Source organism: Lampetra fluviatilis, chromosome 68 (genome assembly GCF_964198595.1).
Source record: "Lampetra fluviatilis chromosome 68, kcLamFluv1.1, whole genome shotgun sequence".
In the NCBI taxonomy this organism is placed as follows: domain Eukaryota; kingdom Metazoa; phylum Chordata; class Hyperoartia; order Petromyzontiformes; family Petromyzontidae; genus Lampetra; species Lampetra fluviatilis.
Genome location: NC_136342.1, coordinates 3,680,039 through 3,752,127, shown reverse-complemented (window position 1 = coordinate 3,752,127; position 72,089 = coordinate 3,680,039). Strand labels below are relative to the sequence as shown.

General features: G+C 56.2%; 2 protein-coding genes across 2 annotated transcripts; both read right to left on the bottom strand.

The window, feature by feature from the left end:
• Positions 1-19,529: 19,529 nt before the first annotated feature.
• Positions 19,530-45,519, bottom strand: UBAC1 (UBA domain containing 1). The gene is made up of 10 exons (XM_078882924.1): positions 45,096-45,519; positions 41,424-41,544; positions 40,109-40,182; positions 39,060-39,170; positions 38,276-38,378; positions 36,974-37,091; positions 33,080-33,416; positions 30,481-30,567; positions 28,614-28,755; positions 19,530-23,434 (listed from the first exon to the last, which is right to left on the bottom strand). Exons 1-10 carry the CDS (start codon positions 45,237-45,239, stop codon positions 23,319-23,321), a joined length of 1,353 nt encoding a protein of 450 aa, XP_078739050.1. The 5' UTR covers positions 45,240-45,519; the 3' UTR covers positions 19,530-23,318.
• Positions 45,520-56,849: 11,330 nt separating this feature from the next.
• Positions 56,850-72,083, bottom strand: LOC144952482 (V-type proton ATPase subunit G 1-like). The gene is made up of 3 exons (XM_078882922.1): positions 71,932-72,083; positions 62,819-62,919; positions 56,850-57,286 (listed from the first exon to the last, which is right to left on the bottom strand). The coding sequence occupies exons 1-3, from the start codon at positions 72,011-72,013 to the stop codon at positions 57,110-57,112; spliced, it is 360 nt and encodes a 119-aa protein (XP_078739048.1). The 5' UTR covers positions 72,014-72,083; the 3' UTR covers positions 56,850-57,109.
• Between the last annotated feature and the right edge of the window lie 6 nt (positions 72,084-72,089).

Genomic DNA, 72,089 nt, shown 5'->3' with positions numbered 1-72,089 from the left:
GAAGGGAAGTAATAAAATAATAATAAAACATTATAAAATAATTCTCACGACGTTTCGGCCACAATGCAAGCAGCCGTCGTCAGGTGAAGAACAGGTCTGTCAGGGAGACAGCGTCTGAATGAACACCACCACACTTGGAGCGTATACCACCACGCTTGGAGTCTGAATGAAACACCACCACGCTTGGAGGGTATATTATATACGCTCCAAGCGTGGTGGTGTTTCATTCAGACGCTGTCTCCCCGACATACCTGGTCTTCACCTGAGGACAGCTGCTTGCGTTGTGGCCGAAACGTCGTGAGAATTATTTTATTATGTTTTGTTTTTATTATTTTATTATTTCCCTTCTACGTGACTTTACCGAAAGAACCAAGAAGATGAATCCCTGCAGTGACGAAAGCTTTCAATCGAAATAGACCCATACTCATTGACCCTCATGCACACAGAGTCCCATACTCACTCACAGAGACTCATAATCATACTAAAACTTTACTTTTTATTTTACCAGGTCAGGGCCCACTGAACTATCTATATCGAGTGCTTTGTTTGAGAAGCGACCTGGCGATCACAAATGATAGCTCGAAGAAGCGGGCTTATCGTTGTCAAATGGAAATTTAAAGCGATAGCCAAATATTCGAATCGCGCGATGTTGATTCGAAACTTTTAGGGGCAAAGCCGGAAGACCCGGAGAAAAATCCACGCGACCACGGGGAGAGACAGAGACACGCAGACTCCAAATGTACAGCAGCAGGCATCGTCAGGGTCGGGATCGAACCCACGACCTCCTGCATACCAGGCGAGGGAGTTAACATCTCCTAGCCACCGTGATGATGAGAGAGAAACACGCAGAATCCAAATATACAGCAGCAGGCATCGTCAGGGTCGGGATCGAACCCACGACCTCCTGCATACCAGGCGAGGGAGTTAACATCTCCTAGCCACCGTGATGATGATGATGAGAGAGAAACACGCAGACTCCAAATATACAGCAGGCGTCAGGGTCGGGATCGAACCCACGGCCTCCAGTGTACCAGGCGAGGTAGTCAACATCTCCTAGCCACCGTGATGATGATGAGAGAGAGAGAGACAGACCTCCTGTAGACCAGGCGAGGTAGTCAACATCTCCTAGCCACCGTGATGATGAGAGAGAGAGAGACAGACCTCCTGTAGACCAGGCGAGGTAGTCAACATCTCCTAGCGACCGTGATGATGAGAGAGAGAGAGACAGACCTCCTGTAGACCAGGCGAGGTAGTCAACATCTCCTAGCCACCGTGATGATGATTACGATGAGAAAGAGACACGCAGACTCCAAATATACAGCAGCAGCAGGCATCGTCAGGGTCGGGATCGAACCCACGACCTACTGTGCACCAGGCGAGGTAGTTAACATCTCCTAGCCACTGTGATGATGATGAAAGAGACACACACAAACTTCAAATTTCCAGCAGCAGGCATCGTCAAGGTAGGAATCGAACCCACGACCTCCTGTAGACCAGGCGAGGTAGTCAACATCTCCTAGCCACCGTGATGATGATGAGAGAGAGAGAGACACGCAGACTCCAAATATACAGCAGCAGCAGGCATCGTCAGGGTCGGGATCGAACCCACGACCTCCAGTGTACCAGGCGAGGTAGTTAACATCTCCGAGCCACCCTGATGATGATGAGTGAGAGAAAGACAGACCTCCTGTAGAGCAGGCGAGGTAGTCAACATCTCCTAGCCACCGTAATGATGATGAGTGAGAGAGAGACAGACCTCCTGTAGAACAGGCGAGGTTGTTAACATCTCATAGCCACCGTGATGATGATGAGAGAAAGAGAGAGACACAGACCTCCTGTAGAGCAGGCGAGGTTGTTAACATCTCATAGCCACCGTGATGATGATGAGAGAGAGACACAGACCTCCTGTAGACCAGGCGAGGTAGTCAACATCTCATAGCCACAGCCGTGGTGCCTTGACCTGGTAATACCAAGCACATAATTTAGCAAGAGGACCCGTACGAATACATTACCCGGGGCCTTCTCTCCCACTGCGGAAATCACGGCTCTCCCAGCCCCCACACATTGTTACTCACATAAGGTACAGCGAGAGAGAGAATGCGTTCTGCCATCGACTCTCATACCCCATCGATATCACATCAGGGCAAAGCCCCCATTAGCTCATGGCAGCGGCAGCAGCAGCAGTGACTGAGATTTCATCGCGAGTTGTCTGCCACGAGCGGTGATGGGCCTGGCAAGAACGGTGAGGTTCACGGGATCTTAAAACACAACGCATGTGCCCATCGCAGCGCTCTGATCCACCCAATGGGACAACAGTCACCACACTCAGTCACCACACTCACAGTCACCACACTTACAGTCACCACACAGTCAACACACTCACAGTCACCGCACTCACAGTCACCGCACTCACAGTCACCACACTCACATTCACCACACAGTCACCACACTCAGTCACCACACTCACAGTCACCGCACTCACAGTCACCGCACTCACAATCACCTCACTCACAGTCACCACACTCACAGTCACCGCACTCACAGTCACCACACAGTCAACACACTCACAGTCACCACACTCACATTCACCACACAGTCACCACACTCAGTCACCACACTCACAGTCACCGCACTCACAGTCACCGCACTCACAATCACCTCACTCACAGTCACCACACTCACAGTCACCGCACTCACAGTCACCACACAGTCAACACACTCACAGTCACCACACTCACAGTCACCACACTCACAGTCACCGCACTCACAGTCACCACACAGTCAACACACTCACAGTCACCGCACTCACAGTCACCACACTCACAGTCACCACACTCACAGTCACCACACTCACAGTCACCACACTCACAGTCACCACACTCACAATCACCTCACTCACAGTCACCACACTCACAGTCACCACACTCACAGTCACCGCACTCACAGTCACCACACAGTCAACACACAGTCACCACACTCACAGTCACCACACTCACAGTCACCACACTCACAGTCACCACACAGTCAACACACTCACAGTCACCGCACTCACAGTCACCGCACTCACAGTCACCGCACTCACAGTCACCGCACTCACAGTCACCGCACTCACAGTCACCGCACTCACAGTCACCGCACTCACAGTCACCGCACTCACAGTCACCGCACTCACAGTCACCGCACTCACAGTCACCGCACTCACAGTCACCGCACTCACAGTCACCACACTCAGTCACCACACTCACAGTCACCCCACTCACAGTCACCACACTCACAGTCACCTCACTCACAGTCACCACACTCACAGTCACCTCACTCACAGTCACCGCACTCACAGTCACCAGAGACTCACAGTCACCTCACTCGCAGTCACCACACTCGCAGTCACCTCACTCGCAGTCACCGCACTCACAGTCACCACACTCACAGTCACCTCACTCGCAGTCACCTCACTCGCAGTCACCTCACTCGCAGTCACCGCACTCACAGTCACCTCACTCACAGTCACCTCACTCACAGTCACCTCACTCACAGTCACCGCACTCACAGTCACCGCACTCACAGTCACCACACTCACAGTCACCTCACTCACAGTCACCTCACTCCCAGTCACCTCACTCACAGTCACCACACTCACAGTCACCTCACTCACAGTCACCTCACTCACAGTCACCTCACTCACAGTCACCTCACTCACAGTCACCTCACTCACAGTCACCTCACTCGCAGTCACCTCACTCGCAGTCACCACACTCGCAGTCACCTCACTCACAGTCACCTCACTCACAGTCACCGCACTCCCAGTCACCTCACTCACAGTCACCTCACTCGCAGTCACCTCACTCACAGTCACCTCACTCACAGTCACCTCACTCACAGTCACCTCACTCACAGTCACCTCACTCACAGTCACCACACTCACAGTCACCTCACTCGCAGTCACCACACTCGCAGTCACCTCACTCGCAGTCACCACACTCGCAGTCACCTCACTCACAGTCACCTCACTCACAGTCACCACACTCACAGTCACCTCACTCACAGTCGCCGCACTCCCAGTCACCTCACTCGCAGTCACCTCACTCGCAGTCACCTCACTCACAGTCACCGCACTCACAGTCACCGCACTCGCAGTCACCACACTCACAGTCACCTCACTCACAGTCACCGCACTCGCAGTCACCACACTCGCAGTCACCACACTCGCAGTCACCTCACTCGCAGTCACCGCACTCGCAGTCACCTCACTCGCAGTCACCGCACTCACAGTCACCGCACTCCCAGTCACCTCACTCGCAGTCACCTCACTCGCAGTCACCTCACTCACAGTCACCGCACTCACAGTCACCGCACTCACACTCACCGCACTCACAGTCACCGCACTCACAGTCACCTCACTCACAGTCACCTCACTCACAGTCACCGCACTCACAGTCACCGCACTCACACTCACCGCACTCACAGTCACCGCACTCACAGTTACCTCACTCGCAGTCACCTCACTCACAGTCACCACACTCACAGTCACCGCACTCACACTCACCGCACTCACACTCACCGCACTCACAGTCACCGCACTCACAGTCACCGCACTCACAGTCACCGCACTCACAGTCACCGCACTCACAGTCACCGCACTCACAGTCACCGCACTCACAGTCACCGCACTCACAGTCACCGCACTCACAGTCACCGCACTCACAGTCACCGCACTCACAGTCACCGCACTCACAGTCACCGCACTCAGTCACCGCACTTACAGTCACCGCACTCACAGTCACCGCACTCACAGTTACCACACTCACAGTCACCACACAGTCACCGCACTCACAGTCACCTCACTCACAGTCACCGCACTCACAGTCACCGCACTCACAGTCACCGCACTCACAGTCACCGCACTCACAGTCACCTCACTCAGTCACCGCACTCACAGTCACCGCACTCAGTCACCATACACTCACCACACACTCACAGTCACCGCACACTCACAGTCACCACACGCACCACACACTCACACTCACTACACACTCACCACACACTCACAATCATCACCGCACTCACAGTCAGCCCTGCCTCTGTGTGTGTGTCTCACCTCCTCACCGACTCGCACTCACAGTCACCACACACTCACAGTCACCACACTCACCACACACTCACCACACACTCACCACACACTCACCACACACTCACAGTCACCACACACTCACCACATACTCACAGTCACCGCACTCACAGTCACCACACACTCACCACACAGTCACCACACTCACAGTCACCACACACTTACAGTCACCACACACACACTTACAGTCACCGCACTCACAGTCACCACACACTCACCACACAGTCACCACACTCACAGTCACCACACACACACTCACAGTCACCACACTCACAGTCACAGTCACCGCACTCACAGTCACCACACACACAGTCACCACATACACACTTACAGTCACCGCACTCACAGTCACAGTCACCACACTCACAGTCACCGCACTCACAGTCACAGTCACCACACTCACAGTCACAGTCACCACACACTCACACTCAGCCCTGCCTCTGTGTGTGTGTCTCACCTCCTCACCGACTCGCACTCACACTCACCACACACTCAGCACACACTCACCACACACTCACCACACACTCACAATCATCACCGCACTCACACTCAGCCCTGCCTCTGTGTGTGTGTCTCACCTCCTCACCGACTCGCTACGGCAGCGCCAGCAGCCTGGGCCTTCTGCCGTCACCCCGGGGGGGGCAGGGACGAGAGCCGAGGCGTGGGGGGGGGGTGGTGGTGGTGGTGTCCGACGCCACGGGGCCGGCCTCCTCGTGCTCCGGTTGGTGAAGTCGCGGGCCAGGCTCGTGTAGACGTGGGGGGGGGGGGGGGTCTCGTCCGGCTGGATTCGTCGTCGATTTTGCGGCTGTTTTTGTTGTGGGGGGCGGCGTACCCCCCGCAGACACTAGGCCTGGCTTGCTATGCAAAGGTGCCAAATGTTGTGGATGGTACTAACGGCGCATGGCTAAGAGCAGGGATTGGTAAGGGGGTCAGGGGAGGGGGGGGGGTAAGGGGTTAATGGGGTAAGGGGTTAATGGAGTAAGGGGTTAATGGGGTAAGGGGTTAATGGGGTAAGGCGAATGGGGGGTGGTGGGGGGGGTCAGGTCGGGCGAAGGCTTTAGACTAATGTGGAAGGGCCTCTGTGTGTGTGTGGCTTGCCGAGGGAGAATGAATGGCGGGCTGGGGGTGGGTGTAACGGGGTCTTAGGGGTGGGTAAGGGGGGGGGTTAGGGGCTCGAGGTTTGCCGGGTGACTGTGAGGTGGGTGGGTGGGGGGCGGACTGAGGAGAGGAGAGGGCGACTCGCTGGGGGGTTGTTGCTATCGGGGTCCCCCCCACGACGTGAGGAGAGATGTGATGATGACTGTGATGGCGGTGTGTGTGTGGGGGGTGAGCGTGTGTGGGGTGAGCGCGTGTGGGGTGAGCGCGTGTGGGGTGAGCGCGTGGGGTGAGCGCGTGTGGGGTGAGCGCGTGTGGGGTGAGCGCGTGTGGGGTGAGCGTGTGGGGTGAGCGTGTGGGGTGAGCGTGTGGGGTGAGCGTGTGGGGGGGTGAGTGGGGTGAGCGTGTGGGGTGAGCGCAAAGAGGATGGATGGGTATGGGGGTGAGTCGGGGGAGATTTGGGCTACCCCTGATGTGGGGAGGGGGGTGAGACACGGGCCCCCCTTGAGACACGGACCCCCTGAGGAGACACGGGCCCCCCTAAGATGGGTAGGGGAGAGACACGGACCCCCTGAGGAGACACGGGCCCCCCTTGAGACACGGACCCCCTGAGGAGACTTGGGGTGAGACGCGGGAGACGCGGGCTCCCCCTCAGGAGACACGGGGGGGGGGGGGGGGGCCCTCCCCACCTGGAGAGGAGACACAGACCCCGAGGGATGGACAATCACCTCACGTCCACCACCACCACCAACCACCACCACCTCCACCACCGTCAACCGCTCTGTTCCCGGGGTCCGCCCATGCCTCAGCGCAGACGAAACGCGGCGTTTCGCTCCTCCTCCCGAGACGACGCAAACCTCATTCAGCCTCCACGGTGGACAACGCTCCACCACCCCCACTCGCTGCCCCCTCACGGGGAGAGGGGGTTTGCCCACGAAGCTGTGGGCAGCGATGGAGCAGCAGGAGCAGCAGCAGCAGCGGCGGCGGCGGCGGTGGTGGTGGCGGTAATGGGCAGCTGTGGGCAGCAGCAACAGCACCAAACGCGGCTGGACCCACTCGGCGCGCGCGCCGATTGGTCCAGCCGCGAACCACGTGGGTGGGGGGGGGCGTGCGCGGACCAATCGGTGGGCGAGCGCGCGCTGCCGTCGGTTAAATGTCTGCGACGGGGGAAGAAGGTGGGGGGGGGGGTGGAGGAGGTGAGGGTGGGGGCTTCCGGTTGGGGGGGGGCTGAAGTGGAGTGGCTTCCGGTGGGGGGGGGGGCGAAGGGGTGGGAGTTTGCGAGGCGGGGAGATGGTGGTGATCACGTGAGACGCGTCTCAACCAATCGTTGATCGCGGTTGCTGTTGACCCCGCCCCCCCTCACCCCCCACGTGTGGGGGGGGGGGCTGGTGGAGACACGGCCGGTGACGTCACCCGCGATGACGTCATCCGTCGCGCGGAGAAACCGAGCGGGAAAGCGCGAGTCGCCCCGGGGTCACGTGACGGCGGTGGCCACCCCCCCCCCCCGTTTCCTCCATTGTCTGTGACGTCACCACACTGCTCTTGTGCCAGGATTGTGCACCTAGCCTGGCACTGCCCGGTAGACTTGACAGAGGCGTAGCTTGGATATTTTGCGCCCGGGGACGAACTATAAAATTGGCGCCCACCCTCCCCCTTCTCGTTTAATCACATTTTCCTATTACATCGAATAAGGAATAACAATTAAAATTTTAATGAAACATTGTATTTAAAGAAGCAGATTTATAGAAATTATCTTAGATGGCTCACTCAGCCACTGTCGTAGACTGGTTGACATAGCCTACGAAAGATTCATTTTTAAAATCCTTTATATTAATTCTAGATTTGAAGCTTTCGTGACTGCAAGGATTCATAAAACATTAAAATTACCTACGTGACTTTACCGAAAAAAACTAAGAAAATGAAGCTTTATATTAAGTTCACTTACTTGCTTGCTTAGGACCGTGCAAATCTTTCGGTCGTTTTTTAACCCACTTCCCGTGATCCAATCGAGCTGACATTTTTCATCACAGACTCGTTGTGCGTGACAATTTATGTTCGTGAAACATTTCCAAAATTTTACACTTTTTAGGACAAAAATATTATATTTAATTACCAATTACTTAATGCTGCCATGCAATCATCTGACCCATAGGTGGCAGCCATCTCAAGCCAGAGGACGAGAGGACTCTAGCCGCCACGCATATAAAGGATTTATAGTGAAACACTTTGTTTGTACGGGTTATACTTATTCTGGCAGAAGGTATTCCAACGGTTTTAAGGTAAATTTGGGGTGCCGATTCCAAATCTGGCATCAGTTTTTTGTCTATCACATCAGCAGAAGAAAACTATTAAATAAATGTGGATATCTACGTAAAATTATATTATACTCTAGCCGCCACGCATATAAAGGATTTATAGTGAAAAACTTAGTTTTTGCGGGTTATACTTGTTCTTGATTTCACTGTCGCAAACTGGTCAATCACTTCTAGATTTGAAGCTTTCGTGACTGCAAGGAATCATCTTCTTAGGTTTTTTCGGTAAAGTCACGTAGGTAAAACATCAAAATTAATTAAAATAAAATAAAAACATTTTGATTTTTGTTTTTATTTGATTTTATTTTCATTAATTTTGATGTTTTACCTGGTCAATCACGTAATCAAAATGTTTTTTCCAATGTTTCTCTTTCAACGCTAAGAAGAGCAAGATCGCTGAGACGATCTTGTCCCATTGAAGCCGCAAATACGACAAAATAAGTTTCAATTTGCTGAACGACCGCTCACAGCTTGCAATTGAAGCTGCTATTGTTAATTAAATTAGCAGTGAAATTCGCAAATTCGGAAATCTGTCGTCTCCATAAAACACAATAAAATCAAGAAGATCCAAAGGAGTTTCTGGTAGAACTTCATTCCGGTTACTGAGCAGCATTTTGCAATCTCCAATTTCTGTGAAAATTTCGTGGACATTGATGTCGGTGTCATAGAAATCTCCAAAATCTGTGCAATTTCGACGAATTGCATCGACATCTGTGTCGGATAGAAGAGTTTTGACGTCCAGCAGAAATCCAAATTTTGTGTTCAGGTCTTTTAGTTGTTGAAGTCGATCAAATACGCTCTTCATAACGCGCACAATTTATTCTTCTGCTGAAAGTCCTGCATCTCTTGCCAGTTCTCCTGGCATCTTCCGACGTCGCCTAATTCTTCTGTCCACATCGATCCCCCAGGCTGTGCATCTTGTTTTGGTGTTTTCTACAGCAACTTGGCTCAAATCATCACGAAGCTTGACAAATTCATGCTCCAAAGATTCAAGATCAGTTGCTGCTTCCTTGAAATTCATAGTAGGATCCTGTAAGCGCTTCTGAACACGATCAATTTTTAAATCCTTTATATTAAGTTCGCTTGTTTGTTAAGGACCGTGCAAATCTTTCGGTCGTTTTTTAACCCACTTCCCGTGATCCAATCGAGCTGACATTTTGCACACAGACTCGTTGTGCGTGACAATTTTTTCGTGAAAATGTTTTTTTGCAAAATTTTACACTTTTTAGGACAAAAATATTCTATTTAATTACCAATTGCTTAATGGTGCAATGCAATCATCTGACCCATAGGTGGCAGCCATCTCAAGCCAGAGGACGAGAGGACTCTAGCCGCCACGCATATAAAGGATTTATAGTGAAAAACTTTGTTTTTACGGGTTATACTTGTTCCAAGAATAACATTCCAGAAATGTAATAAAACTATGAAGTTAAAATTTAATACGCGTGCCTGTAACTGTTCTGCATCACTTCTGGTTTCAGGCGTCATAGTCACGTCCTCCGATAATTTGTCAAGCAGCCCTACTAGTTCATCCAGTCCTTCATAGATAGCTTGAACAGCTTGTGATCGTGCACTCCAGCGTGTTTCAGGCCGTCGTAGTTTCCGCCTCCAAAAAACAGGCCAGTGACTAAGGCTGAAAGACTGCGCCTGTCTTTTCGATTTAAAGCTTCCGTGACTGCAGGGATTCATCTTCTTGGTTCTTTCGGTAAAGTCACGTAGAAGGGAAGTAATAAAATAATAAAAATAAAACATAATAAAATAAAATAATTCCAATTATTTTATTCTATTATGTTTTATTTTTAATTCTCATTATTTTATTTTATTGTTTTATTTTATTACTTCCCTTCTACGTGACTTTACCGAAAGAACCAAGAAGACTGCGCCTGTCTGTTGTTTGGGACGTTCTTCCATGTAAGTTCTTAATAGGCGCGCGTACCAAAATGTAATTACATGACATGTAGGCTGTGTGTGGCGGGATATGTAGGTTGAGGTGTAGATTTGTGCAGTCGTTTCAGGCTGCCGCGCCCGTCGCAATAAGTTATGTGACGTTGTAAGCCTCATCTTGGCGCCCCTTTACCTTGGCGCCCGGGGACACATGTACCTCCCCCCCCCTAGCTACGCCTCTGCCTCAAGTGCACCTAGCCTGGCACTGCCGGGTAGCCTCAAGTGCACCTAGCCTGGCACCGCCCAGTAGCATCAAGTGTACCTAGCCTGGCACTGTCCAGTGCTGATGTTGTTGGTGTTGACAGTGTTAGGCTGCTGCTATATATTTCGACGTGACAAGCCAATAAAATAAACATGAGATTTTGTATTGGGTCCATGTGGGTCTCTATGAGTGTGGGTCTCTGTGGGTCTCTATGAGTGTGGGTCTCTGTGGGTCTCTATGAGTATGGGTCTCTGTGGGTCTCTATGAGTGTGGGTCTCTATGAGTATGGGTCTCTGTGGGTCTCTGAGTATGGGTCTCTGTAGGTCTCTATGAGTGTGGGTCTCTGTGGGTCTCTATGAGTATGGGTCTCTGTGGGTCTCTATGAGTATGGGTCTCTGTGGGTCTCTATGAGTGTGGGTCTCTGTGGGTCTCTATGAGTATGGGTCTCTGTGGGTCTCTATGAGTGTAGGTCTCTGTGGGTCTCTATGAGTGTGGGTCTCTGTGGGTCTCTATGAGTGTGGGTCTCTGTGGGTCTCTATGAGTGTGGGTCTCTGTGGGTCTCTATGAGTATGGGTCTCTGTGGGTCTCTATGAGTGTGGGTCTCTGTGGGTCTCTATGAGTATGGGTCTCTGTGGGTCTCTGAGTATGGGTCTCTGTAGGTCTCTATGAGTGTGGGTCTCTGTGGGTCTCTATGAGTATGGGTCTCTGTGGGTCTCTATGAGTATGGGTCTCTGTGGGTCTCTATGAGTGTGGGTCTCTGTGGGTCTCTATGAGTATGGGTCTCTGAGTATGGGTCTCTGTAGGTCTCTATGAGTGTGGGTCTCTGTGGGTCTCTATGAGTATGGGTCTCTGTGGGTCTCTGAGTGTGGGTCTCTATGGGTCTTTATGGGTATGGGTCTCTGTGGGTCTCTATGAGTATGGGTCTCTATGGGTCTTTATGGGTATGGGTCTCTGTGGGTCTCTATGAGTGTGGGTATCTGTGGGTATGAGTATGGGTCTCTGTGGGTCTTTATGAGTGTGGGTCTCTATGAGTATGGGTCTCTGTGAATCTTTATTAGTATGGGTCTCTATGAGAATGGGTATCTGTGGGTCTCTATGATAATGGGTCTCTGTGGGTCTCTATGAGTGTGGGTCTCTGTGAATGTTTCTGTGGGTCTCTGAGTATGGGTCTCTGTGGGTCTCTATGAGTGTGGGTCTCTGTGGGTCTCTAAGTATGGGTCTTTGTGGGTCTCTATGAGTGTGGGTCTCTGAGTATGGGTCTCTGTGGGTCTCTATGAGTGTGGGTCTCTGTGGGTCTCTATGAGTATGGGTCTCTGTGGGTCTCTATGAGTGTGGGTCTCTGTGGGTCTCCATGAGAATGTGTCTCTCTCCGAGTCTGTAGAAACACGCGTTTAGAGTATTCGGCTGCCGCTATCAATGTCCACGTGATGACGACAAGCCACTTCGTTGATCTATGACTCGTGATGGCCAAAAAAAACCAGCTACACATCAGCTCAGTCGGTGCCTTACCTGGTCAAACGAAACTGTAGTAGATACTTTCACAAATCACTCCCCCAACCCACGCCACCACGACACGAAGCACACAGCGCGAAGCAGGCGACACGAACAGACTTCCTCCGACCGACTCAGTGGGGAACTCTTTTAATGCACGAGGCCACGCCGACGGCAATTCGCGAGGATTTCTACAATTCCTCCAGAAAAAAGAAAAGTCGTCCAAACAGAAAAAACACAACCCAGAAAAATCATCTCTCAACAACGGCAAAGACCCCTCCATCGCCCCCCCCCCATCCTCCTTCTCCTCCCATTGACGTCTCCCCTAGGGCACCGGGGTCATGGACACGGGCCACGGGGTCACGGACTCGGGGTCACGGGGTCACGGACTCGGGGTCACGGACTCGGGGTCACGGACTCGGGGTCACGGACTCGGGGCACGGGGTCACGGACTCGGGCCCCGGGGTCACGGACTCGGGGTCACGGACTCGGGGCACGGGGTCACGGACTCGGGGCACGGGGTCACGGGCAAGGGGTCACGGACTCGAGACCCGGGGTCACGGGCCCGGGGTCACGGACTCGGGGTCACGGACTCGGGGTCACAGACTCGGGCCACGGGGTCACGGACTCGGGCCACAGGGTCACAGACTCGGGGTCAAGGACTCGAGTCCTGGGGTCACAGGCCCGGGGTCCGACTCTGTGTTGCAGGAGGGGGGGGGGGGGCAGCAGCAGGGGCCCTGGGCAACACACACGGCGCACACACACGCACACGGCACGCACACACACACACGGCACGCACACGCACACACACGGCACGCACACACACGGCACGCACACACACACACACACACGGCACGCACACATACACAAACACGGCGCACACACATACACACACACGGCGCACACACACGCACACACACACACAGCACACACACACACAGCACACACACACGCACACGGCACACACACACACACGACGGCCCCCGCCACCTTTCAAGCTACAAAAACAACGATGCCGTCTTAGTCGTGCAAAGAAGAAGATCAAGAGGAGGTGGAGGAAGAATACGGCTGACAGGGCCACAAGTGGGGCGAGAGAGCTGCACGTGGCGATGATTTATATTAAGTTCACTTGCTTGCTTAGGACCGTGCAAATCTTTCGGTCGTTTTTTAACCCACTTCCCGTGATCCAATCGAGCTGACATTTTGCACACAGACTCGTTGTGCGTGACAATGCATTTTTGGGAAAATTTATTTCCAAAATTTGACACTGTTTAGGGAATGTTTTTTAAATATTTAATTACCAATTGTTTAATGCTGCCAGAGGACGAGAGGACTCTAGCCGCCCCGATGCCACGCATATAAAGGATTTATAGTGAAAAACTTTTTTTTTAAATCCTTTATATTAAGTTCGCTTGCTTGCTTGCTTGCGTGCTTGCTTGCTTGCTTACGACCGTGCAAATCTTTCGGTCGTTTTTTAACCCACTTCCCGTGATCCAATCGAGCTGACATTTTGCACACAGACTCGTTGTGCGTGACAATTAATGTTCGTGAAACATTTCCAAAATTTTACACTTTTTAGGACAAAAATATTATATGTAATTACCAATTGCTTAATGGTGCAATGCAATCATCTGACCCATAGGTGGCAGCCATCTCAAGCCAGAGGACGAGAGGACTCTAGCCGCCACGCATATAAAGGATTTATAGTGAAACACTTTGTTTGTACGGGTTATACTTATTCTGGCAGAAGGTATTCCAACGGTTTTAAGGTAAATTTGGGGTGCCGATTCCAAATCTGGCATCAGTTTTTTGTCTATCACATCAGCAGAAGAAAACTATTAAATAAATGTGGATATCTACGTAAAATTATATTATACTCTAGCCGCCACGCATATAAAGGATTTATAGTGAAAAACTTAGTTTTTGCGGGTTATACTTGTTCTTGATTTCACTGTCGCAAACTGGTCAATCACTTCTAGATTTGAAGCTTTCGTGACTGCAAGGAATCATCTTCTTAGGTTTTTTCGGTAAAGTCACGTAGGTAAAACATCAAAATTAATGAAAATAAAATAAAAACATTTTGATTTTTGTTTTTATTTGATTTTATTTTCATTAATTTTGATGTTTTACCTGGTCAATCACGTAATCAAAATGTTTTTTCCAATGTTTCTCTTTCAACGCTAAGAAGAGCAAGATCGCTGAGACGATCTTGTCCCATTGAAGCCGCAAATACGACAAAATAAGTTTCAATTTGCTGAACGACCGCTCACAGCTTTCAATTGAAGCTGCTATTGTTAATTAAATTAGCAGTGAAATTCGCAAATTCGGAAATCTGTCGTCTCCATAAAACACAATAAAACCAAGAAGATCCAAAGGAGTTTCTGGTAGAACTTCATTCCGGTTACTGAGCAGCATTTTGCAATCTCCAATTTCTGTGAAAATTTCGTGGACATTGATGTCGGTGTCATAGAAATCTCCAAAATCTGTGCAATTTCGACGAATTGCATCGACATCTGTGTCGGATAGAAGAGTTTTGACGTCCAGCAGAAATCCAAATTTTGTGTTCAGGTCTTTTAGTTGTTGAAGTCGATAAAATACGCTCTTCATAACGCGCACAATTTATTCTTCTGCTGAAAGTCCTGCATCTCTTGCCAGTTCTCCTGGCATCTTCCGACGTCGCCTAATTCTTCTGTCCACATCGATCCCCCAGGCTGTGCATCTTGTTTTGGCGTTTTCTACAGCAACTTGGCTCAAATCATCACGAAGCTTGACAAATTCATGCTCCAAAGATTCAAGATCAGTTGCTGCTTCCTTGAAATTCATAGTAGGATCCTGTAAGCGCTTCTGAACACGATCAATTTTTAAATCCTTTATATTAAGTTCGCTTGTTTGTTAAGGACCGTGCAAATCTTTCGGTCGTTTTTTAACCCACTTCCCGTGATCCAATCGAGCTGACATTTTGCACACAGACTCGTTGTGCGTGACAATTTTTTCGTGAAAATTTTTTTTTGCAAAATTTTACACTTTTTAGGACAAAAATATTATATGTAATTACCAATTGCTTAATGGTGCAATGCAATCATCTGACCCATAGGTGGCAGCCATCTCAAGCCAGAGGACGAGAGGACTCTAGCCGCCACGCATATAAAGGATTTAGAGTGAAAAACTTTGTTTTTACGGGTTATACTTGTTCCAAGAATGACATTCCAGAAATGTAATAAAACTATGAAGTTAAAATTTAATACGCGTGCCTGTAACTGTTCTGCATCACTTCTGGTTTCAGGCGTCATAGTCACGTCCTCCGATAATTTGTCAAGCAGCCCTACTAGTTCATCCAGTCCTTCATAGATAGCTTGAACAGCTTGTGATCGTGCACTCCAGCGTGTTTCAGGCCGTCGTAGTTTCCGCCTCCAAAAAACAGGCCAGTGACTAAGGCTGAAAGACTGCGCCTGTCTTTTCGATTTAAAGCTTCCGTGACTGCAGGGATTCATCTTCTTGGTTCTTTCGGTAAAGTCACGTAGAAGGGAAGTAATAAAATAATAAAAATAAAACATAATAAAATAAAATAATTCCAATTATTTTATTCTATTATGTTTTATTTTTAATTCTCATTATTTTATTTTATTGTTTTATTTTATTACTTCCCTTCTACGTGACTTTACCGAAAGAACCAAGAAGACTGCGCCTGTCTGTTGTTTGGGACGTTCTTCCATGTAAGTTCTTAATAGGCGCGCGTACCAAAATGTAATTACATGACATGTAGGCTGTGTGTGGCAGGATATGTAAACTTTTAGGTTGAGGTGTAGATTTGTGCAGTCGTTTCAGGCTGCCACGCCCGTCGCAATAAGTTATCATGTGACGTTGTAAGCCTCATCTTGGCGCCCCTTTACCTTGGCGCCCGGGGACACATGTACCTCCTGCCCCCCCCCCCTAGCTACGCCTCTGCCTCAAGTGCACCTAGCCTGGCACTGCCGGGTAGCCTCAAGTGCACCTAGCCTGGCACCGCCCAGTAGCATCAAGTGTACCTAGCCTGGCACTGTCCAGTGCTGATGTTGTTGGTGTTGACAGTGTTAGGCTGCTGCTATATATTTCGACGTGACAAGCCAATAAAATAAACATGAGATTTTGTATTGGGTCAATGTGGGTCTCTATGAGTGTGGGTCTCTATGAGTGTGGGTCTCTGTGGGTCTCTATGAGTATGGGTCTCTGTGGGTCTCTATGGGTCTCTATGAGTATGGGTCTCTGTGGGTCTCTGAGTATGGGTCTCTGTAGGTCTCTATGAGTGTGGGTCTCTGTGGGTCTCTATGAGTATGGGTCTCTGTGGGTCTCTATGAGTATGGGTCTCTGTGGGTCTCTATGAGTATGGGTCTCTGAGTATGGGTCTCTGTAGGTCTCTATGAGTGTGGGTCTCTGTGGGTCTCTATGAGTATGGGTCTCTGTGGGTCTCTGAGTGTGGGTCTCTATGGGTCTTTATGGGTATGGGTCTCTGTGGGTCTCTATGAGTATGGGTCTCTATGGGTCTTTATGGGTATGGGTCTCTGTGGGTCTCTATGAGTGTGGGTCTCTGTGGGTCTCTATGAGTATGGGTATCTGTGGGTATGAGTATGGGTCTCTGTGAATCTTTATTAGTATGGGTCTCTATGAGAATGGGTATCTGTGGGTCTCTATGATAATGGGTCTCTGTGGGTCTCTATGGGTATGGGTCTCTGTGGGTCTCTATGAGTGTGGGTCTCTGTGAATGTTTCTGTGGGTCTCTATGAGTATGGGTCTCTGTGGGTCTCTATGAGTGTGGGTCTCTGTGGGTCTCTATGAGTATGGGTCTCTGTGGGTCTCTATGAGTATGGGTCTCTGTGGGTCTCTATGAGTGTGGGTCTCTGTGGGTCTCCATGAGAATGTGTCTCTCTCCGAGTCTGTAGAAACACGCGTTTAGAGTATTCGGCTGCTGCTTCAATGTCCACGTGATGACGACAAGCCACTTCGTTGATCTATGACTCGTGATGGCCAAAAAAAACCAGCTACACATCAGCTCAGTCGGTGCCTTACCTGGTCAAACAAAACTGTAGTAGATACTTTCACAAATCACTCCCCCAACCCACGCCACCACGACACGAAGCACACAGCGCGAAGCAGGCGACACGAACAGACTTCCTCCGACCGACTCAGTGGGGAACTCTTTTAATGCGCGAGGCCACGCCGACGGCAATTCGCGAGGATTTCTACAATTCCTCCAGAAAAAAGAAAAGTCGTCCAAACAGAAAAAACACAACCCAGAAAAATCATCTCTCAACAACGGCAAAGACCCCTCCATCGCCCCCCCCCATCCTCCTTCTCCTCCCATTGACGTCTCCCCTAGGGCACCGGGGTCATGGACACGGGCCACGGGGTCACGGACTCGGGGCACGGGGTCACGGACTCGGGGTCACGGACTCGGGGTCACAGACTCGGGGCACGGGGTCACGGACTCGGGCCCCGGGGTCACGGACTCGGGGTCACGGACTCGGGGCACAGGGTCACGGACTCGGGGCACAGGGTCACGGGCACGGGGTCACGGACTCGAGACCCGGGGTCACGGGCCCGGGGTCACGGACTCGGGGTCACGGACTCGGGGTCACAGACTCGGGCCACGGGGTCACGGACTCGGGCCACAGGGTCACAGACTCGGGGTCAAGGACTCGAGTCCTGGGGTCACAGGCCCGGGGTCCGACTCTGTGTTGCAGGAGGGGGGGGGGGGCAGCAGCAGGGACCCTGGGCAACACACACGGCGCACACACACGCACACGGCACGCACACACACACACACGGCACGCACACATACACAAACACTGCGCACACACATACACACACACGGTGCACACACACGCACACACACAGCACACACACACACAGCACACACACACGGCACACACACACGACGGCCCCCGCCACCTTTCAAGCTACAAAAACAACGATGCCGTCTTAGTCGTGCAAAGAAGAAGATTAAGAGGAGGTGGAGGAAGAATACGGCTGACAGGGCCACAAGTGGGGCGAGAGAGCTGCACGTGGCGAGGATTTATATTAAGTTCACTTGCTTGCTTAGGACCGTGCAAATCTTTCGGTCGTTTTTTAACCCACTTCCCGTGATCCAATCGAGCTGACATTTTGCACACAGACTCGTTGTGCGTGACAATTAATGTTCGTGAAATTTTTTTTTCCAAAATTTTACACTTTTTGGGACAAAAATATTATAATTAATTACCAATTGCTTAATGGTGCAATGCAATCATCTGACCCATAGGTGGCAGCCATCTCAAGCCAGAGGACGAGAGGACTCTAGCCGCCACGCATATAAAGGATTTATAGTGAAAAACTTTGTTTTTACGGGTTATACTTATTCTGGCAGAAGGTATTCCAACGGTTTTAAGGTAATTTTGGGGTGCCGATTCAAAATCTGGCATCAGTTTTTGTCTATCACATCAGGTTTTTGAGATATCAAATATTGCATTTAATAAAAACTGCAGAAGAAAGCTATTAAATAAATGTGGATATCTACATAACATGATATTATAAACACACTATCCTAAAAATTCAGCGCCATATTTTAACACTAAAGCAGTCACTGACTCGCAACAACTTGCAATCATAAGTGACAGAGTTAATTTCGGGTAAAATCAATGAAAATGGGGTATGCCAATAGCATACAAAATTAACCCGTAAAAACCAAGTTTTTCACTCTAAATCCTTTATATGCGTGGCATCGGTTTTATTTTATTATTCATTTCTGTTTTTCTTGAGTAAGAGTTTCATTTTTATCACGTTGGTATTTTTAATTAGATATGAAAAAATTTTTTCCTAAAAAGTGGAAAATTTTGGAAAATAATTTCACGAAAATTAATTGTCACGCACAACGAGTCTGTGTGCAAAATGTCAGCTCGATTGGATCACGGGAAGTGGGTTAAAAAAACGACCGAAAGATTTGCACGGTCGTAAGCGCGCAAGCAAGTGAACTTAATATAAAAGATTTAAAAATGAGATGTGATAAAGAGCAAATCTGAGATCAGATTTGGAATCAGCACCCTGAAAATTAGTCTAAAACAGCTGCAAAAGTCCCGGCCAGAAAAAAAATGATTTTTTTGTTGTTGACCAGTTTGTTATTGTAGTTAGGAGACTCATTTCTTTACGACTGGTTTTTTGTGTTAAGTTTTCCTCCCCCCCCCTCTCCCCGTGCCTCCGATGAGCACGGTTTGCTACATAGTACGGTGCGAAAGAAGTTCATCGGACATACAAAAGGGGCCGTCCATAAATGACGTCACGCGATTTTGGACGATTTTTTAACCCCCCCCCCCTCAAATATGACGTCACAAAGCTCCCCCCCCACCCCCCCAAAAAAATATAAAACATGCTTCAAATCGCTTTAAAATATTGCCATCGTAGTGCGTATTTAATGTGGCGTTGCACTCTGATGTAGGAGAAAACATTTATTAAAAAGTCTATTTAATTAAGTAGAACGTGTTGTCTATATTTATTTAAAGTTTCGCATTTTGATGTGAGGTCACGTTTATCAAACTCCCCCCCCCCACCTCGATTTAAAGCTTTCGTGACTGCAGGGATTCATCTTCTTGGTTCTTTCGGTAAAGTCATCACGTAGAATGGAAATAATAAATTAATAAAAATAAAACATAAAATAACATTATAAAACATTTTATTGTGTTTAATTTTTTTTTTATTTCCATTCTACGTGACTTTACCGAAAGAACCAACAAGACCCCCCCCCCCCCGTCACACATCGTCACAAATGTCTGACCCCCCCCCACCCCCCAGGTGCGTGACGTCATTTATTGACGGCCCCAAAAAGACAAAGTTCCCCCCCGCCGCGTATAGCTTTAACAGGCTGTTGAGCAAAGTGCTGTTAGCGAGCGCCTATGAAAGGCCGGCAAAGTGGCACAAGAGGGGGTGGGTGGGTCAACACGACACCCGCAGGGCCGCCTTTGTCTCCCCAGTACTCAGTTGAGGCTGAGTCGACCTAGGGGAGGCCCAGGACCGGTGAAGATGATCGTCACCGGCGTTGGCCGTGAGCGGGAATCGAACCACTATCACCACCGCTCCCCACAGACACACACAGACAAAGATCCCCCGTGTAGCCTTAACAGACTGTAGGGGCAAGTGCTGTTAGCGAGTAGCACCTATGAAGGCCGGCACGGCACACGAGTTGGTGGGTGGCCAACACTATGCCCGGCCGCCTTTGTCTCCCCAGTGGCGATGTTTACTACACACCGCACCAGGTACTCATTTGAGGCTGAGTCGACCTAGGGGAGGCCCAGGACCGGTTCAGACAATCTTCACTGGCGTTGGCCGTGATTGGGAATCGAACTTGGGCCGCCGGGTTCGTAGCGTAGCGCTAAGCACTACACTACCACTCACATTCACAACAACAACCGCCATTCGCCACTAAGTGGCGGTGACGTCACCACGACGCTTGTGCCAGGCTAGGTGCACGTTGAGGTGACTGCCTCCAACTGCCCAGTAGCAGCGTCCTTCACGAGCCTCCTCCACAGAGGCCGATCTTGACACCGCTGGTACCGGTCATCGGCAAGTCCACTCAGCTCCACGTCCTACTGTACCACATCACTCCATCTCTTCTCTAGCCCGTGCCGCGCCCGTATAGCCCCCTCGATCCGGCCGAACAAAAGCTGTTTGGGCATGCGGTGGCTGGGCATGCGGGCTACATGACCCAGCCAACGCAGCCTTGCCTGCCGGAGGAGCTCACCGATGGGACTTTGTCCACATATACACACACATACACAAAGATCCCCCGTATAGCCTGAACAGACTGTTGGGGCAAGTGCTGTTAGCGAGCACCTATGAAGGCCGACATATATACACGCACACACATACATGCACACATCAAAGATCAAAGATCCCCCATATAGCCTGAACAGACTGTTGGGGCAAGTGCTGTTAGCGAGCACCTATGAAGGCCGGCATGGTACACGAGGGGGTGGGTGGCCAGCACCACGCCCGACCGCCTTTGTCTCCCCAGTGGCGATGTTTACACACCTCACCAGGTACTCATTTGAGGCTGAGTCGACCTAGGGGAGGCCCGGGACCGGTTCAGATAATCGTCACTGGTGTTGGCCGTGAGCGGGAATCGAACTCGTGTCGCCGGATCCGTAGCGCTAACCACTAACACCACCGCTCCCCACAGACACAGATCCCCATGCACACATACACGCACACATACACACACACACACAGACACACACACATACACACACACACATACACACACACACATACACACACATACACACACGCACACATACACCCATACACACACACACATACACACACACATACACGCACACATACACACATACACATACATACATACACACACACGCGCACACATACACACATACACATACATACACACACACACACACGCGCGCACACACACACACACACGTGCACGCGCACACACAACTGGCCAACCCCGGCAACTGAATGTCCCGCGGGGGGTGGGGGGGGGCGTGCGGATTGCCCACAATGACCGCCTCAACAAGACGATGTCCATGTGGGGCTGGGGGGGGGGGGGCACGGCGGTAGGGAGGCCCCCTGCATGGCGGGGCCCAGGGCAGACACGTGGCCACCGGCTCCCACGTGGTGCGGGGGTGGCGGCCGGGTGAGTGGAGGGACGGGGGGGGGAGCTGAGAGAGGTGAAGGTGCAGGGTGAGTGGCTAGGAGATGTCAACAACCTCGCCTGGTGTGCAGGAGGTCGTGGGTTGGATCCCGACCCTGAAGATTCCTGCTGCTGCTGTATATTTGGAGTTTGCGTGTCTCTCTCTCTCTCATCATCACCACGGTGGCTAGGAGATGTTAACTACCTCGCCTGGTGTACAGGAGGTCGTGGGTTCGATCCCGACCCTGACGCCTGCTGTGTATTTGGAGTTTGCGTGTCTTTCTCATCATCATCACTGTGGCTAGGAGATGTTGACGACCTCGCCTGGTATGGAGGAGGTCGTGGGTTCGATCCCGACCCTGACGATGCCTGCTGCTGCTGTGTATTTGGAGTTTGCGTGTCTCTCTCTATCTCATCATCATCACGGTGGCTAGGAGATGTCAACTACCTCGCCTGGTGTACAGGAGGTCATGGGTTCGATCCCCGACCCTGATGATGCCTGCTGCTGCTGTATATTTGGAGTTTGCGTGTGTCTCTCTCTCATCATCATCACGGTGGCTAGGAGATGTCAACTACCTCGCCTGGTCTACAGGAGGGTGAAGAGGGTGGGGCTGGGTGGGGAGGGGCTGGTGGGGCTGGGTGGTGGGTAGGAGGGGTGGGGCTGGGTGGGGAGGGGCTGGTCACCCCGTAGTGCCCTTATAAAACTCAACGTTTAACCTACTCACGCCGGCTTGTGCCCGCCCTCACAGTCGGCCCTATTTGCGGGAATACACCACGCCCTGGCCGTTGACCCTGGCCATTGACCGAGCAACCCAACGTGTTCCTACCAGCTCCCTCCGCAGGACAATGTGTTTACATGCGCCGAGGGTGTAAGGTAAGAGAGGGCACGCGGCTTGTATGTGGAGGGTGGAACGGAGGGTCGGTGTGCAGGGTGAGCGAGGTCACGTTGGTTTTGTGTCACCGGGTGAGAAGTCACGAGACCAGGAGTCGGCTCTTTGACCTGGGGCGTGAGTCCGCTGCCAGCCGTAGGGGATGATTGCCGCTGCGTGGTCTCGCCTAGGGGCACCCCTAGTGGCAGCTGTCTCCGTGCGTGAGTCTGCTGCCGGTAGTGGGGGGTGTGGAGCGTGGGGCGGGTGGAGCGCGTGGTGGGTGGAGCGTGGGGCGGGTGGAGCGTCGCGGGTGGAGCGTGGGGTGGGTGGAGCGTGGGGCGGGTGGAGCGTGGGGCGGGTGGAGCATGGCGGGTGGAGCGTCGCGGGTGGAGCGTAGGGCGGGTGGAGCGTGGGGCGGGTGGAGCGTCGCGGGTGGAGCGTGGGGCGGGTGGAGCGTGGGGTGGGTGGAGCGTGGGGTGGGTGGAGCGTGGGGCGGGTGGAGCGTGGGGTGGGTGGAGCGTGGGGCGGGTGGAGCGCGTGGTGGGTGGAGCGTGGGGTGGGTGGAGCGCGTGGCGGGTGGAGCGCGTGGCGGGTGGAGCGCGTAGCGGGTGTGTGAGCGACAGGGTCACATTCGGTTGAGCGTCTGGAAGATGCGTGAGATCTGCAGCATGACCGGCCCGGTCTCTGGGTCGTTCATCCACTGGGCGCTGTTCACCGGGTTCTCCAGCATGTCCTCGAAGGCTGCACTCACGGCACAACGCAAAGGCCAAACCCCGGGGTGAGCCCTTGCCACGGAACTCTCTTGGGGGGGGGGCAAGTGCTGCGAGCGAGCAGCAGCACCTATGAAGGCCGGCACAGCGGCACACGAGAGGGTGGCCAGCGCCACCCAACGCACCCAACGCACGCCCGGCCAGAAGATGCAGGGAGATGCAGGGAGATGCAGGGAGGTGCAGGGAGGTGCAGGGAGATGCAGGGAGGTGCAGGGAGGTGCAGGGAGATGCAGGGAGATGCAGGGAGGTGCAGGGAGGTGCAGAGAGATGCAGGGAGATGCAGGGAGATGCAGGGAGATGCAGGGAGGGTCAGGGAGATGCAGGGAGATGCAGGGAGGTGCAGGGAGATGCAGGGAGATGCAGGGAGATGCAGGGAGGTGCAGGGAGATGCAGGGAGGGTCAGGGAGATGCAGGGAGATGCAGGGAGGTGCAGGGAGATGCAGGGAGGGTCAGGGAGATGCAGGGAGATGCAGGGAGATGCAGGGAGGTGCAGGGAGATGCAGGGAGATGCAGGGAGATTCAGGGAGGTGCAGTGAGATGCAGGGAGATGCAGGGAGATGCAGGGAGGTGCGGGGAGGTGCGGGGAGATGCAGGGAGATGCAGGGAGATGCAGGGAGATGCAGGGAGGTGCAGGGAGGTGCAGGGAGATGCAGGGAGATGCAGGGAGGTGCAGGGAGATGCAGGGAGGTGCAGGGAGGTGCAGGGAGGTGCAGGGAGATGCAGGGAGATGCAGGGAGATGCAGGGAGGTGCAGGGAGGTGCAGGGAGGTGCAGGGAGGTGCAGGGAGATGCAGGGAGGTGCAGGGAGATGCAGGGAGGTGCAGGGAGATGCAGGGAGGTGCAGGGAGGTGCAGGAAGATGCAGGGAGGTGCAGGGAGGTGCAGGGAGGTGCAGGGAGATGCAGGGAGATGCAGGGAGATGCAGGGAGATGCAGGGAGGTGCAGGGAGATGCAGGGAGGTGCAGGGAGATGCAGGGAGATGCAGGGAGATGCAGGGAGGTGCAGGGAGATGCAGGGAGGTGCAGGGAGATGCAGGGAGATGCAGGGAGATGCAGGGAGATGCAGGGAGGTGCAGGGAGATGCAGGGAGGTGCAAGGAGATGCAGGGAGATGCAGGGAGATGCAGGGAGGTGCAGGGAGATGCAGGGAGATGCAGGGAGGTGCAGGGAGATGCAGGGAGATGCAGGGAGGTGCAGGGAGATGCAGGGAGATGCAGGGAGGTGCAGGGAGGTGCAGGGAGATGCAGGGAGATGCAGGGAGGTGCAGGGAGATGCAGGGAGATGCAGGAAGGTGCAGGGAGGTGCAGGGAGATGCAGGGAGGTGCAGGGAGATGCAGGGAGATGCAGGGAGATGCAGGGAGGTGCAGGGAGATGCAGGGAGATGCAGGGAGGTGCAGGGAGATGCAGGGAGGTGCAGGGAGATGCAGGGAGGTGCAGGGAGATGCAGGGAGATGCAGGGAGGTGCAGGGAGATGCAGGGAGGTGCAGGGAGATGCAGGGAGGTGCAGGGAGATGCAGGGAGATGCAGGGAGATGCAGGTAGGTGCAAGGAGATGCAGGGAGGTGCAGGGAGATGCAGGGAGGTGCAGGGAGATGCAGGGAGCTGCAGGGAGATGCAGGTAGGTGCAGGGAGATGCAGGGAGGTGCAGGGAGATGCAGGGAGATGCAGGGAGGTGCAAGGAGATGCAGGGAGGTGCAGGGAGGTGCAGGGAGATGCAGGGAGATGCAGGGAGGTACAGGGAGGTGCAGGGAGATGCAGGGAGGTGCAGGGAGATGTAGGGAGATGCAGGGAGATGCAGGGAGGTGCAGGGAGGTGCAGGGAGGTGCAGGGAGATGCAGGGAGATGCAGGGAGATGTAGGGAGATGCAGGGAGATGCAGGAAGGTGCAGGGAGATGCAGGGATATGCAGGGAGATGCAGGGAGGTGCAGGGAGATGCAGGGAGGTGCAGGGAGATGCAGGGAGGTGCAGGAAGATGCAGGGAGATGCAGGGAGGTGCAGGGAGATGCAGGGAGGTGCAGGGAGATGCAGGGAGGTGCAGGGAGATGCAGGGAGGTGCAGGGAGGTGCAGGGAGGTGCAGGGAGATGCAGGGAGATGCAGGGAGGTGCAGGGAGATGCAGGGAGATGCAGGGAGGTGCAGGGAGATGCAGGGAGATGCAGGGAGATGCAGGGAGGTGCAGGGAGGTGCAGGGAGGTGCAGGGAGATGCAGGGAGGTGCAGGGAGATGCAGGGAGGTGCAGGGAGATGCAGGGAGATGCAGGGAGATGCAGGGAGGGAGATGCAGGGAGGTGCAGGGAGATGCAGGGAGATGCAGGGAGATGCAGGGAGATGCAGGGAGATGCAGGGAGGGAGATGCAGGGAGATGCAGGGAGATGCAGGGATATGCAGGGAGATGCAGGGAGATGCAGGGAGGTGCAGGGAGATGCAGGGAGATGCAGGGAGATGCAGGGAGATGCAGGGAGGTGCAGGGAGATGCAGGGAGGGAGATGCAGGGAGATGCAGGGAGATGCAGGGAGATGCAGGGAGGGAGATGCAGGGAGATGCAGGGAGGTGCAGGGAGATGCAGGGAGGTGCAGGGAGATGCAGGGAGGTGCAGGGAGATGCAGGGAGGGAGATGCAGGGAGGTGCAGGGAGGTGCAGGGAGGTGCAGGGAGATGCAGGGAGGTGCAGGGAGATGCAGGGAGATGCAGGGAGATGCAGGGAGATGCAGGGAGGTGCAGGGAGGTGCAGGGAGATGCAGGAAGATGCAGGGAGATGCAGGGAGATGCAGGGAGGTGCAGGGAGGTGCAGGGAGATGCAGGGAGATGCAGGGAGGTGCAGGGAGATGCAGGGAGATGCAGGGAGATGCAGGGAGGTGCAGGGAGGTGCAGGGAGATGCAGGGAGGTGCAGGGAGATGCAGGGAGATGCAGGGAGATGCAGGGAGGTGCAGGGAGATGCAGGGAGATGCAGGGAGGTGCAGGGAGATGCAGGGAGGTGCAGAGAGATGCAGGGAGGTGCAGGGAGATGCAGGGAGATGCAGGGAGGTGCAGGGAGGTGCAGGGAGATGCAGGGAGGTGCAGGGAGATGCAGGGAGGTGCAGGGAGATGCAGGGAGATGCAGGAAGATGCAGGTAGGTGCAAGGAGATGCAGGGAGGTGCAGGGAGATGCAGGGAGGTGCAGGGAGATGCAGGGAGATGCAGGGAGATGCAGGTAGGTGCAGGGAGATGCAGGGAGGTGCAGGGAGATGCAGGGAGATGCAGGGAGGTGCAAGGAGATGCAGGGAGGTGCAGGGAGATGCAGGGAGATGCAGGGAGGTACAGGGAGGTGCAGGGAGATGCAGGGAGGTGCAGGGAGATGTAGGGAGATGCAGGGAGATGCAGGGAGGTGCAGGGAGGTGCAGGGAGGTGCAGGGAGATGCAGGGAGATGTAGGGAGATGCAGGGAGATGCAGGAAGGTGCAGGGAGATGCAGGGAGATGCAGGGAGATGCAGGGAGGTGCAGGGAGATGCAGGGAGGGAGATGCAGGGAGATGCAGGGAGATGCAGGGAGATGCAGGGAGGGAGATGCAGGGAGATGCAGGGAGATGCAGGGAGATGCAGGGAGGTGCAGGGAGATGCAGGGAGATGCAGGGAGATGCAGGGAGGTGCAGGGAGATGCAGGGAGATGCAGGGAGATGCAGGGAGGTGCAGGGAGATGCAGGGAGATGCAGGGAGATGCAGGGAGGGAGATGCAGGGAGATGCAGGGATATGCAGGGAGATGCAGGGAGGTGCAGGGAGATGCAGGGAGATGCAGGGAGATGCAGGGAGGTGCAGGGAGATGCAGGGAGGGAGATGCAGGGAGATGCAGGGAGATGCAGGGAGATGCAGGGAGGGAGATGCAGGGAGATGCAGGGAGGTGCAGGGAGATGCAGGGAGGTGCAGGGAGATGCAGGGAGGTGCAGGGAGATGCAGGGAGGGAGATGCAGGGAGGTGCAGGGAGGTGCAGGGAGATGCAGGGAGGTGCAGGGAGATGCAGGGAGATGCAGGGAGATGCAGGGAGATGCAGGGAGGTGCAGGGAGGTGCAGGGAGATGCAGGAAGATGCAGGGAGATGCAGGGAGATGCAGGGAGGTGCAGGGAGGTGCAGGGAGGTGCAGGGATATGCAGGGAGATGCAGGGAGGTGCAGGGAGGTGCAGGGAGGTGCAGGGAGGGAGATGCAGGGAGGTGCAGGGAGGTGCAGGGAGATGCAGGGAGATGCAGGGAGGGAGATGCAGGGAGATGCAGGGAGGTGCAGGGAGATGCAGGGAGGTGCAGGGAGATGCATGGAGGTGCAGGGAGATGCAGGGAGGTGCATGGAGGTGCAGGGAGATGCAGGGAGGTGCAGGGAGATGCAGGGAGATGCAGGGAGGGAGATGCAGGGAGATGCAGGGAGATGCAGGGAGGGAGATGCAGGGAGGTCCAGGGAGGTGCAGGGAGATGCAGGGAGGTGCAGGGAGATGCAGGGAGATGCAGGGAGGTGCAGGGAGATGCAGGGAGGTGCAGGGAGATGCAGGGAGATGCAGGGAGGTGCAGGGAGATGCAGGGAGATGCAGGGAGGTGCAGGGAGGTGCAGGGAGATGCAGGGAGATGCAGGGAGATGCAGGGAGATGCAGGGAGATGCAGGGAGGTGCAGGGAGGTGCAGGGAGATGCAGGGAGATGCAGGGAGGTGCAGGGAGGTGCAGGGAGGTGCAGGGAGATGCAGGGAGGTGCAGAGAGATGCAGGGAGATGCAGGGAGATGCAGGGAGGTGCAGGGAGATGCAGGGAGGTGCAGGGAGGTGCAGGGAGATGCAGGGAGATGCAGGGAGATGCAGGGAGATGCAGGTAGGTGCAGGGAGGTGCAGGGAGGTGCAGGGAGATGCAGGCAGGGAGGTGCAGGGAGATGCAGGGAGATGCAGGGAGATGCAGGGAGATGCAGGGAGGTGCGGGGAGGTGCGGGGAGATGCAGGGAGATGCAGGGAGATGCAGGGAGATGCAGGGAGGTGCAGGGAGGTGCAGGGAGATGCAGGGAGATGCAGGGAGGTGCAGGGAGGTGCAGGGAGATGCAGGAAGATGCAGGGAGATGCAGGGAGATGCAGGGAGGTGCAGGGAGGTGCAGGGAGGTGCAGGGAGGTGCAGGGAGGTGCAGGGAGGTAGGTGCAGGGAGGTGCAGTGTCCGTACCGAGCAGGATCTTGGGCCTGGTGAGTCCCAGCTGCACCACGGGGTTCTCCAGGATGGCGTGCAGCAGCGGGCTGCCGGGGGACAGGCCTCCCTCGCCGCCCTCGGAGGCAGCGCCAGCGCGCTCCCCCAGCAGCCACTCGCACTGCGCACACACACACAGTGTACAGCACACACACTCACGTACACAGCGTGCAGCACACACACACACACACAGCGCACACACGCACACACAGCGCACGCACAGCACTCACACACACACAGCACGCACACAGAGTGTGCAGCACACACACACAATGTGCAGCACACACACACAGTGTGCAGCACACACACAAACACAGGGTGCAGCACATACACACACGCAGCACACACACAGTGTGCAGCACACACACAAACACAGTGTGCAGCACACACACACACACAGCGCATACACAGCACATACACACACACACAGCACACGCACACAGCACACAGCACGCACACACAGTGTGCAACACACACACACAGCGCATACACAGCACACACACACACAGTGTGCAGCACACACACACAGTGTGCAGCACACACACACACGCACACACAGTGTGCAGCACACACACACACACAGCGCATACACAGCACATACACACACAGTGTGCAGCACACATACACAACACGCACACACAAACACGCACACACACAGCGCTCAGCACACACAGTGTGCAGCACACACACGCACACAGCATGCACACACACACAGCACGCACACACACACAGCACAGTCAACCAGGCAGCCACTCACACAACACACACACACCGCACACACACACACACAGTGTGCAGCACACACACGCACACACACACACACAGCACACACACACACAGCACGCACAGCACTCACACACACAGCACACACGCACAATGAACCAGGCAGCCACTCACACAACGCACACACACACAGCATACACACAGCACACGCAGCACACACGCACAGCACACACGCACAGCACACACACACGCACAGCACACGTACAGCACACACAGCAAAGTGTATATGAGGCAGCCACTCGCACTCAGCACGCACACACAGCACACAGTACACACACGTACACAGCACACACACACACATGCAAACAGCGCACACACACACAGCACACACAGCACACACAGCGCGTACACACACACCACGCACACAGCACATACATAGCACACACACAGCACACACGGCACACACACACACACCCAGCATACACCACACAGCAAACAACACACACAGCACACACACACCACACAAACACACAACACACAAAAACAGACACACCACACAAACACACAAACACACACCACACATCAAACACGCGCAGAACACAAACACGCAGAACCACACACCCCCCCCCCCCACCACACCCCACAGACACAACAAAGACACACACACACACACCCCACAGACAGACACACACCCTACAGACACACACACACCCCACAAACAGACACACACACACCCCACAGACACACACCCCACACATACCACGCACACACCCCACACAGACAGACACACACCCCACAGACACACACACACCCCACAAACACACACACACCCCACAGACAGACACACACACACACCCCACAGACAGACACACCCCACACACACCACGCACACACCCCACACACACAGCACACACACCCCACAGACAGACACACACCACACACCACACCCCACAGACACACACACCACACCCCACAGACACACACACCCCACACACACCACGCACACATCACACACCACACACCACACACACCACACACCACGCACACACCACACACACACCCCACACAGCACACACCCCACACACACACACCCCACACACACACACCACACAGCAGCACTCACAGCGGCCTCCTGGTTGTTGCCGTTGACTCGCAGCGCCTCCACGATGTCCTTCTCCTCGAAGCCCATCTCCAGCAGCGCCGCCAGCGCCTGCCCCGCACAGCCCAGAGCTCGCAAACGCGTTTTCATTCCTTACCCTACCCTACCCGTACCCTACCCGTACCCTACCCTACCCGTACCCTACCCGTACCCTATCCTACCCGTACCCTACCCGTACCCTACCCGTACCCTACCCGTACCCTATCCTACCCGTACCCGTACCCTACCCGTACCCTACCCGTACCCTACCCGTACCCTATCCTACCCGTACCCGTACCCTACCCGTACCCTACCCGTACCCTACCCGTACCCATACCCTACCCGTACCCTACCCTACCCGTACCCGTACCCTACCCGTACCCTACCCTACCCGTACCCTACCCGTACCCTACCCGTACCCTACCCGTACCCTACCCTACCCGTACCCTACCCGTACCCTACCCTACCCGTACCCTACTCTACCCGTACCCTACTCGTACCCTACCCGTACCCTACCCTACCCGTACCCTACCCTACCCGTACCCTACCCTACCCGTACCCGTACCCTACCCGTACCCTACCCGTACCCGTACGCTACCCGTACCTTACCCGTACCCTACCCGTACCCTACCCGTACCCTACCCGTACCCTATCCGTACCCTACCCGTACCCTACCCGTACCCGGCCGCACCAGGGTCGCAAACAGGTACCAGTACCCGGCCGAGTACGGGTAGCCGTACGCTACCCGTACCCTACCCGTACCCTACCCTACCCGTACCCTACCCGTACCCTACCCGTACCCTACCCGTACCCTACCCGTACCCTACCCGTACCCTACCCGTACCCGGCCGCACCAGGGTCGCAAACAGGTACCCGTACCCGGCCGAGTACGGGTAGCCGTACGCTACCCGTACCCTACCCGTACCCTACCCGTACCCTACCCGTACCCTACCCGTACCCTACCCGTACCCTACCCGTACCCGGCCGCACCAGGGTCGCAAACGGCTACCCGTACCCGGCCGGGTACGGGTCGCCGGGCATCGGGTAGGGTACGGGTATCGGGTACCCGGTTGCGACCTCTGGCACAGCCACAACCAGCAGCGCCCCCGTCAGCAACGCCCACCCACCCTGCGAGCGTCGCTACGAGATGCTGACTACCTCGCCTGGTCTACAGGAGGTCGTGGGTTCGATCCCGACCCTGATGATGCCTGCTGCTGCTGTATATGTGGAGTCTGCGTGTCTCTCTCTCATCATCATCACGGTGGCTAGGAGATGTTGACTACCTCGCCTGGTATGCAGGAGGTCGTGGGTTCGATCCCGACTCTGATGCCTACTCATGTATATTTGGAGTCTGTGTGTCTCTCTCATCATCATCAGTGGCTAGATGTTGACTACCTCTCCTGGTCTACAGGAGGTCGCGGATTCGATCCCGACCCTGACGATGCCTGCTGCTGTAGATTTGGAGTCTGCGTGTCTCTCTCATCATCATCATCATCACGGTGGCTAGGAGATGTCGACTACCTCGCCTGGTCTACAGGCGGTCGTGGGTTCCGATCCCAGTGGCGGCGGTTGATGCGGTTGCTCTGGTTGCAGCGGTTGCGGCTGTTGCTGTGGCAGCGGTAGTTGCGGTGGTTGCGGCTGTTGCTGTGGCAGCGGTGGTTGCGGTGGTTGCGGTGGTTGCGGTGGTTGCGGCTGTTGCTGTGGCAGCGGTAGTTGCGGTGGTTGCGGCTGTTGCTGTGGCAGCGGTGGTTGCGGTGGTTGCGGTGGTTGCGGTGGTTGCGGCTGTTGCTGTGGCAGCGGTAGTTGCGGTGGTTGCGGTGGTTGCGGTGGTTGCGGCTGTTGCTGTGGCAGCGGTAGTTGCGGTGGTTGCTGTGGCAGCGGTGGTTGCGGCGGTTGCGGTGGTTGCGGCTGTTGCTGTGGCAGCGGTGGTTGCGGTAGTTGCGGTGGTTGCGGCTGTTGCTGTGGCAGCGGTAGTTGCGGTGGTTGCGGTGGTTGCGGCTGTTGCTGTGGCAGCGGTGGTTGCGGTGGTTGCGGTGGTTGCGGCTGTTGCTGTGGCAGCGGTGGTTGCGGTAGTTGCGGTGGTTGCGGCTGTTGCTGTGGCAGCGGTAGTTGCGGTGGTTGCGGTGGTTGCGGCTGTTGCTGTGGCAGCGGTAGTTGCGGTGGTTGCGGTGGTTGCGGCTGTTGCTGTGGCAGCGGTGGTTGCGGTAGTTGCGGTGGTTGCGGCTGTTGCTGTGGCAGCGGTAGTTGCGGTGGTTGCGGTGGTTGCGGCTGTTGCTGTGGCAGCGGTGGTTGCGGTGGTTGCGGTGGTTGCGGCTGTTGCTGTGGCAGCGGTAGTTGCGGTGGTTGCGGTGGTTGCGGCTGTTGCTGTGGCAGCGGTGGTTGCGGTGGTTGCGGTGGTTGCGGCTGTTGCTGTGGCAGCGGTGGCAGCGGTGGTTGAGGAGGTTGCGGTGGTTGCATGCATGTTGAACTTCTTTCGCACTGCGCGTAGCCACCTAATCCGAGGTGTGAGTTGCGGTGGTTGCGGTGGTTGCGGTGGTTGCCACGGTTGCGGCAATTGCGGCAATCGCGCCGGGCTTGCACTCACCATCGGGTCCGGCCGGAACTCCCGCCGGCGCCGGATCCGGCGGAACACCTCCGTGAGGTCGTCCGGGGTCGCGACCTCTCCTTGGGCCCCGCCCCTGGGCGACCGAGGGGCCGCTGGGGTCACCGGGGGGGTCACCGGGGGGCGGGGCAACCACGAGGCCGTCGCCACCACTGGCCCCGTGATCGCCGGGGCGGAGGAGGTGGAGGTGGAGGAGGTGGAGGTGGTGGAGGAGGTGGAGGTGGTGGAGGAGGTGGTGGTGGTGGTGGAGGTGGTGGTGGCGGCCGTTGAGTCGTGCTCGTGCTCAATGAGCCACTCCATCGCGCGAGTCACCGACATGCTGGGGGGGGGGGTGGGCGGGGCAAGTGGGGGGTGTGGGTAGGTGAGGGTGAGTGAGGGTGGGTGAGGGTGGGTGTGGGTGAGTGACGGTAGGTGAGGGTGAGTGAGGGTGGGTGAGGGTGAGTGTGGGTGAGTGACAGTAGGTGAGGGTGGGTGAGGGTGGGTGAGGGTGAGTGAGGGTGGGTGAGGGTGGGTGTGGGTGAGTGACGGTAGGTGAGGGTGAGTGAGGGTGGGTGAGGGTGAGTGTGGGTGAGTGACAGTAGGTGAGGGTGGGTGAGGGTGGGTGAGGGTGAGTGAGGGTGGGTGAGGGTGGGTGTGGGTGAGTGACGGTAGGTGAGGGTGGGTGAGGGTGGGTGTGGGTGAGTGACGGTGGGTGAGGGTGAGTGAGGGTGGGTGAGGGTGGGTGTGGGTGAGTGACGGTAGGTGAGGGTGGGTGAGGGTGGGTGTGGGTGAGTGACGGTAGGTGAGGGTGGGTGAGGGTGGGTGTGGGTGGGTGTGGGTGAGTGACGGTAGGTGAGGGTGAGTGAGGGTGGGTGAGGGTGGGTGTGGGTGAGTGACGGTAGGTGAGGGTGAGTGAGGGTGGGTGAGGGTGGGTGTGGGTGAGTGACGGTAGGTGAGGGTGAGTGAGGGTGGGTGAGGGTGGGTGTGGGTGAGTGACGGTAGGTGAGGGTGGGTGAGGGTGGGTGTGGGTGAGTGACGGTGGGTGAGGGTGAGTGAGGGTGGGTGAGGGTGGGTGTGGGTGAGTGACGGTAGGTGAGGGTGGGTGAGAGTGGGTGAGGGTGAGTGAGGGTGGGTGAGGGTAGGTGAGGGTGGGTGAGGGTGAGTGAGGGTGGGTGAGGGTGGGTGTGGGTGAGTGACGGTAGGTGAGGGTGAGTGAGGGTGGGTGAGGGTGGGTGTGGGTGAGTGACGGTAGGTGAGGGTGAGTGAGGGTGGGTGAGGGTGAGTGTGGGTGAGTGACAGTAGGTGAGGGTGGGTGAGGGTGGGTGAGGGTGAGTGAGGGTGGGTGAGGGTGGGTGTGGGTGAGTGACGGTAGGTGAGGGTGGGTGAGGGTGGGTGTGGGTGAGTGACGGTGGGTGAGGGTGAGTGAGGGTGGGTGAGGGTGGGTGTGGGTGAGTGACGGTAGGTGAGGGTGGGTGAGGGTGGGTGTGGGTGAGTGACGGTAGGTGAGGGTGGGTGAGGGTGGGTGTGGGTGAGTGACGGTGGGTGAGGGTGAGTGAGGGTGGGTGAGGGTGGGTGTGGGTGAGTGACGGTAGGTGAGGGTGGGTGAGAGTGGGTGAGGGTGAGTGAGGGTGGGTGAGGGTGGGTGAGGGTGGGTGAGGGTGAGTGAGGGTGGGTGAGGGTGGGTGTGGGTGAGTGACGGTAGGTGAGGGTGAGTGAGGGTGGGTGAGGGTGGGTGTGGGTGAGTGACGGTAGGTGAGGGTGAGTGAGGGTGGGTGAGGGTGGGTGTGGGTGAGTGACGGTAGGTGAGGGTGAGTGAGGGTGGGTGAGGGTGAGTGTGGGTGAGTGACAGTAGGTGAGGGTGGGTGAGGGTGGGTGAGGGTGAGTGAGGGTGGGTGAGGGTGGGTGTGGGTGAGTGACGGTAGGTGAGGGTGGGTGAGGGTGGGTGTGGGTGAGTGACGGTGGGTGAGGGTGAGTGAGGGTGGGTGAGGGTGGGTGTGGGTGAGTGACGGTAGGTGAGGGTGGGTGAGGGTGGGTGTGGGTGAGTGACGGTAGGTGAGGGTGGGTGAGGGTGGGTGTGGGTGAGTGACGGTGGGAGAGGGTGAGTGAGGGTGGGTGAGGGTGGGTGTGGGTGAGTGACGGTAGGTGAGGGTGGGTGAGAGTGGGTGAGGGTGAGTGAGGGTGGGTGAGGGTGGGTGAGGGTGGGTGAGGGTGAGTGAGGGTGGGTGAGGGTGGGTGTGGGTGAGTGACGGTAGGTGAGGGTGAGTGAGGGTGGGTGAGGGTGGGTGTGGGTGAGTGACGGTAGGTGAGGGTGGGTGAGAGTGGGTGAGGGTGAGTGAGGGTGGGTGAGGGTGGGTGAGGGTGGGTGAGGGTGGGTGAGGGTGAGTGAGGGTGGGTGAGGGTGGGTGTGGGTGAGTGACGGTAGGTGAGGGTGAGTGAGGGTGAGTGAGGGTGGGTGAGGGTGGGTGAGTGACGGTAGGTGAGGGTGGGTGAGGGTGGGTGAGGGTGGGTGTGGGTGAGTGACGGTAGGTGAGGGTGGGTGAGGGTGGGTGAGGGTGGGTGTGGGTGAGTGACGGTAGGTGAGGGTGAGTGAGGGTGGGTGAGGGTGGGTGTGGGTGAGTGACGGTAGGGGTTTTATTTTTATTAATTTTAATTTCATTTTTTACCTACGTGACTTTACCGAAAGAACTAAGAGTAGGTGAGGGTGGTTGAGGTTGGGTGGGCGGGTGGGCGAGCGAGCGGGTGAGCGGGTGAGAGTGCAAATGAGCGAGCGAGCGAGCGGCTGACACGGTGAGTGACAAGAGTGAGTGAGGTGTGTGAGCGAGCAAGTGTAGGCTGAGCAGGGGTGAGGTTTGACCCGTGCGAGCGAGCGTGAGGAGTGTGAGCGAGCGTGAGGAGTGTGAGCGAGCGTGAGGAGTGTGAGCGAGTGCGAGCGTTTGAGTGTAGACCCACTTGTTGGCGAGTGAGTGTGAGCGAAAGTGAGCGAGTATGGGCGAGTGTGAGCAAGCGAGTGTGAGCGAGTGAGTGTGAGCGAGTGTGAGCGAAATTGAGCGAATATGGCCGAGTGTGAGCGAGTGAGTATGAGCGAGCGAGTGTGAGCGAGTGTGAGCGAGTGAGTTTGAGCGAGCGTTAGCGAGTGTGAGCGAGTGAGTGTGAGCGAGCGAGTGTGAGCGAGTGAGTGTGAGCAAGTGTGTGTGAGTGAGCCTGAGTGAGTGTGAGCGTGAGTGTGAGCGTGAGTGTGAGCGAGTGTGAGCAAGTGTGAGAGAGGGAGTGTGAGCGTGAGTGTGAGCGAGAGAGTGTGAGCGAACATTAGCGAGTGTGAGCGAGTGAGTGTGAGCGAGCGAGTGTGAGCGAGCGAGTGTGAGCGAGTGTGAGCGTGTGAGTGAGTGTGAGCGAGCGTGCGAGCGAGTGTGAGCGAGTGAGTGTGAGCGAGTGTGAGTGAGCGAGTGTGAGCGAGTGTGAGCGTGAGCAATTGTGAGCGAGTGTGAGTGAGTATGAGCGTGAGCGAGTGTGAGCGTGAGTGTGAGCGAGTGTGAGCGAGCGAGTGTGCACCCACTCGTTGGAGTGCAGCGCCACGCTGGCGCGGCTCTCTGAGAAGCCCATCTCCAGCAGCTGCGTCAGCGCCCCCTCCACCTCGAGTGTGAGTGAGCGTGTGTGAGCGAGTGTGAGCGAGTGTGAGCGAGTGTGAGCGAGTGTGAGTGAGCGAGTGTGAGCGAGTGAGCGAGTGTGCACCCACTCGTTGGAGTGCAGCGCCACGCTGGCGCGGCTCTCTGAGAAGCCCATCTCCAGCAGCTGCGTCAGCGCCTCCTCCACCTCGAGTGTGAGCGAGTGTGAGAGCGAGTGTGAGCGAGTGTGAGTGAGCGAGTGTGAGCGAGTGTGAGCCAGCGAGTGTGCACCCACTCGTTGGAGTGCAGCGCCACGCTGGCGCGGCTCTCTGAGAAGCCCATCTCCAGCAGCTGCGTCAGCGCCCCCTCCACCTCAGGTGGCCGCTCAGCCTCCACGTCGTCATCCAGCATGGCTGCTCACGCAAAGACAAAGACAAAGGTCCCCCGTGTAGCCTTCAACAGACTGTCGGGGCAAGTGCTGTTAGCACTACACACACAGACAAAGACAAAGATCCCCCGTGTAGCCTTCAACAGACTGTCGGGGCAAGTGCTGTAAGCACTACACACACAGACAAAGACAAAGGTCCCCCGTGTAGCTTTCAACAGACTGTCGGGGCAAGTGCTGTAAGCACTACACACACAGACAAAGACAAAGGTCCCCCCGTGTAGCTTTCAACAGACTGTAGGGGCAAGTGCTGTTAGCACTACACACACAGACAAAGATCCCCCGTGTAGCTTTCAACAGACTGTCGGGGCAAGTGCTGTAAGCACTACACACACAGACAAAGACAAAGGTCCCCCCGTGTAGCTTTCAACAGACTGTAGGGGCAAGTGCTGTTAGCACTACACACACAGACAAAGATCCCCCGTGTAGCTTTCAACAGACTGTCGGGGCAAGTGCTGTAAGCACTACACACACAGACAAAGACAAAGGTCCCCCGTGTAGCCTTCAACAGACTGTCGGGGCAAGTGCTGTAAGCACTACACACACAGACAAAGACAAAGATCCCCCCGTGTAGCTTTCAACAGACTGTCGGGGCAAGTGCTGTTAGCACTACACACACAGACAAAGACAAAAATCCCCCCGTGTAGCTTTCAACAGACTGTAGGGGCAAGTGCTGTTAGCACTACACACACAGACAAAGATCCCCCGTGTAGCCTTCAATAGACTGTCGGGGCAAGTGCTGTTGGCGAGTAGCAGCACCTATGAAGGCCGGAACGGCACACGTAGGGATGGGTGGCCAGTTTTTAGCGACTGAGTGGCGAGTGAGTGGCGAGTGAGTGGCGAGTGAGTGGCGAGTGTTAGTGAGTGGCGAGCGAGTGATTTGCGAGTGGCGGTGTTAGCGAGTGAGTGGCGAGTGAGTGGCGAGTATTAGTGAGTGGCGAGCGAGTGATTTGCGAGTGGCGGTGTTAGCGAGTGAGTGGCGGTGTTAGCGAGTGAGTGGCTAGTGCTGGCAAGTGGTGGGCGAGCGAGCGAGCGAGCGAGCAAATCAGCGAGCGGGCGGGCGAGCGGGTGAGCGGGCGGCAATCGGGCGAGCGGGTGAGCGAGCGAGCGGGCGAGTGAGCGGGCGAGTGAGCGGGTGAGCGAGCGCCGCACCGTTGGCGGTGCGGAACAAGTCGACCGCTTCGGGGTTCAGAGCGAGCAGCTTCTGTGCGACGTCGATGAGCGACACCAGGATCTTGCGCAGGTCCGTGTGGAACTGTGATGCCAGCACGCACACAAACAGAAACAGACAAAGATCCCCCGTGTAGCCTTAACAGGCTGTCGAGGCAAGTGCTGTGAGCGAGTAGCAGCACGTATGCAGGTCGGTGCTGTGACGCACGAAGGGGTGGGTGGCCAGCACCACGCCCGACCGCCTTTGTCTCCCCAGTGGCGATGTTTACACACCGCACCAGGTAACTCATTTGAGGCCGAGTCGACCTAGGGGAGGCCCAGGACCGGTTCAGATAATCGTCACCGGTGTTGGCCGTGAGCGGGAATCGAACCCGGGTCCACTCAGCTCCACGTCCTACTGTACCACATCACTCCATCTCTTCTCTAGCCCGTGCCGCGCCCGTTTAGCCCCCTCGATCCGGCGGAACAAAAGCTGCTTAGGCATGCGGTGGCTGGGCATGCGGGCTACATGACCCAGCCAACGCAGCCTTGCCTGCCGGAGGAGCTCACCGATGGGACTTTGCCCAGATCTTTCAAGGATTTGTGAGCTCCTCACACAATCCAGCCTGCAGGTTAAACCCAGGATGGATCGTAGGCAGGCCAGCCTAAATGTTTCCTCCATAAACACACGAGCACACACACACACACACAGGCACGCACGCCAGCGGACACGCACGGACAACAACAACAACAGGAGGAGGAGGAGGAGCAGGCGGCCACTTCTCACGTCACGGATGTTGGGGGGGGCGGTGGTGGTGCGCGACGCATTCCTCGCCCGCACGCCCGCCGTCGCCTGGACGATGGCATCACGGTCCGGGGCCTTCTGCTCCGCCTTCCGCTACACGCACACACGCACGCACGCACACGCACACGTCGTACACACACACGCACGCACACACGCACGCACGCACACACGCACACACACACGTCGTACACACACACACACGCACACACACACGCACGCACGCACACACGTCGTACACACACACGCACGCACACACGCACGCACGCACGCACACACGTCGTACACACACGCACGCACACACGCACGCACACACGCACGCACACACGTCGTACACACACACGCACGCACACACACACACACGCACGCACGCACACACGTCGTACACACACACACACACACACGCACGCACACACGCAAGCACGCACACACGTCGTACAAGCTTGTGTTGTGGTTATTGCAAATATGATGCCTTGTATAAAGGTTGTCAGTTTTTGTGCCAGTTGAAAGGGTAAAAACCTATCACTACGCAGACAAAGCTATCGCGCTTAACAGAGGTTTTTGGGTTAGATCGTGTAAATGTGTTAATGTGTCGTTAATACCCGCCACCACCCGGCACAGCCAACCAGGAAGGGTTGTCACGGAAACAGAACGTGGCCAATTCGTCACTGGTACAGCATTAGTGTGTAGTGTATAGTGTAGTATACTAGTATAGCACTAGTGTATAGTGTAGTGTATAGTAAAGTGTAGTGTATAGTGTAGTATACTAGTACAGCACTAGTGTGTAGTGTAGTGTATAGTGTAGTGTGCAGTATAGTGTATAGTAGTGTAGTGTATAGTGTGTAGTGTATAGTGTAGTGTATAGTGTAGTGTAGTGTATAGTATAGTGTGTAGTGTATAGTGTAGTATACTACTACAGCACCACCGGCACGTGTTGGGAGATCCAAACCACAACATTGACAAACTGAGCGCGACGTTTCGCGTGCGCCGAGCTCGCTGGTCCCGAGTGTGCAAAGCGGAGGAGGGGAGCAAACCTTCTCCTCGGACGCCACGTCGGTCATCTTGGGAAGCGGTGGCGGGGGGCGCCGACGAATCAGCAGCAGTACATCTGCGGAGACAAACGCAAAAAGGTTCCCGCCAACAACCCCCCAACGCGACAGCCGGTGCAGCCTTCACAAGGCGAGCGCTCCACCCTCGGCAAAGTCACGCGCGTAGGAACAAAAATAACAGATCGCATTTTCCCCGCCCACGTGGCTTTACCGAAGGAAAGAAAGAAAGAGCGTGGATTCCCCGCCGTCACGGAAGCTTCCAATCAAGACAAGCGCTGTTAGTAGGCGGTGGCGGCCGCGCCGGGTACATCATTTTGAGGCCGAGTCGACCTAGGGGAGGCCCAGGGCCGGTTCAGTTAAACGCCACCGGTGGTGTTGGCCGCGAGCGGGAACCGAAGTCGGGTTTCCGCCGGGTTCGTCGAGCGGCGCGCCAACAGCCGTGCACGCTGCTGCCCCGCGCGCTAAGACAAAGGTCCCCCGTGTAGCCTTAGCAGGCTGTCGGGGCAAGTGCAGTTAGCGAGTAGCAGCAGCAGCAGCAGCCGCCGCGCCATTGAAGGCCGGCACGGCGGCACACGAGGGGGGTGGGTGGCCGGCACCGCGCCCGGCCGCCTTTTGCTCCCCCAGCGGCGACGTTCACCACAAGCCCAGGACCGGGTCAGATCATCGCCGCTGGCTTCATCCCAGAGGTCGCAACCGGGTACCGAATACCCGTACCCTACCCGATACCCGGCTACCCGTACCCGGCTGGGTACCCGGCTGGGTACGGGTACCCGTTTGCGACCCTGGTGCGGCCGGGTACGGGTACGGGTAGGCCGTGAGTCACTGGTGAGTCACCGTTTGTCACTCATTTCCCAACGTCTTGTCTCTTCTCACAATTCAAGTTCCTAGAATCAACCCACCCGCGCCTGCAACACGGCTTCATCCCAGAGGTCGCAACCGGGTACCCGATACCCGTACCCTACCCGATACCCGGCTACCCGTACCCGGCCGGGTACGGGTAGCCGTTTGCGACCCTGGTGCGGCCGGGTACGGGTACGGGTAGACCGTGAGTCACTGGTGAGTCACCGTTTGTCACTCATTTCCCAACGTCTTGTCTCTTCTCACAATTCAAGTTCCTAGAATCAACCCACCCGCGCCTGCAACATGGCTTCATCCCAGAGGTCGCAACCGGGTACCCGATAATCGTACCCTACCCGATACCCGTACCCGGCCGGGTACGGGTAGCCGTTTGCGACCCTGGTGCGGCCGGGTACGGCTACGGGTAAGGAATCAAAACCCGTTTGCGACCTCTGCCTCTCACCCTGGTCCTGCAGTCCCTCCTGCGCGGCCGTGCGTGAGTCCGCCAGGCTCCGCACGCTGCCCACGTGCACCAGCTTGTAGTGGCTGGCGGCTTTAGGGTCTTCCGCCGCTCCTGGCACGCACTACGGAGGGAGCGGGGGGGGAGGCATGGCGAGGGGGGGTCACGGCAAACCGATATACAGTGATACCTCGGTTCACGAACTCCGCTTCGGTTCACGAACAACTCGGTTCACGAACAGAAAAGTTCATAAAAATATGCTCCGGTTCACGAACTCCGCTCCGGTTGCACGAACAGGAGCCGCGGCCATTTTAATGCTATTTCCAGGCTGTCACGTGGTCGTGACTTCCTGTAGGAAGATCGTGGAGAGAAGCAGAGACACAGAAAGAAGTACTGTGAGTACTGTGAGTACTGTCAAGACACTTTCAGTGACTTTTTGCTTTTTGGTGTGCTTTTTAGCACATACAGTACTGTACCACTGTACTGTACTGTACAATACTGTACTTACTGTATTGTACAGTTCACCCGTTTGAGTGCTTACTGAAGTCATCTCAAGCAAGGTTAGTGTTCTCTCTTTATACATTACTATACTGTACAGTACTAATGTGTATTGTAATTTGTTTCATATTTTTGTGATTCAAAAACCAAAAAAAAAGGTCAGAACGGATTAACCGGATTTACATTGAACCCTGTGGGAAAATGTGCCTCGGTTCACGACCAACTCGGTTCGCGACCAGAGTCAGTTCACGAATTAAGTTCGTGAACCGAGGTATCACTGTATATATTAGGCGAAGTAGCGAGTTAAACGTATAGTTTCGATTTAAAGCTTTCGTGACTGCAGGGATTCATCTTCTTGGTTCTTTCGGTAAAGTCACGTAGAATTTAAATAATTAAAATATAACAATAAAACATTCTATTATTAAACATGAACATTATTTTATTATGTTTCATTAAACAATGAAGGAACAGAGAGACAGCGAAAGATTAAGAATGTAGAGACGGAGGAAAATGTAAAACGTAGAGACGGTGAAAGATTGTGGTGAGTGAATAGGTGAGTGGGTGAGTGAATAGGTGAGTAGGTGAGTGAATAGATGAGTAGGTGAGTGGGTGAGTGAATAGATGAGTAGGTGAGTGAATAGCCGAGTGGGTGAGTGAATAGGTGAGTGGGTGAGTGACTAAGTGAGTTGGTGAGTGAATAGATGAGTAGGTGCGTGGGTGAGTGAATAGATGAGTAGGTGAGTGAATAGCCGAGTGGGTGAGTGAATAGGTGAGTGGGTGAGTGAATAGGTGAGTAGGTGAGTGAATAGATGAGTAGGTGAGTGGGTGAGTGAATAGATGAGTAGGTGAGTGAATAGCCGAGTGGGTGAGTGAATAGGTGAGTGGGTGAGTGACTAAGTGAGTTGGTGAGTGAATAGATGAGTAGGTGCGTGGGTGAGTGAATAGATGAGTAGGTGAGTGAATAGCCGAGTGGGTGAGTGAATAGGTGAGTGGGTGAGTGACTAAGTGAGTTGGTGAGTGAATAGATGAGTAGGTGAGTGGGTGAGTGAATAGATGAGTGGGTGGGTGAATTGTCGTGACCTGCCATGTGGTGAGTGGGTGGGTGAGTGACTAAGTGAGTGGGTGAGTGAATAGATGAGTGGGTGAGTGGGTGAGTGAATAGATGAGTGGATAGATGTGTGGGTGAGTGAATAGGTGAGTGACTAAGTGAGTGGGTGAGTGAATAGGTGAGTGGGTGAGTGACTAAGTGAGTGGGTGAGTGAATAGATGAGTAGGTGAGTGGGTGAATGAATAGGTGAGTGGGTGAGTTGTCGTGACTTGCACTGCACAATAGCGATGATTAGTGATGATCCAGCATTTTTTTTTTAATCCGGCACCCCCCCCCCCCCACCGAAGCCACCGGATAATCGATGCTTTGTAATTTATCCGAAGCGAAACCTGGCTACCGCAAACGAAGAATCGATCACCACCCCAATCACTCACCCGCTCGCTCACCACCCCCTCTCCGCCACACACAACGCCTCACCAACACCCGCCACTCGCCACGAAGTGAGGGTGATGTCACCACGGCGCCTGTGCCAGGCCAGGTGCACTTTTAGGCGATCTCTGACAAGAGGTCTCGGGACAGACCCAGCAGGTGCCATGGGTTGGCTGACTGAGATGACCGGTAGATGCACCACCAGCTGTACCCCCCTACTGTGCCAGGCTAGGTGCAGGAGGTCACGGGACAGACCCAGCAGGTGCCGTGGGTTGGCTGAGATGACCGGTAGATGCACCACCAGCTGTAACCCCCTACTGTGCCAGGCTAGGTGCAGGAGGTCACGGGACAGACCCAGCAGGTGCCATGGGTTGGCTGACTGAGATGACTGGTAGATGCACCACCAGCTGTACCCCCCTACTGTGCCAAGCTAGGTGCAGGTCACGGGGACAGACCCAGCAGGTGCCATGGGTTGGCTGACTGAGATGACTGGTAGATGCACCACCAGCTGTACCCCATAATGTGCCAGGCTAGGTGCAGGTCACGGGGCAGACCCAGCAGGTGCTACGGGTCAACTGACCAAGATGACCGAGATGACTGGCTGATGCACCACCTGTGCCCCCTACTGTGCCAACTTGCTGTGCTTTAGCCACCCGGCGCTCCGCTCGTTGTTGTGAGCGTCGCTCCTCTGCCCTCCGTTGTTGTTGGAGGGCGACTGCCTCCAACTGCCCAGTAGCGTCCTTCACGAGCCTCCTCCACTGAGGCCGATCTTGACACCGCTGGTACCAGTCATCGGCAAGTCCACTCAGCTAGCTCCACGTCCTCCTGTACCACATCACTCCATCTCTTCTCTAGCCCGTGCCGTGCCCGTTTATTCAACTCTCTATGCGGCCAAAATCCTCACCCCCACTCAACTCGCTCTCACCGCCTGAACCAAAAACCCTAACGTCAAACACCATCATATAGAAATGTGGCACAGCGATTTCCTGAGGTTTGCGTCAAGTAAACAAACACACGGCCAATGACTTGACTCGTTCAGCACACGAACAGGTGCGATGTTTGTGTGTGTGGGAAAGTAACGAATTGGCGGTGTCGGGTGGTGGCGGGTTTAACGACACATTTATATATTGACACCGGTGTAGTGCTGGACTAGTAACGAATTCATCTTCTTGGTTCTTTCGGTAAAATCACGTAGAAGGGAAATAATAAAATAATAAAAACAAAACATAATAAAATACAATTCTCACGACGTTTCGGCCACAACGCAAGCAGCAGGCCTCAGGTGAAGAACAGGTCTGTCGGGAAGACAGCGTCTGAATGAACACCACCAGGCTTGGAACGACTATTTAAGCTGGGTTGGAGGGGGAAGAGCGCCTTGACAAAGGAATTTACCTATCAAGTGGAATTTCTGCATTTCCCATACATATGCTAAATTCCTCTTGATATGCATGTGAGAATTATTTTATTATGTTATATATTTTTTATTGTATTATTTCCCTTCTACGTGACTTTACCGAAAGAACCAAGAAGATGAATCCCTGCTGCAGTCACGAAAGCTTTAAATCGAAATAGTAACGAATTGTCCACGTTCTGTTTAGGGTCGGGGGGGGGGTGTCTAGGGTGGGGGTCTCTGCCCGCCGACTCGAGGCATTTGCCGCGGGCCGCTCAGGCAAGGCCGCAGGATGCGCCGTCGGGCCTACCTGCGGCAGGGCGCGTTCTTTGAGCTCACGCAAAGGCGCCGCCTCGGCCGCCTCGCCCCGCCACTCGGCGCCGTCGGCCGCGAGCACGGTGAGGCGCAGGAGCAGCGCCTGGGCCGCGAAGATCTTCTCCTCTTCGACGAACATCGTGGTGATGGTGGTGATGGTGGTGATGATGGTGGTGGTGGTGGGTTGAGGGGGAGTTTGGCCGGGGGTGTCACGGGCGGGCGGGCGCTGTCGGCTTCAGCAGCAGCGGTGGCGGCAGGGACCTCCTTGACCACCTCTCTCTGTCTCTCTCTCTCTACCCCCAACCCCGACTCCAACCTCCTCGCGGCTCCCACCGTTCCCCTCTCTGGCCGAAGAAGCCTCGGGCACCGATCAGGCAAGACGCGGGTGGTGGGGATGGGGTGGGGTGGTGGGGGGAGAGGTGGGGGGGGGCACGTGACGTCATCGTGGAGTGTTGCCACTTCCGCCATATTACGTAGGGAGTGGGGAAGGTGGTTGAGGGTGCATGATGTCATCGCGGAGTGTTGCCACCTCCGCCATATTACGTAGGAAGTGAGAGGGGTTGGTTGAGGGTGCATGACGTCATCGCGGAGTGTTGCCACCTCCGCCATATTACGTAGGAAGTGAGAGGGGTTGGTTGAGGGTGCATGACGTCATCGCGGAGTGTTGCCACCTCCGCCATATTACGTAGGGAATGGGGGGGTGGTTGAGGGTGCATGACGTCATCGCGGAGTGTTACCACCTCCGCCATATTACGTAAGGAGTGGGGGGGGTGGTTGAGGGTGCGTGACGTCATGGCGGAGTGTTGCCACCTCCGCCATATTACGTGGGGAGTGTGGGGGGGGGGGGGTGGTTGAGGGTGCATGACGTCATCGCGGAGTGTCGCCACCTCCGCCATATTACGTAGGGAGTGGGGGGGGGTGTGGTTGAGGGTGCATGACGTCATCGCGGAGTGTTACCACCTCCGCCATATTACGTAAGGAGTGGGGGGGGTGGTTGAGGGTGCGTGACGTCATCGCGGAGTATCGCCACCTCCGCCATATTACGTAGGGAAACGTCGTGATTTTTATTTTACTTTTATTAATTTAAATTTTTTACCTACGTGACTTTACCGAAAAAACCTAATAATATGAATACTTGCAGTCACAAAAGCTTCAAATCTAGAAAGAAGGAATGGGGGGAGGTTGAGGGTGCATGACGTCATCGCGGAGAGTCGCCATCTCCTCCATATTACGTAGGGAGTGGGGGGGGGTAGAGGATGCGTGACGTCATCGCGGAGTGTTGCCACCTCCGCCATATTACGTAGGGAGTGGGGGGGTTGGTTGAGGGTGCGTGACGTCATCGCGGAGTGTCGCCACCTCCGCTATATTACGTAGGGAGTGGGGGCAGTGGTTGAGGGTGCATGACGTCATCGCGGAGTGTTGCCACCTCCATATTACGTAGGGAGTGGGGGGGGTGGTTGAGGGTGCATGACGTCATCGCGGAGTGTCGCCACCTCCGCCATCTTACGAATGGGGGAGGGGACGGTAGGGTTGCGTGACGTCATCGCAGAGCGCCGCCATCTTACGTAGGGGGGATGGGGTGACGTCATCGCGGTGTCGCCACCTTCGCTATATTACAAAGGGGGGAGTTGAGGGTGGGGATAGTGGAGGGGTGACGTCATCGCGAAGTGTCACCATCGCCGCCATATTACGTAGGGGGGGGAGGTCGGGATGCGTGACGTCGTTACCTCGCCATCTTACGTAGGGGGGAGGAGGTTAAAAAATTAATGAAAATGGAAAAATGCGTAATTTATGTAATTACTAGGGAGGTGCAGTTGTCTTTAATTATGCAAATGTATGTGATTATGCTAATGTATGTATTTATGATAATTAGGCTCGGCTTCGTTGTCTAGGGTCGTATTATCAATCTGGAACAGGTCCCTGTGGGGTGGGCTGGTAGGACCGAACAATTGAATGGCTATAATAAAATGAAATGGCAAAAAATGGGCGCCAATAAGTGGATGGGAACGTAGACGTAGTGGAACATAAGAAAGAATAAAGTAGTAGTAACTGTTGTGCAAAAAATAATAGTATTGCACAAGCATGTACCTACGTGAGTGCAGCTTGGAGCAGACACAGTGATTCATCTTCTTGGTTCTTTCGGTAAAGTCACGTAGAAGGGAAGTAATAAAATAATAAAAATAAAACAATAAAATGAAATTATTCTCACGACGTTTCGGCTACAACGCAAGCAGCCGTCTTCAGGTGAAGAATGAGACACTACCAAGCTAGGAGCTTATATATAAACTGGGTTGGAGGTGGAAGAGCGCCTTAACAAAAAAGAATGTGCATATGAAGAGGAATTTAGCATATTCATGGCAAATGCGTAGGAGGTGGGCGGGGGGGGTTTCAAAGGCATATTATGCCCATGCATTATGCAGGATCAACAGCACCAAGGGGGGGTGCAGGGAGTAGCATTAACAAAGGAAAGGAATGTTATTGATATGTAGCTGCAGTTACTAAACAACCACGTAGAAAACTAAAGTATAAACTACGTAAAAAACTAAAGTATAAAAAATCAGACACAGTGAGTTAGTAACAATCTGCACGATATGCAGCGCCGTCGGCCACGCCCCTATCACTATTAGCCCCGCCTTCTCGCCCCCGGTACTGCATTCTCGACTGTAGACTCCGCCCCTTTTCGCCAACGGCCCCTCCCTCCATCGCGCTAAGCTCCGCCTCACACCGCTTGACCCCGCCCCGGTCTCCCGTGGCCCCGCCCTCCACCCGCGTAACCCCGCCCCGGCCACCCGTGGCCCCGCCCTCCACCCGCGTAACCCCGCCCCGGCCACCCGTGGCCCCGCCCTCCACCCGCGTAACCCCGCCCCGGCCACCCGTGGCCCCGCCCTCCACCCGCGTAACCCCGCCCCGGCCACCCGTGGCCCCGCCCTCCACCCGCGTAACCCCGCCCCGGCCACCCGTGGCCCCGCCCTCCACCCGCGTAACCCCGCCCCGGCCACCCGTGGCCCCGCCCTCCACCCGCGTAACCCCGCCCCGGCCACCCGTGGCCCCGCCCTCCACCCGCGTAACCCCGCCCCGGCCACCCGTGGCCCCGCCCCATCTCGGTGTCCCCGCCCCCAGTTCGTTGCCCCGCCCCTTACCGCCGTAACCCCGCCCCAACCCCGCGTAGCCCCGCCCTCCACCTCGTGCCCACGCCTCCTGCCGCCGTTGCCCCGCCCAGCCCCGCGTAGCCCCGCCCCCTGCCGCTGTAGCCCCGCCCAATACATCCCGAGCGGGGGAGAGATTCCCAGGCCTGGCTCGGCTGGAGAGCCGCCGACGAGGGGGGGGGGGGGTAGGGAGTTGTTTTTAATGTAAAAGCTTTAAATGTGAATGTTTCTATTAAAAAACATCAGGGAATGTAACATTGTTAAACATTTACTCCCTTTCACACACGCGGGGGAACTATGCGAAGGGAGAGCTTGAGGCCTAGGTCTAGGCTTTAGGCCTAGCTGTAGGCCTTAGGCCGCCGTGAGTTAATTGTTAATATAAATGTTTTAATTATTTATGCAAAAGCTTTAAATGTAAATGTTGCTATTAAAAAAACATCAGGGAATGTAACATTGTTAAACATTTACTCCCTTTCACACACGCGGGGGAACTATACGAAGGGAGAGCTTGAGGCCTAGGTCTAGGCTTTAGGCCTAGCTGTAGGCCTTAGGCCGCCGTGAGTTAATTGTTAATATAAATGTTTTAATTAGTTATGTAAAAGCTTTAAATGTAAATGTTGCTATTAAAAAACATCAGGGAATGTAATATTGTTAAACATTTACTCCCTTTCACACACACGGGGGAACTATACGAAGGGAGAGCTTGAGGCCTAGGTCTAGGCTTTAGGCCTAGCTGTAGGCCTTAGGCCGCCGTGAGTTAATTGTTAATATAAATGTTTTAATTAGTTATGTAAAAGCTTTAAATGTAAATGTTGCTATTTAAAAACATCAGGGAATGTAACATTGTAATTAAAAGCTATCTGAGGGAATTATAAGGGGATGTTACACTTGTTTAGCCAGGATAGCGTCACTGAGTCTAAAGGTTTTTGTAGGGTCATGCCAAGTGTTTGCAGTAGGGGGCGATGTTGATACACGGACGGACGGACAAACGGACGGACGATATAATCTATTGGTGTCTGGTCCACTTCGATCCTACCACTATAATACAATTATTCTCGCTTTACAATTTACTGATTGTGTCTTAGTGTGTTTATGTCAGGTCTCTAGATTCAAATCTCACGCAGGATAGAGTTCTTATAATTTAAGATTATTATGCATGAACTTAGGAAGGCACCACTCAGAGAATTCTGTGTTAAGCAACTTTAATTTATAAACAAAAACATAACATTCTTGATGTGAAGCTTTCGTGACTGCAAGGATTCATATTCTTAGGTTGTTTTCGGTAAAGCCACGTAGGTAAAACATCAAAGGTGTGTACACGAAGCCATACAAATATACAAACACAGACATAATTTCAACCGTGATGATGGTTACAAACTGAGTAATCATTGGAAAGATGTGATTAACCATGCCAAAAAAAGATTTAACTACACTTATTTGACCAATCTTATTTATTATTCGACAGACAACTATTACAGGTTTACCATGTTTACCATGTTCACCATGTTTAGTTGTCACAAACCATAACAAAGGCTCACCCTCTTAAGCCTCACCTTACCATATTAATAAAAAGTGTGCCGTACTTGGCCCTTCCCCCCTCTCCAACCATTATATAAACGGAGTGGTAGCTCTTGCAATCTCTCATTTACTTGATACAGCTGTCGTGGCTGTGACGGTTCCACCTGAAGACGGAAGCTTGTGTTGCCTCCGAAACGTCGTGATTTTTATTTTATTTTACTTTTATTAATTTTAACGTTTTACCTACGTGACTTTACCGTAAAAACCTAAGAATAAAAAACATAACACTCTAATATGCGAACTCTTATGCTTGGAATTGTCAACACAGTACTCCTGGAGATGTTCTCCTCATTGATCCGTACATTTAACATTCAATGATTACGTTGTTCAACTTGGTAACAGGGCAATCGATTAATTTTCGATTTAAAGCTTTCGTGACTGCAGGGATTCATCTTCTTGGTTCTTTCGGTAAAGTCACGTAGAAGGGAAAAAATAAAATAATAAAAATAAAACGAAATAAAATAATTCTCACATGCATATCAAGAGGAATTTAGCATATTTATGGGAAATGCAGAAATTCCTCTTGATATGCAAATTCGTTTGTCAAGGCGCCCTTCCCCCCTCCAACCCAGCTTACATATACGCTGCCAAGCATGGTGGTGTTTCATTCAGACGCTGTCTTTCCGACAGACTTCCCGTTTCACCATGGGGGGAGGGGTTTCACTTCTCGTTTCACCATGGGGGAGGAGGGGGGAGGGGTTTCACTTCCCGTTTCACCATGGGGGGGGAGGGGGGAGGGGTTTCACTTCTCGTTTCACCATGGGGGAGGAGGGGGGAGGGGTTTCACTTCTCGTTTCACCATGGGGGAGGAGGGGGGAGGGGTTTCACTTCTCGTTTCACCATGGGGGGGGGAGGGGGGAGGGGTTTCACTTCTCGTTTCACCATGGGGGGGGGGAGGGGGGAGGGGTTTCACTTCCCGTTTCACCATGGGGGGGGGGGGGGGAGGGGTTTCACTTCCCGTTTCACCATGGGGGGGGGAGGGGGGAGGGGTTTCACTTCCCGTTTCACCATGGGGGGGGGGAGGGGGGAGGGGTTTCACTTCTCGTTTCACCATGGGGGGGGGGGGGAGGGGTTTCACTTCCCGTTTCACCATGGGGGGGGAGGGGGGAGGGGTTTCACTTCCCGTTTCACCATGGGGGGGGGGGGGGGGAGGGGTTTCACTTCCCGTTTCACCATGGGGGGGGAGGGGGGAGGGGTTTCACTTCCCGTTTCACCATGGGGGGGGGGGAGGGGGGAGGGGTTTCACTTCTCGTTTCACCATGGGGGGGGGGGGGGGGAGGGGTTTCACTTCCCGTTTCACCATGGGGGGGGGAGGGGGGAGGGGTTTCACTTCTCGTTTCACCATGGGGGGGGGGAGGGGGGAGGGGTTTCACTTCCCGTTTCACCATGGGGGAGGAGGGGGGAGGGGTTTCACTTCTCGTTTCACCATGGGGGGGGGAGGGGTTTCACTTCTCGTTTCACCATGGGGGGGGGAGGGGGGAGGAGTTTCACTTCCCGTTTCACCATGGGGGGGGGGGGGGGAGGGGTTTCACTTCTCGTTTCACCATGGGGGAGGAGGGGGGGGGGGGTTTCACTTCTCGTTTCACCATGGGGGGGGGGGGGGGGGGGGAGGGGTTTCACTTCCCGTTTCACCATGGGGGGGGGGGGGGGTTTCACTTCTCGTTTCACCATGGGGGGGGGGGGGGGGGGGGGGTTTCACTTCCCGTTTCACCATGGGGGAGGGGGGAGGGGTTTCACTTCCCGTTTCACCATGGGGGGGGGGGGGGGGGAGTGGGGGGGTTTCACTTCCCGTTTCACCATGGGGGGGGGGGGGGGGGGTTTCACTTCCCGTTTCACCATGGGGGAGTGGGGGGGTTTCACTTCCCGTTTCACCATGGGGGGGGGGGGGGGGTTTCACTTCCCGTTTCACCATGGGGGGGGGGGGAGGGGGGAGGGGTTTCACTTCCCGTTTCACCATGGGGGGGGGGGGGGAGTGGGGGGGTTTCACTTCCCGTTTCACCATGGGGGGGGGGGGGGAGGGGTTTCACTTCCCGTTTCACCATGGGGGGGGGGGGGAGGGGTTTCACTTCCCGTTTCACCATGGGGGGGGGGGGGAGTGGGGGGGTTTCACTTCCCGTTTCACCATGGGGGGGGGGGGGGGGGAGGGGTTTCACTTCCCGTTTCACCATGGGGGGGGGGGGGGGAGTGGGGGGGTTTCACTTCCCGTTTCACCATGGGGGAGGGGGGAGGGGTTTCACTTCCCGTTTCACCATGGGGGGGGGGGGGGGAGTGGGGGGGTTTCACTTCCCGTTTCACCATGGGGGGGGGGGGGGAGGGGTTTCACTTCCCGTTTCACCATGGGGGGGGGGGGAGGGGTTTCACTTCCCGTTTCACCATGGGGGAGTGGGGGGGTTTCACTTCCTGTTTCACCATGGGAGGGGTTTCACTTCCCGTTTCACCATGGGGGAGTGGGGGGGTTCACTTCCTGTTTCACCATGGGAGGGGTTTCACTTCTCGTTTCACCACGGGGCAGGGGGGGGGGTTTCACTTCCTGTTTCACCATGGGGGAGTGGGGGGGTTCACTTCTCGTTTCACCATGGGGCAGGGGGGGGGTTGGGGAGTTTCACTTCTGCTTTCTGCAAGTGAAAGCTGCGACTATGAGCGGTGACGATGGCGTGAGAGGAAACGAAGCCGTCAGGGGGGTCAGGAATCATCGAAGAGTTTAATCTCAAAAACACTTCGTGCGCGCGTGTGCGTGTGCATGTGCGCGTGTGCGTCCACTCGGCAGAGAATCAGCCACTCGAGATTCTTCCAGCGACTACAAGACGAACCACACCGAGTGACAGCACCGAGGAACCACACGTAGGTTACCAGACAGTGGAACCAGAGGAACCACAAAGTGGAACCGTAGGAACCACAGAGGAACAACCACACACAACACTACAGCGGAACACAGTGGAACACAGTGGAACAAGCAGAACCACACAGCAGAACCACACGGAGGAACCACACAGTGGAACCAGAGGAACCAGAGGAACCACGCAGAACAAAGGAACCACAAAGTGGAACCATAGGAACCACAGAGGAACAACCGCACACACAACACTACAGAGAAACACAGTGGGACAAGCAGAACCACACAGCAGAACCACACGGAGGAACCACACAGTGGAACCAGAGGAACCAGAGGAACCACACAGAACAGAGGAACCACAACGTGGAACCATAGGAACCACAGAGGAACAACCACACACAACACTACAGCGGAACACAGTGGAACAAGTAGAACCACACAGCAGAACCACACGGAGGAACCACACAGTGGAACCAGTGGAACCAGAGGAACCACACAGAACAGAGGAACCACAACGTGGAACCAGAGGAACCACAGAGGAACAACCACACACAACACTACAGAGAAACACAGTGGGACAAGCAGAACCACACAGCAGAACCACACAGAGGAACCACACAGTGGAACCAGAGGAACCACACAGAACAGAGGAACCACAACGTGGAACCATAGGAACCACAGAGGAACAACCACACACAACACTACAGAGAAACACAGTGGGACAAGCAGAACCACACAGCAGAACCACACGAGGAACCACACAGTGGAACCAGAGGAACCAGAGGAACCACACAGAACAGAGGAACCACAAAGTGGAACCAGAGGAACCACAGAGGAACAACCACACACACAACACTACAGCGGAACAGTGGGACACGCAGAACCACACAGCAGAACCACACAGAGGAACCACACAGTGGAACCAGAGGAACCACACAGAACAGAGGAACCACAAAGTAGGAACCACAGAGGAACAACCAAACACAACACTACAGAGACACGCAGAACCACACAGAGGAACACACAAGAACACATGAAGGAACCACACGAGTGACCACACAGTGAAGAGACGACACCACCGAGTGACTTGAAACGCAATTCCATCAGAGTGCACTACACCACTGCCCACACGTGCCTACGAAACGCAACACCACACACTGCCACCGCACCCACCCACCCACACTGCCACCCACCCACCCAGCCCACCCACACTGCCACCCACCTGCACCCACACCACCCACACTGCCACCCACCCACCCCACACTGCACCACCCACCCACCCACACTGCCACCCACCCACCCACACTGCCACCCACCCACGCCACCCACCCACACTGCCACCCACCCACCCACCCACCCACACTGCCACCCACCCCACCCACCCACCCACACTGCCACCCACCCACCCACGCCACCCACCCACACTGCCACCCACCCACACCCACACTGCCACCCCACCCACCCACCCACACTGCCACCCACCCACCCACCCACACTGCACCCACACCACCCACCCACCCACACTGCCACCCACCCACCCACCCACACTGCCACCCACCCCACACTGCCACCCACCCACCCACCCACCCACACTGCCACCCACCCACCCACCCACCCACCCACACTGCCACCCACCCACCCACCCACCCACACTGCCACCCACCCACCCACCCACTCCACCCACACTGCCACCCACCCACCCACACTGCCACCCACCCACCCACACTGCCACCCACCCACCCACCCACACTGCCACCCACACTGCCACCCACCCCACCACACCCCACACTGCCACCCACCCACCCCACCCATCCACCCCCACACTGCCACCCACCCACCCACCCACACCGCCACCCACCCCACCCACCCACACCGATACACCCACCCATCCCACACCGCCACCCACCCATCCCACCCACCCTACCCACCCACCCTACCCACCCACACCGCCACCCCACCCACACCATCCACCCTACCCACCCTACCCACCCACACCGCCACCCACCCACACCACCCACCCACCCACACGGATCCACCACCCCACCACCCCCACACCACCCCCCCACCCCACCTCACGAGCCCCCCCCCAGCCCCCCGCTCCCAGACCGCCACACGATTCAAGGCCACTTCCTCCCCCCCCCCCCCCGCTGTTTGGTAGCCCCCCTCCACACGTGTGAGTGGGGGGGTCGGGGGGGCGCGATTGTCAATAGCGCAACTGCTGGTGCCCCCCCTCGTGTGCCCGGGTGCCCCCCCCCCCACGTGCATTAAGGCTCCTGTGTGGGTGAGAATGTAAACTCGATGCACGATGTCCCCCCCCACGTGTCCCCCCCCCCCCACGTGTCCCCACACGTGTCCCCCCACACGTGTCCCCCCACACGTGTCCCCCCCCCACGTGTCCCCCCCCCCAACGTGCCCCCCCCCCCACGTGTCCCCCCCCCCCCCACGTGTCCCCACACGTGTCCCCCCACACGTGTCCCCCCCACACGTGTCCCCCCCCAACGTGTCCCCCCCCCCACGTGCCCCCCCCCCCACGTGTCCCCCCCCCCCCACGTGTCCCCACACGTGTCCCCCCACAACGTGTCCCCCCCCACGTGTCCCCACCGCGTGTCCCCACCGCGTGTCCCCCTCCCACGTGTCCCCCCCCACGTGTCCCCCCGCGTGCTCCCCCCCACGTGTCCCCCCCCCACGTGTCCCCCCCCCCACGTGTGTCCCCCCCCCCACGTGTGTCCCCCCCCCACGTGTGTCCCCCCACGTGTGTCCCCCCACGTGTGTCCCCCCACGTGTCCCCCCACGTGTGTCCCCCCACGTGTGTCCCCCCACGTGTGTCCCCCCACGTGTGTCCCCCCCCCCACGTGTCCCCCCCCCCCACGTGTGTCCCCCCCCACGTGTGTCCCCCCACGTGTCCCCCCCCCACGTGTCCCCACGTGTGTCCCCCCCCCCACGTGTCCCCCCCCCCCCCCCCGGTGCGTTAAGGCCCCTGGGCGGCAGTGCAACGGTGCATGGTGGTGAAGGCAATGGGCTCCTGCCGCCTCCAGGGCCACAATGGAGGCTGCAGGAGGAGGAGGAAGTGCGAAATGGAAGAACGTCGTGGGGAGGGGGGGGGGGTGATGGTGGTGGGGTGGTGGTGGTGGTGTGGTGGTGGTGGGGGGGGGAGTGGTGGTGGTGTGGTGGTGGTGGTGGGGGGGGAGTGGTGGTGGTGGGGTGTTGGTGGGGGGTGGTGGTGGTGTGGTGGTGGTGTGGTGGTGGTGGGGGGGTGGGGATGGTGGTGTGGTGGTGGTGGGGGGGGGGGTGGTGTGGTGATGGTGGTGGGGTGTGGTGGTGGTGGGTGGGATGGTGGTGGTGTGGTTGTGGTGAGGGGGGGATGGTGGTGGTGGGGTGGTGGTTGAGTGGTGAAGTGTGTGGTGATGGTGGTGGTGGTGGTGGGGTGGTGGTGTAGCGATTAGCGCACTGCGCTATAAACCCGGCGACCCGAGTTATAATCCAGCTCATGACCAACATCAGTAGCAAATATCTGACCCAGTCCTGGGCCTCCCTTAGGTCGACTCAGCTTCAAATGAGTACAGTACCTGGTGCAGTGTGTAAACATCGCCACTAGGGAGACAAAGGCGGCCGGGCGTGGTGCTACGAACAGCACTTGGCCCAGGCTACACGGGGGATCTTTGTCTTTGGGGCGTGTATGGAGGGAAATGATGGACCTAAACACTTGCACAGTGACGCGGTAACGCGCTGTGGTTACGGGGTAACGCGCGTGGTTACAGGGTAACGCGCGTGGTTACGGGGTAACGTGGTTACGGGGGTAACGTGGTTACAGGGTAACGCGCGTGGTTACGGGGTAACGTGGTTACAGGGTAACGCGCGTGGTTACAGGGTAACGTGGTTACAGGGTAACGCGCGTGGTTACAGGGTAACGCGCGTGGTTACAGGGTAACGTGGTTACAGGGTAACGCGCGTGGTTACAGGGTAAGCGCGTGGTTACAGGGTAACGTGGTTACAGGGTAACGCGCGTGGTTACAGTGAGACGGTAGTAGTGCAGTGAGGGGTGACTACAGTGAGGCGGTAGTGGCGGTGTGTGGTGCTGCGGTGGTGGTGGCGGCGATGCTGCAGTGGTGATGTGGTGGTGGCGGCGGTGATGCTGCGGTGGTGGTGGTGGCGGTGAGTGCGGTGATGCGGTGGCGGGCGGTGGTGTGCGGTGATGCTGCAGTGGTGATGTGGTGGTGGCGGTGATGCTGCGGTGGTGGTGGTCGTGGCGGTGATGCGGTGGTGGTGGTGGTGGTGGCGATGCTGCAGTGGTGATGTGGTGGTGGTGGTGGCGGCGATGCTGCAGTGGTGATGTGGTGGTGGTGGCGGCGATGCTGCAGTGGTGATGTGGTGGTGGTGGTGGTGGCGGCGATGCTGCAGTGGTGATGTGGTGGTGGTGGCGGCGATGCTGCGGTGGCGCCGGTTGGCGCGCGTCTAGGCGGTGTCGATGCGGTAGTTCTCGTGGATCTGGGGGTGCACGTCGCACACGAGCGCCAGCAGGCTGGCCAGGACGGCGTCGCGCCGATCGCCGAAGCCGTCCTTCATCGCCAGCAGGCGCCGGTCCGTGTCCTCGTCCACGCGCGCCGACACGTCGCCCTGCGAGCCCAGGGCCTGCAACACAGCGCACCACACACACTCAGTGCACCACTCACACACACACACAGCGCACCACTCACACACACACACAGCGCACCACTCACACACACACACACACAGCGCACCACTCACACACACAGCGCACCACACACACACACAGCGCACCACACACACACACAGCGCACCACACACACACACACAGCGCACCACACACACACACAGCGCACCACACACACACACAGCGCACCACACACACACACAGCGCACCACTCACACACACACAGCGCACCACACACACACACAGCGCACCACTCACACACACACAGCGCACCACACACACACACACAGCGCACCACACACACACACAGCGCACCACTCACACACACAGCGCACCACACACACACACACAGCGCACACACACACACACACACAGCGCACACACACACACACACACACAGCGCACCACACACACACAGCGCACCACACACACACACAGCGCACCACACACACACACAGCGCACCACTCACACACACACAGCGCACCACACACACACACAGCGCACCACTCACACACACACAGCGCACCACACACACACACACAGCGCACCACACACACACACACAGCGCATCACTCACACACACAGCGCACCACTCACACACACACAGCGCACCACACACACACACACAGCGCACCACACACACACACACAGCGCACCACACACACACACAGCGCACCACACACACACACAGCGCACCACTCACACACACACAGCGCACCACACACACACACACAGCGCACCACTCACACACACACAGCGCACCACACACACACACACAGCGCACCACACACACACACAGCGCACCACACACACACACAGCGCACCACTCACACACACAGCGCACCACACACACACACAGCGCACACACACACACACACACAGCGCACACACACACACACACACAGCGCACCACACACACACACACAGCGCACCACACACACACACAGCGCACCACACACACACACAGCGCACCACTCACACACACACAGCGCACCACACACAAACACACAGCGCACCACACACACACACACAGCGCACCACACACACACACACAGCGCACCACACACACACACACAGCGCACCACACACACACACACAGCGCACCACTCACACACACACACACAGCGCACCACTCACACACACACAGCGCACCACTCACACACACACAGCGCACCACACACACACACAGCGCACCACTCACACACACACAGCGCACCACACACACACACACAGCGCACCACTCACACACACACAGCGCACCACACACACACACACAGCGCACCACACACACACACAGCGCACCACACACACACACAGCGCACCACTCACACACACAGCGCACCACACACACACACACAGCGCACCACACACACACACAGCGCACCACTCACACACACACAGCGCACCACACACACACACACAGCGCACCACACACACACAGCGCACCACTCACACACACACAGCGCACCACTCACACACACACAGCGCACCACTCACACACACCGCACCACTCACACACACACAGCGCACCACACACACACACACACACACAGCGCACCACACACACACACACAGCGCACCACACACACACACACACACAGCGCACCACTCACACACACACAGCGCACCACTCACACACACACAGCGCACCACACACTCACACACACAGCGCACCACTCTCACACACACAGCGCACCACACACACACACACACACAGCGCACCACTCACACACACACAGCGCACCACTCACACACACACAGCGCACCACACACTCACACACACAGCGCACCACTCACACACACACAGCGCACCACTCACTCACACACACAGCGCACCACTCTCACACACACAGCGCACCACACACACACACACAGCGCACCACACACACACACACAGCGCACCACTCACACACACACACACAGCGCACCACTCACACACACACAGCGCACCACTCACACACACACACACAGCGCACCACTCACACACACACAGCGCATCACTCACACACACACACACAGCGCACCACTCACACACACACAGCGCACCACTCACACACACACAGCGCACCACTCACACACACACACACAGCGCACCACTCACACACACACAGCGCACCACTCACACACACAGCGCACCACTCACACACACACACAGCGCACCACTCACACACCCTCAGTGCACCACACCTACACACAGCGCCCCACACACACACACTCAGTGCACCACTCACACACACACACAGCGCACCACTCACTCACACACACACACAGCGCACCACTCACACACCCTCAGTGCACCACACCTACACACAGCGCACCACACACACACACACACAGCGCACCACACACACACAGCGCACCACTCACACACACACACAGCGCACCACACACACACACACACAGCGCACCACTCACACACACACAGCGCACCACACACACACACACACAGCGCACCACTCACACACACACACAGCGCACCACACACACACACACAGCGCACCACACACACACACACAGCGCACCACTCACACACACACAGCGCACCACACACACACACAGCGCACCACTCACACACACACACAGCGCACCACACACACACACACACACAGCGCACCACTCACACACCCTCAGTGCACCACACCTACACACAGCGCACCACACACACACACAGTGCACCACTCACACACAGCGCACCACACACACACAGCGCACCACTCACACACACACACAGCGCACCACACACACACACACACAGCGCACCACTCACACACACACAGCGCACCACACACACACACACACAGCGCACCACACACACACACACACACAGCGCACCACTCACACACACACAGCGCACCACACACACACACACACAGCGCACCACTCACACACACACACAGCGCACCACACACACACACAGCGCACCACACACACACACACAGCGCACCACACACACACACACACACAGCGCACCACACACACACACACACACAGCGCACCACTCACACACACACACACAGCGCACCACTCACACACACACAGCGCACCACTCACACACACCGCACCACTCACACACACACACAGCGCACCAAACACACACACACAGCGCACCACACACACACACACAGCGCACCACACACACACACACAGCGCACCACACACACACACACACAGCTCACCACACACACACACACACACAGCGCACCACACACACACACACAGCGCACCACTCACACACAGCGCACCACTCGCACACACACACAGCGCACCACTCACACACACACAGCGCACCACACACACACACAGCGCACCACTCACACACACACAGCGCACCACACACACACACACACAGCGCACCACTCACACACACAGCGCACCACTCACACACACACAGCGCACCACTCGCACACACACACAGCGCACCACTCACACACACACAGCGCACCACACACACACACAGCGCACCACTCACACACACACAGCGCACCACTCACACACACACAGCGCACCACACACACACACAGCGCACCACTCACACACACACAGCGCACCACTCACACACACACAGCGCACCACACACACACACACAGCGCACCACACACACACACAGCGCACCACTCACACACACACACACAGCGCACCACTCGCACACACACAGCGCACCACTCACACACACACAGCGCACCACTCGCACACACACACAGCGCACCACTCACACACACACAGCGCACCACTCGCACACACACAGCGCACCACACACACACACACACAGCGCACCACTCACACACACACAGCGCACCACACACACACACAGCGCACCACTCACACACACACAGCGCACCACTCGCACACACACAGCGCACCACTCACACACACACACACACACAGCGCACCACTCACACACACACAGCGCACCACTCACACACACACACAGCGCACCACTCACACACACACACAGCGCACCACTCACACACACACAGCGCACCACACACACACACACACAGCGCACCACTCACACACACACACAGCGCACCACTCGCACACACACACACAGCGCACCACTCGCACACACACAGCGCACCACTCACACACACACACAGCGCACCACTCACACACACACACAGCGCACCACTCACACACACACAGCGCACCACACACACACACACACAGCGCACCACTCACACACACACACAGCGCACCACTCGCACACACACAGCGCACCACTCACACACACACACAGCGCACCACACACACACACACAGCGCACCACACACACACACACACAGCGCACCACACACACACACACACAGCGCACCACTCACACACACACACAGCGCACCACTCACACAGCGCATCACTCACACACACACAGCGCACCACTCACACACACACACACAGCGTACCACTCACACACACACAGCGCACCACTCACACACACACACACAGCGCACCACTCACACACACACACAGCGCACCACACACACACACACAGCGCACCACTCACACACTCACACAGCGTACCACTCACACACACACAGCGCACCACACACACACACACACAGCGCACCACTCACACACACACACAGCGCACCACTCACACAGCGCATCACTCACACACACACACAGCGCACCACTCACACACACACACAGCGCACCACTCACACACACACAGCGCACCACACACACACACACACAGCGCACCACTCACACACACACACAGCGCACCACTCACACACACACACAGCGCACCACTCACACACACACACAGCGCACCACTCACACACACACACAGCGCACCACTCACACACACACAGCGCACCACTCACACACACAGCGCACCACTCACACACACACACAGCGCACCACTCGCACACACACAGCGCACCACTCACGTACACACACAGCGCACCACACACACTCACACACACAGCGCACCACTCACACACACACACACAGCGCACCACTCACACACACACAGCGCACCACTCACTCACACACACAGCGCACCACTCACACACACACACACAGCGCACCACTCACACACACACACAGCGCACCACTCACACACACACACAGCGCATCACTCACACACACACACAGCGCACCACTCACACACACACACAGCGCATCACTCACACACACACACAGCGCACCACTCACACACACTCAGCGCACCACTCACACACACACACAGCGCACCACTCACTCACACACACAGCGCACCACTCACACACACACACAGCGCATCACTCACACACACACACAGCGCACCACTCACACACACACACAGCGCACCACTCACACACACACACAGCGCACCACTCACTCACACACACAGCGCATCACTCACACACACACACAGCGCACCACTCACTCACACACACAGCGCACCACTCACACACACACACACAGCGCACCACTCACACACACACACAGCGCACCACACACACAGCGCCTCGCCCACTCCACGTTGCCGTGCCGGGGGTCTCACCGCGTCGCGCCGCTGAGCGAACTCCTCCTCGCGCTTGGTCTTGTACTCGTCGATCTCCGCCTGCGCCTCCTTCTTGGCGAGCTTCAGCCGCTGGTTCTTCCCTGAGGGCACACGCCACACGCAGAGACGTACAGACACCCACACACACACCACACACACACACGCACACACACACACACATACACGCACGCACACGCCACACGCAGAGACGTACAGACACCCACACACACACACAGACACCCACACACACACGCACACACACACGCCACACGCAGAGACGTACAGACACCACGCACACACCCACACGCACACACACAGACACCCACACACACACACACAGACACCCACACGCCACACATACAGACACCCACACACACACCCACACGCACACACACAGACACCCACACACACACACGCCACACGCAGAGACGTACAGACACCCACACACACACACACACACACACGCCACACGCAGAGACGTACAGACACCCACACACACACCCACACGCACACACACAGACACCCACACACACACACACACAGACACCCACACGCCACACATACAGACACCCACACACACACCCACACGCACACACACAGACACACACACACACGCCACACGCAGAGACGTACAGACACCCACACACACACCCACACACACACACACGCCACACGCAGAGACGTACAGACACCCACACACACACAGACACCCACACACACGCCACACGCAGAGACGTACAGACACCCACACAGACACCCACACACCCACACACACACACACAGACACCCACACGCAGAGACGTACAGACACCCACACACACACCCACACGCACACACACAGACACCCACACACACACACACAGACACCCACACGCCACACATACAGACACCCACACACACACCCACACGCACACACACAGACACCCACACACACACACGCCACACGCAGAGACGTACAGACACCCACACACACACACGCCACACGCAGAGACGTACAGACACCCACACACACACGCACACACACACACAGACACCCACACACACAGACACCCACACACAGACACCCACACACACACGCCACACGCAGAGACGTACAGACACCCACACCACACACAGACACCCACACACACACACAGACACACGCCACACGCAGAGACGTACAGACACCCACACACACACACACAGACACCCACACGCCACACATACAGACACCCACACACACACACACGCACACACACATACACACACACACACACACGCCACACACACACGCCACACGCAGAGACGTACAGACACCCACACACACACCCACACAGACACCCACACGCACACACCACGCACACACACAGACACCCACACACACACACATACACACACGCCACACGCAGAGACGTACAGACACCCACACACACACACACGCACACACACAGACACCCACACACACACACATACACACACGCCACACGCAGAGACGTACAGACACCCACACACACACCACACACACACACACAGACACCCACACACACACACATACACACACGCCACACGCAGAGACGTACAGACACCCACACACACACACACACAGACACCCACACACCCACACACACACGCCACACGCAGAGACGTACAGACACCCACACACACACCCACACCACACACACACACAGACACCCACACACACACACACATACAGACACCCACACACACACACACGCCACACACACACATACAGACACCCACACACACACACACGCCACACGCAGAGACGTACAGACACCACGCAGACACCCACACACAGACACCACGCAGACACCCACACCACACACAGACACCCACACACACGCACACACAGACACCCACACACACACACAGACACCCACACGCACACACACACAGACACACAGACACCCACACCACACACAGACACCCACACGCACACACAGACACACAGACACCCACACACACACAGACACCCACACGCACACACAGACACACAGACACCCACACACACACAGACACCCACACGCACACACAGACACCCACACGCACACACAGACACACAGACACCCACACACACACAGACACCCACACGCACACACAGACACACAGACACCCACACACACACAGACACCCACACGCACACACAGACACACAGACACCCACACCACACACAGACACCCACACGCACACACAGACACACGCAGAGACGTACAGACACCCACACACACACCCACACCACACACACACACACAGACACCCACACACACACACATACAGACACCCACACGCACACACAGACACACAGACACCCACACACACACACAGACACACAGACACCCACACCACACACAGACACCCACACGCACACACAGACACACAGACACCCACACACACACAGGCACACACAGACACACAGACACCCACACACACACAGACACCCACACACACACAGACACCCACACGCACACACAGACACCCACACGCACACACAGACACACAGACACCCACACACACACAGACACCCACACGCACACACAGACACACAGACACCCACACACACACAGACACCCACACGCACACACAGACACACAGACACCCACACCACACACAGACACCCACACGCACACACAGACACACAGACACCCACACACACACAGACACCCACACGCACACACAGACACACAGACACCCACACACACACAGACACCCACACGCACACACAGACACCCACACGCACACACAGACACACAGACACCCACACACACACAGACACCCACACGCACACACAGACACACAGACACCCACACACACACAGACACCCACACGCACACACAGACACACAGACACCCACACCACACACAGACACCCACACGCACACACAGACACACAGACACCCACACACACACAGACACCCACACGCACACACAGACACACAGACACCCACACAGACACCCACACGCACACACAGACACACAGACACCCACACACACACAGACACCCACACGCACACACAGACACACAGACACCCACACACACACAGACACCCACACGCACACACAGACACACAGACACCCACACACACACAGACACCCACACGCACACACAGACACACAGACACCCACACACACACAGACACCCACACGCACACACAGACACACAGACACCCACACAGACACAGACACCCAGAGACGTACAGACACCCACACACACAACAACAACCGCCATTCGCCACTAAGTGGCGGTGACGTCACCACGACGCTTGTGCCAGGCCATGTGCACCCTGAGGCCACGTGAAGTGTCGAACGCCCGCTGGCAGGAGGTCACGGGGCAGACCCAGGTGCCACGGGTCGACTGACCGAGATGACCGAGATGACTGGCTGATGCACCACCTGTGCCCCCTACTGTGCCAACTTGCTGTGCTTTAGCCACCCGGCGCTCCGCTCGTTGTTGTGAGCGTCGCTCCTCCGCCCTCCGTTGTTGTTGGAGGGCGACTGCCTCCAACTGCCCAGTAGCGTCCTTCACGAGCCTCCTCCACTGAGGCCGATCTTGACACCGCTGGTACCAGTCATCGGCAAGTCCACTCAGCTCCACGTCCTCCTGTACCACATCACTCCATCTCTTCTCTAGCCCGTGCCGCGCCCGTTTAGCCCCCTCGATCCGGCCGAACAAAAGCTGTTTAGGCATGCGGTGGCTGGGCATGCGGGCTACATGACCCAGCCAACGCAGCCTTGCCTGCCGGAGGAGCTCACTGATGGGACTTTGCCCAGATCTTTCAAGGACTTGTGAGCTCCTCACACAATCCAGCCTGGTTAAACCCAGGATGGATCGTAGGCAGGCCAGCCTAAATGTTTCCAACCGGCGAAGATGCTCCACTAGGGGGGTCCACGTTTCGCAAGCGTAGAGAAGGGAGGGAATGACCGTGGCCGAGAAGACCTGAAGCTTCGTGCGGAGCGACAGACCAGGTAGCTTCCACACAGCGTTACGCAACCGATGAAAAGATATTGCCGCTCGACTGATTCGGAGTGAGACCTCTGCTGATAAACTGGAGCCGGTCATAAGCACACTGCCCAGGTATGGGAAACTCTCCACTCTCTCCACAACTGCCCCATCACCGATTGAGAGTTGTGGGGGTGGAGTGCCCGATGGTACAAAATACCCAGGCAGGTGCTTAGTTTTGTTGGGGCTGATGGTAAGGCCCCACCTCTTAGTGGCACGCTCCAGTCTCAGCAGCAGCGTCTCCAACTCCTCTTCTGAATGAGCAGCTATTACTAAATCATCGGCATACATAACGTGGTTGACCAATAGGGAGCCATCCCTTGATCGCACCCGGGCGTCGATCAGCCTCCCATTATATCTGTACCAAATGGTAATTCCCCCGGTACAGCTATTGAAGGCTTCACGAACTACGCAGTCGAAATAGATGTTAAATAATGTGGGAGCCAGAGGACATCCCTGTCGCACCCCAAGGTGTACAGGGAAAGGCTCCGACTCCCGGCCACGTAGTTTTACCCGGGCCCGCTCACCATCATGAAGGTCCTTAATGATCGTGAGCAGAGGGTCAGGGACTCCGAAAGCACGAAGAACAACCCAGAGCCCAGTCCTACTGATGGTATCATAGGCCTTGACCAGGTCAATAAAGCAGAGATGTAGGTCTTTTTGGAATTCCCTACACCTCTGCTGTAGCAGACGGACAGAAAATATGGCATCTGTGCAGGACCGCCCTTTCCTGAAACCGCATTGGGGCTCCGCAAGCCTCTCCTCAGCGTGCCTAGCAAGGCGATGTTGAATAATCCTTGCCAGGACCTTACCCGGCACACTGAGGAGTGAGATGCCCCTGTAGTTGTTACAGTCGGTACGGTCCCCCTTCTTAAAGAGGGGGACCACCAGGGCATCCTTCCAGTCCTGCGGAACCCGTCCAGTGGTCCAGACCACTACACACACAGACACCCACACACGCACACACACAGACACCCACACACACACAGACACCCACACACACACACACAGACACCCACACACACACACACACAGACACCCACACACACCCACACACAGACACCCACACACACACACAGACACCCACACACGCACACACACAGACACCCACACACACACACAGACACCCACACACACACAGACACCCACACACACACACACACGCCACACGCAGAGACGTACAGACACCACGCAGACACCCACACACACACACACACGCACACACATACAGACACCCACACACACATACAGACACCCACACACACATACACAGACACCCACACGCACACACATACAGACACCCACACACACACACATACATACATACAGACACACACACACACACACATACAGACACCCACACACACACACATACAGACACACACACACACACAGACACCCACACAGCAGGCACCACGCAGACACCCAGAGACGTACAGACACCCACACAGACACACCACGCAGACACCCACACAGACACCCAGAGACGTACAGACACCCCACACAGACACCCAGAGCCGTACAGACACCCACACAGACACACACACAGACACTCCACACAGACACCCAGAGACGTACAGACACCCACACAGCAGGCACCACGCAGACACCCAGAGACGTACAGACACCCCACACAGACACCCAGAGCCGTACAGACACCCCACACAGACACCCAGAGACGTACAGACACCCCACACAGACACCCACACACACACACAGACACCCACACAGACACCCACACAGACACCCAGAGACGTACAGACACACACATAGACACCCACACGCAGACACCCACACAGACACCCACACAGACACACACATAGACACCCACACAGACACCCAGAGCCGTACAGACACCCACACAGACACCCACACAGACACCCAGAGACGTACAGACACCCAGAGACGTACAGACACCCACATAGACACCCACACGCAGACACCCACACAGACACCCAGAGCCATACAGACACCCACACAGACACCCACACAGACACCCAGAGACGTACAGACACCCAGAGACGTACAGACACCCACACAGACACCCACACACAGACACCCACACACAGACACCCACACAGATCCCCCGTGTAGCCTTAACAAACACCACACAGACACCCACACAGACACCCACACACAGACACCCACACAGACAAAGATCCCCCGTGTAGCCTTAACAGACACCCACACAGACACCCACACAGACACCCACGCAGACACACACACAGACAAAGATCCACCGTGTAGCCTTAACAGACACCCACACAGACACACCCACACAGACACCCACACAGACAAAGATCCCCCGTGTAGCCTTAACAGACACCCACACAGACACCCACACACAGACACCCACACAGACACCCACGCAGACACCCACACAGACACCCACACAGACAAAGATCCCCCGTGTAGCCTTAACAGACACCCACACAGACACCCACACACAGACACCCACACAGACACCCACACACAGACACCCACACAGACACCCACACAGACACCCACACAGACACCCACGCAGACACCCACGCAGACACCCACGCAGACACCACACACAGACACCCACACAGACACCCACACAGACAAAGATCCACCGTGTAGCCTTAACAGACACCCACACAGACACACCCACACAGACACCCACACAGACAAAGATCCCCCGTGTAGCCTTAACAGACACCCACACAGACACCCACACACAGACACCCACACAGACACCCACGCAGACACCCACACAGACACCCACACAGACAAAGATCCCCCGTGTAGCCTTAACAGACACCCACACAGACACCCACACACAGACACCCACACAGACACCCACACACAGACACCCACACAGACACCCACACAGACACCCACACAGACACCCACGCAGACACCCACGCAGACACCCACGCAGACACCACACACAGACACCCACACAGACACCCACACAGACAAAGATCCCCCGTGTAGCCTTAACAGACACCCACACAGACACCCACACACAGACACCCACACAGACACCCACGCAGACACCCACACAGACACCCACGCAGACACCCACGCAGACACCACACACAGACACCCACACAGACACCTACAGACACCCACACAGACAAAGATCCCCCGTGTAGCCTTAACAGACACCCACACAGACACCCACACAGACACCCACACAGACACCCACACAGACACCCACACAGACACCACACAGACACCCACGCAGACACCCAGGCAGACACCCACGCAGACATCCACACAGACACCACACAGACACCACACAGACACCCACACAGACACCCACACAGACACCCACACAAGACACCCACGCAGACACCCACACACAGACACCACACAGACACCCACACAGACACCCACACAGACACCTACACAGACAAAGATCCCCCGTGTAGCCTTAACAGACACCCACACAGACACCCACACACAGACACCCACACACACACACACAGACACCCACACAGACACACACAGACACCACACAGACACCACACAGACAAAGATCCCCGGTGTAGCCTTAACAGCAGAGGTGGGACAAAGTCATTGTTATGCAAGTCCAAGTCGAGTCGCAAGTCATCAAATTCATGACTCGAGTCTGACTCGAGTCCAAGTCACATGACTCGAGTCCACACCTCTGCTTAACAGACACCACGCAGACACCATATAGACTCCACTTACTCTGTTAGACCCATAGACACCCTACACACAGACAGACACCCTACACACAGACAGACACCCTACACACAGACAGACACCCTACACACAGACAGACACCCTACACAGAGACACCCTACACAGGCCCCACTTACTCTGTTAGACCCATAGACACCCTACACACAGACAGACACCCTGCACACAGACAGACACCCTACACACAGACAGACACCCTACACACAGACAGACACCCTACACACAGACAGACACCCTACACACAGACAGACACCCTACACACAGACACCCTACACAGGCCCCACTTACTCTGTTAGACCCATAGACACCCTTACACAGACAGACACCCTACACACAGACAGACACCCTACACACAGACAGACACCCTACACACAGACAGACACCCTACACACAGACACCCTACACAGGCCCCACTTACTCTGGTAGACCCATAGACACCCTACACACAGACAGACACCCTACACACAGACAGACACCCTGCACACAGACAGACACCCTACACACAGACACCCTACACAGGCCCCACTTACTCTGGTAGACCCATAGACACCCTACACACAGACAGACACCCTACACACAGACAGACACCCTGCACACAGACAGACACCCTACACACAGACAGACACCCTACACAGGCCCCACTTACACTGTTAGACCCATAGACACCCTACACACAGACAGACACCCTACACACAGACAGACACCCTACACACAGACAGACACCCTACACACAGACACCCTACACAGGCCCCACTTACACTGGTAGACCCACAGACACCCTTACACACAAAGACAAAGATCCCCTGTATAGCCTTAACAGACTGTAGGGGCAAGTGCTGTTAGCGAGCACCTATGAAGGCCGGAACGGCGCACGAGGGGGTGGGTGGCCAGCACCACGCCCGACCGCCTTTGTCTCCCCAGTGGCGATGTTTACACATCACACCAGGTACTCATTTTAGGCTGAGTCGACCTAGGGGAGGTCCAGGACCGGTTCAGATAATCGTCACCGGTGGTGTTGGCCGTGAGCGGGAATCGAACCCGGGTCGCCAGGTTCATAGCGCAGCGTAGCTAACTGCTGCACCACCGCTCCCCACGCAGACACCACAGACACCACACACACACAGACACCCTACACACACACACAGACACCCTACACAGACACACCCTACCCCCACCGAGGCCCCACTCACTCTGGTAGACACACAGACACACACAGACATCCTACACACACAGACACCCACACAGACACCCACACAGACAGACACACACAGACACACACCCTACACACAGACACCCCCACACAGACATACACCCCCACAGAGGCCCCACTCACTCTGGTAGACACACAGACACCCACACAGACACACACACAGACAGACACCCTACACACAGACACCCCCACCACCCCCACCCCCACTCACTCTTGCGAGCCTCGGACACCTTCTCGGCCGCTCGCTTCTCTGCCTGCAGCAGCTGCTGGATGCCGTGGGACTGACTCGCCATTGCTGCTGCTGCTGCGTCTTCTTCCTGATGCTCATGCCTCCACCACCCCAGAGACGTCACGTGACGGGGGGAGGGG

What these genes read in the sequence shown, in the direction of transcription:
- UBAC1 (XM_078882924.1), bottom strand. Translation starts at nt 45,239, where the DNA reads ATGTTCGTCGAAGAGGAGAAGATCTTCGCGGCCCAGGCGCTGCTCCTG. An exon ending in GGAGGGACTGCAGGACCAGG is followed by an intron (nt 40,183 to 41,423) that starts GTGAGAGGCAGA and finishes TTGTCTCCGCAG; the next exon opens with ATGTACTGCTGCTGATTCGT. An exon ending in GTGGCGCTGCACTCCAACGA is followed by an intron (nt 33,417 to 36,973) that starts GTGGGTGCACAC and finishes CCCCCCCCCCAG; the next exon opens with CATGTCGGTGACTCGCGCGA.
- LOC144952482 (XM_078882922.1), bottom strand. Translation starts at nt 72,013, where the DNA reads ATGGCGAGTCAGTCCCACGGCATCCAGCAGCTGCTGCAGGCAGAGAAG. An exon ending in GGTGTCCGAGGCTCGCAAGA is followed by an intron (nt 62,920 to 71,931) that starts GTGAGTGGGGGT and finishes GTGTGCCCTCAG; the next exon opens with GGAAGAACCAGCGGCTGAAG. An exon ending in TCGCTCAGCGGCGCGACGCG is followed by an intron (nt 57,287 to 62,818) that starts GTGAGACCCCCG and finishes GCTGTGTTGCAG; the next exon opens with GCCCTGGGCTCGCAGGGCGA.